Raw genomic sequence first — 62,775 nt, 5'->3', positions numbered from 1 at the left:
GCCTTAGAAGGACTAGCATCTTAGCCTATCATGCTTCTTGTTATTCACATGCTGACGAGGTAGTCTTATCATTAGAAACATGCTTACCATTAAAATAAGCATACATCATATTAAAAGACAAGACATACAATTAGAACACCACATGCTTTATGAGAGTGATTAACAGCAGGCAATTTATCATGGTAGACATGACATTTTTGTTATCCAACTCATGTGTGTCTGAGTTAGTCTCAGTTGCTTTCACAACTTTGACAGGAACTTTCTACACACTTGACTTGGAAACAACCTTCTCATTAGCAAGATCTTCAGCACGTATTTCTTCTTGAATAACAGAAGGGTCGCATCAAATGGTTCAGCAATTGATTTATAGGGGGTTCATCAACACCCTTCAGCACATGTGGTACTTCCCTCCCTTTAGCACAGACACGAGGAGGGGAGTTTATGCCTAATTCTCCAAAACAACATTGTAATCATAACCTATTCCAGATGTTTGATTAACAGAATGCTTACTGTAGAACTCTTTAGCCTTCGAACAAGAATTGAAGTAGGCTCTAACCTTAGTCTCAAGACCGGTGATCTTGTCTTTGAGAATAGTTTCGAGTTTTCTAAACAGTCAACTCTATTCTCTAGAAAAGATACTTGTTCTTTTAATTTGTCTTGATTAATGTGCACAAGTCTTAATTCATTGACCTCTTTCCAAGGTCTGTGATCTGTAAACTTAACAGTTCATTATCACGACGTGCACAATCTAAGTTACCTCTTAGATGATAACCTTTCAGCATCAGAAAGTTTTACCTCTATTCTTGACGATGAAGCTTTTCCATCAATAGCCATAAGAGCAAGATTTCCTTCATCTTCATCTTCACTATCAGTATCATCCCAGCTTCTTCCCTTTGCCAGATAAGCCCTTTCAGAGTTCTTTCTTACTTGCTTTGGCTTCCACATTCTGTGGTAAAGTGTCCCAACTCATTGCAGTTTATAGCATCTGATGGTGCTCCGATCAACCATCCCTGTTTTGTATCCACCACTGCTGGTGTTAGAGGATGAAGATCCACCTTTCTGGAATTTGTTGTAGTTGGACTTGTACTTGAATTTGGGATTTCTCTTGAATCTGACATTGGAGAATCTCTTGACAATTTGGGCCATTGACTCATCTTCCAATTGCTCCGCTCTTCCAAGAAATAAAAATCATCACTGGATTGATTTGTAGTAGGAGGATCATATTCTGCTACTAATACATTTTCCTCAGCCTTGGAATACTGTACCATTCTTTCCGACTATTGAGATTGTTGTTGTTGTTGTTGACCCTTCAGCTACAAGAGCAGTAGATGTGCTGACCATTTTATCTTTCCGTAGACTCTTTTGATGAATCTGCTCCAACTCATAGGTTTTCAACATACCATAGAGTCTATCCAAAGAAATCTCACTCAGATCTCTAGCTTCTCTAATGGCAGTGATTCTATGTTCAAGATGAGTTGGCTAGTGTTAAAAGGAACTTTTTGTTGACCTCCCCGATTGAATAATATTTTCCATTTATGTTCAGGTTATTGATCAATGCATTGTACCTCTCAAACACTTCAGAAATTTCTTCTCCTGGATTTGATTTAAAATGTTCATACTCAGAGGTTAGGATCTCCAACTTGTTCTCCCTAACTTCCTCTGTGCCTTCATTAATCACCTCAATAGTTTTCCACATGTGTTTGGAATTTTTACAGTTCATCACATGTCTGTTCATCAAGGGATCAAGGGAATCAATTAATATTAATTGAAGGCTGGCATCCAAGGAGGCTTCTTCCTTTTCAGCAGGAGTAAAATCTTCATGCTCTTTTGGATAGGTTCTAGCTTTGGTAATCACAACATCATCTTCTATCACCTCCGGCTCAATAACCATCGGAGTTTTTGGACCCTTCTTTAACAAGTTCAGATATTTGGGGTTTGCAACTTGTAAAACAAGAGCATCTTCTTCTTCCACATGATATAATTTTCTTTATCAAATAGTGGAATTTTAACAGTTCCAACTTTTTGTGAAGTCATTATGAATTTTTGAATAAATAAAAATTCATGGAGTTGAAAAATCACAAAAGTATAGGATCTTGATTTGTTCGTTAATCAGAAAGCTCTGATACCAATTGTTAGGTCCCAATGTGTTTGTAGAAGGGGGGGTTGAATACAAACAGTACCGAATAATCGAATTAAATGCGGAATAAAAAATGTGAAACAAAATTCAAGTTAAATAAGAATATTATTAAACTTGAAGGGTGTTACAAAAACGGTATCGATTACAAGAAATTTAATCTCAAATTAATTATCACAAATCTAGAATAAATTCGACATGAACTTTTTCTATTTTTGTAATAAAAAGATTCAAATGCTAAACGCAATTTGAGATTAAGTTCTAGGGATTTTGATCCGCTAGATAGTTACACAAGAACAAGAGAATGATTTCTAGTTGATTGGATTTAACTTTACAAACTAGAAATTATGATCTTGAAGTTTGCAGATGAAGGATAAATATTTCTTCTGCGGCTGATTTGTTTTTTGTTCTTGAGTTGTGTTCTGTATATTGGATGATAATTGAATGTATGCTGCTCATGTTCTTTTTAAATCAATCAACAGACTCTCATTGAACTGGCAAGACAATCCTGAGCTCAGCAAGACAATCGGTAGGACTATTGATTGTACTAGCAAGACAATCTGATTGAACTACAATGACTTTCGGTATGACAATCAGTTGAACTAGTAAGACAATCTCCTTCCCAGTAAAACTTTCGGTATGACTATTGAAATGACTTGGCATGACAATCGGTATGACAATCCAGATTGTAATGCTAGTTCATTTTCAATTGTCTTGCTGATTTAAGACTGTTTTTAATCCAATTAAACTTCTGAAAATCCTTAATATTAATTCAGAATTAATTAATCAATTAATTCAATTAATCAATAAATTAATCTTTGCAGATATAATTTATTTTCTTAATTAAATTATATGACTTAATTAATTAATAGAGAATTAATACTAATCTTGAGCAGCAACCATTCTTCTGAAAATCTTCTGATAATCACAGTCAATTATGAATCAATTCCACCACTTCAATGTTGACACTCGATGTACTGTCTGGTTCATGAGTGACTAACTTCCGTGACGTTTCTTCATGTCTTGACTTTGATACTTGATTTTCTTCAGATTAAATCCTTGTAATTATCTGATACCCTGACGAGATCTCTGTCACTTGATTAAATCCACAACCTTGATTTATATCACTGAGGCTTGATCAATTTCTTGAACTTCTTCCAGTGAATTAATTCCTCAAGTCTGTAGATGAACCTTGTTTCTGAATCCTTTGACAGATGTTACTTTGCGAGATCTCTTTGACGGTAGATCCACTAATTTACTTATTACATTCTTATTTGAGTTGAGTTAAATCCTTGAATATACAAATAGGCTATGACATATGCCTTACCTCAATAGAGAGTCGTATTACTATACGAGGAAGGTTGCAGTGCAAGCATAGAATTCTAGTGACGCTGATGTCTAGAATGAGATCCCAGATTCGATTTTCGATATCGAGGGAGTTTCAAAGGTGATTGGGTATAAGCTCGAGGAAGAGCATGGGTCCATAGAATGATGGACGGAATAGCAAAAATATTTAGGCATGTGAAATACGATGCTATAATAGTTGATATTGATATATATACATATATGTTTTGTTCTCCTATGACAAACCTCTATAGTTCAGAGGTAGATTCCAAGCCAGATATTTTGTGGCAGTATATTTTATATATATATATAATTCTCTTCAATTCGTTCTTTTCTCTCCTTTTCATTTCATATAAGCTGAGAAAAACAACCCTTCCAGAAGGGGAGGTATCTGCCGAATGACTATCTATCTGTGTGATAGAAGCCTAGTAGGATACCACATGTTGTTTAATTACTTGTCAAGTACTAAAGGCTGGCCACCTTCTGTACTAACTATGCAATAGAACAAGTGTTCATGATCATAGTGATCTCTCAACAAATTCCTTTACTTCTATATGATTGATCAAACTTTGGAAAATAGAAACAGATGAAAAGGAGTAGTAAAGTTATGGTGGTATTCAGAATGGAAACACATTCGTGATACTAAGGTTGACGTGGTTATTAAAAGATTATAGAACGCTAACGAGCAAGATATAACCAGTATAATATTAGGAACGGAAGGTAGTAGCGATTACGAACTGGAAAAGAATGGGTATTGAGAAGCAAAAGCTCAAATGATAAAAGCTATAATGAGAGTCTGTGCAATAGACTTGAAAGAATTTGGAATGATCACTTAACGCGGGTTGAGTTTTCTCACGATAATAGATCGTATGTCAGGTATCGAGATATCGTCTTATGAGATCTTTGAGGGAAGACAATGTCGATCCCCCTTATGTTAGGATGAAGTTGTAGAGCGCAAGATGCTCGGACCAGCAGTGGTCCAAAGGACCAAGGATATAATAGATTTAATCAGAGGACGGCTGGTAGTAGCCCAAGATGGGAATACGAAGTATGCTGATTTGACTCGAAAGGACAAAGAGTATGAATAGGGGACCTAGTGTTGTTATAGGTATTCCCTTGGAAAGGATTGATGAGGTTCGGAAAGAAATGAAAGCTAAGTCCACAAATTGTTGGACCCTTTGTGGTATTAAGACGTATTGGGAAGTTAGCATATGAGCTAGCCTACCCCCGATCATGTAGCAAGTTCATAACGTGTTCCACGTATCATGTTAAGGAAGTGTAATTCGGATGCCAGATAAATAGGGGCATATGAGCGCATAGACATGCAACCAGACGTAACCTACATGGAGCAACCAGGAAGGGTTATAGATCAAAAATGGACAAATGCTTAGGAGAAGAGTTATCAAACTAGTCAGAGTTTGATGGTAGAACCACAATGTGGGAAAATTATGAAAGAGTTAGAAAGTGTAATTCTAAGAAAGTATCCCTACTCATTTTCTATCTGATTCCGGGATGGAATCCTTTTAAGGAGGGGAGACTGTAATAACCCCAATTTTTGGAATTTTTGAAACCCTTATGAATAGTGTTTTGTTGATTATGCTGATTAAGAAAACTTTTCATGCCACACTATGAAGGGGTTCTTTTATTGATCTTCTGGGATATTATTAGTACTCTATGTGGTATATAAGTGAATGTAAAGATCGTCAGAATTCAAATCTGAACACTTTGATTTTCCCGAAAATCCACCAGATACCGAAAGAATTGAGTATAAGGTAACAGAATAAAAAGGATTTAAATTCAAGGATTATAAGAGAGGATCATAAAAGGAATATAATGTATTGAGAAAGGTTAAGGGAACCTAGTAATAAGATCCCGGGTATGATCCCTCAAACGATAAACGAAAACGAAAGTTAAGCGAACCGTATAACAGATCAGCGGTCATTAGCCAAATAATTAAAAGCTAATCAAAGGGATTAGTGAGGATGATGTCATCAAACCAATAAGAAGAGGACAAAGGAGGGAGGGTGACATCACATGGTGACATAAGCATGACCAAGCAAAGTGTGTTGTTGGTTGAATTAGAACCACACAAAATTACCATGGTAAAAAGGTAACAAAACAAATCAAAAGCAATCAACCAAGCCAAAACAATTCATTTCATCAAAATTAGAAGTTGACTTCTCTTCTTCAAGAACAAAAGCTCTCGGCTTTTTCTTCTTAAACCAAGGAAGAAATTTCAAACCCCTAGCTACACACCTTCAAAAATCAAGAGGTTTGTTTCTTTAGCTTCCATAATTCATAACTTAGATGAGCCATAAGTTAAAGCTCAAGATTCCATGATTTACATAGCTAATCAATTCATCAAAGTTCTTGGTGAATAGTGTTTCCAAGAACTAACTTTGTGTTTTCTTATATTTTCTTCAAGATTCAAGCTTAGTAAAGATAACTAGTGGTTAATTAAAGCTTCCTTATTGATTCTCCCACTCTCCAAGGAAGGTATAACCCCTCCAAACCATAACTTTATTTGAGTAATTAGGTTTAGTTTTGTTGTTATAATTCATGAGAGGCTTGCTTGTTTGAATGTAGAGATTAGTTGGTTTTGTAAAAAATTTGGAGTGGTAGTTCTTGGATTGTTGAGTAATGAACTTAAGTGTAGTTTAAATTCATGTTTAAGAATAGTATAAATTGATAATGTGAAGTTGTTGGGGCTGTTATGATGTAGTATGAATGGAGTTTTTGGTTGGGATGTTGATTGTGAGATGATTGTGAGATGATTTGGAGTGGTTTAAATTTGGGTAATCGCGTAAACATAGCCGTCGTAATGTCCGATTTACTTAGGCTATTTTTGTTCTTTAAATTAGGACCCGTGAACTCACTGCTAGGTTTCGACTATTGCCATGATTAGATAGTTCATGTTACGAGCTTCGTTTTGATATGTAGTTCGTTTGAATCCGATGAACGGTTTAGGAGAAACGACCGTTTTAAGTAACGCGTTTCGCGAACGAATCATTACCCCTCGCCTTACTTTGAAACATAGGTTAAAGACCTAAAAGGACTAATTGGAGTATGAAACATTTATGTAAAGGTGTGTTAGGTAGTTGGTAAGGCACTCAGCGAAAGAATCGCCTTAAAACTCGTAATGGTTAATTTATTAAAAATGGTGGGAGCAGAGGGTACTCGAGCGACTTAAGAGATCAGTAAGCGCAAAGCGAGCGTTAGAGTCTAAATTGGTTAAAGTATAGATTGATAAGTGACTTGGTTTAATTCCAACTTATATGTTGTTTATAGGTTACCAGACTCGTCCCAAGCCATTTGTAACCCCAGTCGCTCAGGCAAGTTTTCTACCCTTTATACTGTTGTTGTGATGTAATATATGTATAATGCATTATCTTGTGATAGATGCATGTTGGTTTATTAGCAAATTTTGCGATATAATTGAAGCATGCTGATATGGTATAATATATGCATGTCTGTTTCGTAATCTTGATATATATCTGTTGATTCAAAATGCTTATATTAGTTGCATATACATATGCTAGAGATAAGCAGTATTGTGTATACCCTGAGTATAGGGGACTCAAAGGTGAACTTTTCTAAAAACCGGGAGTCGTGTTCCCGAGTATTTATATATATATATATATATAGTATAATAGTATTGATATAGTTTCAAAACTATTATCGAATAAGGTTTATTCGATAGCTTTATTTATTTAATAAATATTCTTTGAATATTCATATCGAGGACTTATGACTGGTTTATTTATTTAATGAAATATTACTTTGAATATTCATTTGAGGACTTATGACTCGGTTTATTTATTTAATGATATTACTTTGAATATTCATTCGAGGGATTATGACTCCGATTATTTACTAATTATTATTCTTAATTTTATTAAAGAATAATGTGTCGATAATCAAACTTACTTTTGATTATTCAAATAAAGATAGTACTTTGTATAAGTATCTTTGGTTATTTAATATCATTGCAAGTATAAGTTATAAAACTTCTACTTCAATTATTTTTATAAAGATATTCTTTATGAGAATATTATTTAAATAATAATATTCGGATATTTTCTAATAAATTGGGACTGATTTATTCCATTAAATCAGCACTACTCCAAAATTCTTGAAAATGTTTGCGAGCCTTTAAAATGATTTTAAAAGTTAGAGCGGACCCCAAAACTCATTTTTTATATATTTAAGATCTTCCTTTCAAAGGGAATTTAAATATTCGCTCAAACCTGAGGGATTCGGCTATGTGGTGTGTTTATATTTCGCAACCAGGTTGCTATTTGATAAAAGAGTTTTGATTACTTCCCCAATACTCGGGAAGTAAAATTCTTGGAACAAGTTAATCCATTAACAGGCATCGCCTGGGAAATATCGGTGAGTTTCCCTTTCCAACTAGATACGACTTCTTGGTGTGAGCCGTATCAACAAGTTTCTACTTGGGAAAGTGGTGACGAGCTTTACGTTTCAGAGTCATGGATTTCATCTGAACTAGGAGTGGCGTAAGTGGTCGAGTGGCGTCGGCCCAGCCTAATTATATTGGCCCAAATGGCCTGGAAGTTCCGCTAAGACGGTCCATTCCTTAGGAGTCCAGTGTTCGGTTGACAAGTAAATCCGACATGTTCTCCTCTACATGTAGAAAATGGTGGGGTTGTACTACTACGACTGATCATCGTAAGTGGTCTTCCTGACGCGGCAAACTCCCGTAATGAGTTCATCATCCAATTGGATATTTCTGCAACACTACCCAGAGCACTTCGATAGGAAGGCTACGGTTGGGCGATTGTTGAGTGTTGGCAGAGTCAAGCTTTCAAAATGATGTTTGCATCAAATGAAGTATCTCGTAACTTCATTTTATTTTGATGATATTTTAAAGATTGATTCCATACAAGTTTTGTCTTGTAGCTTAGTCTATGGGATGAACTAATTATAACTTGAACGGTGGTAGTTCAAGTAGTATTCGGAACGATATAAGTATATTGGAGTATCTTGTAACTTCATCTTTTAAACTTATATCTAGTAAATGATTATCTTATGCATGACAAAGATTTTCAGAAAAACGTTGAGACAAAGTTAGATATATGAGATCATCTTGCAACGATATTTTTATACAGTTATAAACTGGAACTCTGTATATATTATGCATGGAAGAGGACTTCCAAGATTTTGAAAAGAATATATACATATATACTGAATATTTTGTGACTTGGTCGCGGTAAGATATCAAACTTGGTTCATTTCTTCTTGACCAAGACTTTCATGAGTACTATGAGAATGCTCATATATTGTAAATCATTATACATATTATTTTGGTGGGCTTGTTGCTCACCCTTGCTTTCTTCTTTCATCACAACATCAGATAGACAAGATGAACAGGACCAAGCTTCCATTCGCAAGCGGTTAGAAAATGTTCCGCAGTTTTCTGGAAGCGTCGATGGCCATAGCTGAGGTAGGAGCTACCAACAGGCTAGGTTTTCAACTATTGATGAACCAGACTTATGTAATATGAATTGTAATAATGGCAAAGAAATATAAATTTATTCAGAACCTTCTTGAGGTGTAATGGCTTATTATGTGGAATAAAATGACTTGTGTTATTTTTTTGGGTATTCATCTCTGAGACTATAACTTGCGGTGTGTGTGTGTATATTGTGGGGTCACAGTACGCAGTATTGGTTGATTGTTAAGATTAAGTGTTGTTAAGGGATATGGAACTCGTGACAACCCGAATCCCCGACCCCGGATTTGGGGGTGTTACATAGTTGCTACTTCTTTGGTTTATATATCACCAAGATTACAAAGTAATAAGACAAGATAATAAAACAAAAACTATCTAGTCTATTACAATGCTACTTCATTACTCTATTCCAGCATCTTTGAATATCTTTAATAGCATGGAAATGGCAATGCTTCTTTGTTCTCGAAAACCCAGTTGAATAGGCTACCACATTCCATTTGCATCCACTCGACGCATGTGACTGTGTTGTCACTGTCAACAGATATTTGAATTCTTTATCCGTCGGGTTCATGATCATCCGTCGAGTTATTGATCATCCGTCGGGTTGTCTATTTGATCATCCGTCGACTTCATTGTAGGTTATCCGTCGGGTAGCAAACTGGCACTTGACTTCATTTCATTTATGCAGAATTACAAACATCATCTATGTACAATTAATCAACCTATTCTGCATATCTAGTTAAAGTCAACATGACTTGAATACTACTTACAGAATCTATACAATGGTGAATGCAGAAATGTGCTACAGACTTATTGTTACATAAGCTACTCACTCACTCGATGGATAATAAGTCATCATCCGTCGGGACTATAATGAGTCATCCGTCGGGACTATAAATCTTATCCGTCGAGTGCTACATTATTTCACTAAGTAAAATCTACTAAGGTGTTTTGTTCATGAAATCATCAAGTACACAACATATACACAACAATCTCCCCCAATTTATGTCTACTGGAATTGTAGCCATAAATTAAGAGATACTTGATGATAACAAAACACCCTAAGAATATAACTTTAAGAGAAAGTAGATATTACTGAAAAGTGCTTCAAATAACACAAAATGTACAAAGTTTGCTCACAGTCATTTTTCAGATGCTCATCTAGCCTGAGCAGATTTTCTAGTTTCTTGAAGGTCTGGATCTCTTCCAAGTTTTTCTGTTTGTTTGCCTCAATCTGATTTTGGAGCTGCCTATGGAATTCCAGTTCATCAGATTCTGAGAGGTTTAGCTTTCCTTGCATTTCCAAACGAGTCTCATTGCTAGAGATGCCAGTTGGTCTTCTAATCTGAAGAATCTCTCACACATTTGTCATCTATGAACTCCATCAGCCAGTAGGGTCTTAGATGCACTCTTCTCCCTGTGTAGGGATGATTAGAGTCTTTGGCAGTGCATCCTTTAGCTCTACACTCCTTAGTATCTTCAATCTTCTCAATACCAATCTTCTTGCAGTAATGTTGAACCCAAAGTTCTTCATGAAGGAGAACAAACTTTAATCAATACAACTTGGCTTTCTTGAAGGATCCTGTGAAGAGGCCACTGAATCTCATTTCCTCCTTTGTACTTGAACACTACCTTTCAGATAGGTTTCTGTATGCATCAATTCCTCTCACTTCATCTGTTCATCCATATAGAGGTTTAGATCAGAAAATTCTTTGATGTCCACAAGTACAGATAGTCTCCCTTACTAACTTTAGATTGAGCTTTGACTTGTGACTTGGATTTGAGAGGTGACAGCTTCACTTTCTTGACTGCTCTTGACTTTGTTCTTTTTGGCTTGCTAAGGATTGGTAGATTGAAGTCAGGAATTGGTATGTTCTCCCATTCTATTGGCTCATCCTTGAGCACAATAGGTTCACCATGAATATTCCTGTAGGGATCCACCACCCTGATATTTTCAAATACCATAGAGGGCTTTGATGCTTGAGTTTTAGATGGTGTGGATTCCTTAGGAAATTGATCTTTCAATTCCTTGTCAACAATATCCAGTTTCCTTTTAGTTCTTTTAGCCAATTCCTTCTTTCTTGGAGATTTCTTCTGTTGTTCAACTTACTTCTTTGATTCAATAGCTTCAGATGGTTGAGAAGGAATTTGTTGTGATGAATTTACATTATGTAGCTTGGTTAAGATAGCAATCTGCTCTTTCTTTTGTTTAGTCTTTTTAGCATCCAGGGCAGCTTGCTTCTTTTCCTGCTTCAATCTAGCCTTTTCTTCTCTCTTTGCTTGAGCAAATTGAGAATGTCCAGCCACCACACAAATTTCTTTCCCATTTTTGAAAATCTTGGTAATTCTCCTTTTTGAAGCTGAATCAGCTGGATCTTTGTATATAGCAATTAACCTTGACAGGAAATTCTTCTCATCAGGCTTAGGTATCTCATACACAGTGTCCAAAGGGTTCTTCAATGATGATTTTGAGTAGTTTACCCTTAGGTTTAAGAATTATTTTAGCCTTTGGAGATTTGATGCAGGAAGATTGTCCTCTTTCCAGATAGTTCATGCTCATCTCATTCATACTAATTTGCTTGACTTGAGAGTGATGGATGGATGACTTAACTGGCTCCTTGACAAGTTCAAACTTCTTATGTATTTCTCATCAATCGTCTCCCAGTTGACTAAACTCAACTTTTTCTTATCATCTGCTCTTAAGTTGGTTGTTGCTGCATTGATCAGATCTATACTATCTGTAACTGATGGCTTTGAGATAGTAATTGAAGGTACAATTACTTTAGTGATTTAAATTTGAAGCCTCTCCCCCTCACTTGATCCTTTCTCCCCCTTTTTGTTATCATCAAGTTGAGCAGAGGAGGGGGTTTGAGCAGCCACCAGTTTTTGAAGTAGATCAGTCTGTTGAGCTTGATGGAGATGAATGGCAGTTAGAGATGCTTCCATGGATGACATTCTTGTGTCCAAGGCATCTATCTTGGTTGATAGATCAGAATTTTTCCTTAATTGCCTCTTGATGTCAAGCATTGTAGCTTCTGGAAGTTTAGAGTCTATCCTGTCTGAAAGGGCCTTCTTCATCTCCTTTATGGTGTTCACATCCCTAGCATGCTGGAAGCCCTGGATTTGTTGAAGTTGCGGGGAGGCTAGATGTGCCTGAAGGAGCTTCTTGGTGCTGGCATTGGTAGTGGTTTGAAGAGCAGTATTGGTCTGATTGATTAATTGTATCAGGGTTGTCTTGAAATAATGCTCATCACAGTGCTTTAAGAATGCCCATGATGGCATACCTGACCTTGAACTTGAGCCTACTTCTCCCCCTATGTCTATTGCTTCATCTTCACTATCCCCACTCCCATCTCCAAAGAAATCAGTTGAACCACCAGTCTCATAGTCCAAATCACCAGCTGTAGAAGGCAAAGTTGTGATAGCATCCTTAGCTCTCATTAGAGACTGTGTGGTATGCACCAAATTCAGCATCCTTTCTGCATTGTCATTGCCCTGTTCAGCTAGAAGTTGATAAGCTGGAATAGGGTGAGTAAATGCCTCAGCATCAAGGGAAGTGGAATCTATAACAGCTCCAGTACCTGCATTTCTCTCATTTTCTCTCTTTTGTTGCATCAGGGTCTCACCCTGGCTCCCCACCCTCACACCCTCACCCTCACCTACTAAGGTGGGATTCCTCTCACTCTCTTTTGCCAATCCTGAAGAAATGGATTGCAGATTTTCACTCATTTCCTCTCCTTTTTCCTGGGAGCAACCCAGACTCTCACTCAAAACACTCTTCTCTCTCAATCCTAAGAGTGACTGTACAACCACTAAATCTTCTGCACTTGAAATAATTGAAGTTTGAAGTTATGCAGAGATACTCGATGGATGAGTGATATCCATCGAGTGAGTGGTTTTGCTATCCGACGGATAAATGCTGTTAGGCTTATCCGTCAGGATACAATCACTACTCGACGGATGAGCAATATCCGTCGAGAGAGTAGAAATGAATGAGCTGGGAATAGAAACTATTGTTGACTCTGTGCTGATTGAAGATATTTTAGGCACAGATGACACAACATTTCCTGAAAAAATTGGCAAGTGAGCCAACAAATCATCTAAAAGATGATGCTCACTTGCACTAGATTTTGGCTTCCCCAACAGAGTTAAAGAAGGGGAATCAGGAATTGATGTGTTTATCATATCCACATCCAGAGAATTTGTTGGTGAGTTTGGTGTTTGAGGTGCTTCTATAACTAGAGATTTTGGCTGTGACTCCACATTTATTGGATTCACATCAAACTGAATTTGTGAAGGTGCAGTGACTGTGTCTTTAGCACCAGTTTGCACAGTGTGGTACCCTGTGTATCCCCAAAGGTTTTTGATTTCTTCTTTCTGGTATAAGTTTGGGGGTGAGCTTGTGTCCTAACCCTCTTGGCCTGTGCTCTTGGTTGAGAGCTTTGTTTCCAATAGCTGCATCCTTTTGGGAGGATGTAGCTAGAAATGAGTTTTTGTCCTTTTTAAGCACTGCGGTTTGTTGGGAAACTGCAGTGTGGCTAGGCTGGGAGTCACTCAACTCTCCAACCTTATTCTTGGGGTTTCTTTTATGTTCACCCCTTCCCTCACTTAACGTACCCTCCCTTCACACTCCTCTCTTTGGCTTTAGTGGATTTTTCAACTGGCATCTTTTGGAGATACCAGAGGGGGCTTTCTTTGATTTGAATTTTGAAATAATTGTAGGTTTGGCAGCTTTGGTAGGCAATTGTTTGGTCATTGACACAGTTGCCATAGCCACACTTGAACTCAAAGAAATTGTGGAGGTTGGAATAGTTGTAGGGATAGGTGAACTTACCTCACTTACCTGAGGTGCTTGCATTACAGAGAAAATAGAACATTGGCACATCCTTGTGATGATTGGCCCTGTTCAAATCTGCAATGAGCCTTCTCTCTTGAACCCAATAATCTAGTTTAATGGTTAGGGGTTCTCAAGCACAATCTCTTCACAGAGGTGGTTAGCTAATACAGAAGAATCTAGCATAATACACATTCTTACCTCTTTTATTTAACTCTCCTAATTTAAAAACCTAACTCAAATAAGACAAGGTCACTGAAATTGTAGAATTTATCTGTAACTAGCATGTAGAGCATGTTAAGCATGGAAATATTCACTGAATCAAAATTACTGACCTTTCCTGAGAAAACTTTTTGTACTACATCATACAAGAAACTCCACTCTTTCCTAAGACCCATTCTCCTAATATCACTCAGTTTAGAAGTAGGAAGTGCATAGTGCATGGAATTAAGCATATTGATTATATCAGTGTCAGTGTGTGGTGAAGTCACATTGTTATCAGGAATTTTGAAACATGTTTTTATCACATCATTATTGATACAGAATTCTTACCTTTAATGTTTATAGTGATGGTCTTATCTGTAGAGTTGTAGGTAGCAGTGGTCCACATCTCTTCAACAACTTCACAGAAGATTGTGGTTGATTCCAGCATGGCATAGCTGAGCTTGCAACTCTTCACAAAATCCATCATCTTGTGATAGTCTCCAGATTGCTGAATACACTTGTTCACTAGTGCGGTGAAATTGTTCTTCTCATAAATGAACCCAGTTTGAGACATAATCTTTACAACAGGTGCCATTGTTAGAGAATAAGAGCTTGAAGAGAAAGAGAGTAAGTGCTTTGAGAGAGAATGAAATTAGAGCAGTTGAATTGAAAATGATAAAAGAAAAGCAATTGCAATGAAATAAGCTTTTATACTATCTAAAAAATAACTGATAAAAATAATAAAGTAAAATAAAGTAACCAATAGAAATTGCTTAAAATAGCCGTTTAAAAATAAACTGTAAAAATTTCACCCATTATCCGTCGTGTTATGCTTACAAACTGTAAGTATACTCGATGGATAATGTACAGGGAATTAACGGCTGAGATTAAGACAATTCGACGGATGAGGATAAACTGTTATCTGTCGAGACATAAAATAATCCAGAAACATAATTGATTTTTGTTAGCAAATAATATATCGACGGATGATCAAACTCGATGGATAAGGATCATCCGTCGAGATGTAAATTTTGACTAAGCCAAAATCTCATCTATGACTGAAAAATCAATTAAATTTCTGGCTGCATTTCAACTTGCAAATTAACTCAGATAGATTTAAGATTAATTAAGCATACCTAACTCACTTACCAACCTTGAAAAGGTGGATTCATCCAGTGGCTTGGTAAAGATATCTGCAAGCTGCTTCTCACTTGGAACAAAATGTAGTTCCACAGTACCATTCATTACATGTTCCCTTATGAAATGGTACTTAATATCTATGTGCTTTGTCCTTGAAGGTTGTACTGGATTTTCAGTGATGGCAATTGCACTTGTGTTATCACAGAAAATAGGAATCCTTTCAACTTGCAAACCATAGTCTAACAATTGATTTTTCATCCATAAGATATGTGCACAGCAACTACCAGCAATAATATATTCAGCTTCAGCTGTAGAAGTAGAAACTGAATTTTGCTTTTTACTGAACCAGGACACAAGCTTGTTTCCTCGAAATTGACAGGTTCCTGTTGTACTTTTTTTATCAATTCTACAACCTGCATAATATGCATCTGAATAACCAGTTAGATCAAAACCAGAATCTCTAGGGTACCAAATGTCAAGATTTGGTGTTCCCTTGAGATATCTGAAAATTCTCTTAATAGCTATTAAGTGGGATTCTCTAGGATCAGCCTAAAATCTAGCACATAAACATGTATCAAACATTATATATGGCCTACTAGCTGTTAAGTACAGAAGTGAGCCAACCATGCCTCTATAACTTGAAACATCCACAGACTTTTCAGTAGTGTTTAATCCAAGCTTAGTTGCAGTGACCATGGGAGTTTTTGCAGATGTGCAATCCATTAGATCAAACTTCTTTAAAAGATCAAAAATATATTTATTTTGACTAATGAATATTCCATCACTAACTTGCTTAACTTGTAAGCCAAGAAAGTAAGTTAGTTATCCCATCATACTCATTTCGTACTTACTTTGCATCAATTTGGCAAACTTTTTGCAAAGTTTCTCATCTGTAGAGCCAAAAATAATATCATCTACATAAATTTGAACAAGTATACTAGAGCCATTAACATTTCTGAAAAATAAAATTTTATCTACAGTACCGCTTGTGAAGTGATTTTCCAAAAGGAACTTTGATAAAGTGTCATACCAGGCTCTAGGTGCTTACTTCAGTCCATAAAGTGCTTTCAAAAGATAATAGAGATGTTCTGGAAAATTTAGATCTTCAAAGCCAGGAGGTTGACTGCCATAGACTTCTTCCTCCAAATCTTCATTCAGAAAGGCACTTTTGACATCCATTTGATAGACCTTGAAATTGGCATGGGCTGCATAGGCTAAGAAGATTCTGATGGCTTCAAGTCTTGCAACAGGAGCAAATGTTTCATCAAAATTTATTCCTTCTTGCTGACAATAGCCCTTAGCAACCAATCTAGCTTTGTTCCTGACTACTATGCCATTTTCATCCATCTTGTTTCTGAATATCCATTTGGTATCTATTGGATTCTTTCCTTTAGGCTTGGGCACCAGCTTCCATACATTATTCCTTTCAAATTGGTTTAGCTCCTCCTGCATAGCTAAAATCCAATCAGGATCCAACAAAGCTTCTTCTACCTTCTTTGGTTCTTCCTTGGAAAGAAAGCTACTGTATAGACATTCTTCCTGAGTTGCTCTTCTTGTTTGACATTCATCTTGAGTTTTTTTCCTTGTTTGCACTCTTGAAGATGCATCACCAATGATCAGTTCAAATGGGTGATCTCTAGTCCATTTTCTCTGTTGAGGTAGATTAGCTCTAGATGAAGAGGTCTCATTGTTGTCTTAATGTGTGACAGAGTTTTGATTGTCAGAAACTCCCCCTGAGTTTATGGATCTTTGACTACAAATTGGAGTTCTTTCTGATTGTGATCTAACTTGACTTCCAAATTCTATTGATGGATCAACGGATGTTGCTCATTGCCTCTCTACGGATGATGCAGATTGTCTTTCAACGGATGATGCACTTGGTCTTTCGACGGATGTTGAATTATGTGCTTCATTAGTTGTACATTTTTCTGCATTTTCCTTAGAAATTGGTTCTTGATCACTTTCATCGTCACTATCTTCACAAGCCATCTCAACATTATCAAATTTGAGGCTTTTATGGAAATCTCCATTTTGCAGTCCTTAAATCTATTTATCATCAAACACAACATGTACAGATTCCATAACAATGTTGGTTCTTAGATTATAGACTCTATTAGCTTTCCCAATAGCATATCCAACAAAGATGCCTTCATCTGCTTTGGCATCAAACTTCCCATGCTGATCAGTTTGATTCCTTAAGATATAGCATTTACAACCAAAGACATGAAGAAAGTTCAGTGTTCGCTTCCTGTTCTTGAACAGTTGGTAGGGTGTCATGCATTTTTCTTGATTGACCAAAGAAATATTCTGAGTGTAGCATGGAGTATTTACAGCTTCAGCCCAAAAATAAGTTGGTAACTTTGATTCTTCTAGCATTGTCCTTGCAGCTTCAATGAGAGATCTATTTTTCCTTTCCACCACACCATTTTTTTGTGGGGTTCTAGCTGCTGAGAATTCATGCATGATCCCATTCTCTTCACAAAATGATCTCATCACAGAAATCTTGAACTCAGTTCCATTGTCACTCCTGATTCTCCTTACTTTGAAATCAAGATGATTGTTGACTTGTCTTATGTGATTGATGATGATTTCACTAGCTTCGTCTTTGGACTTGAGAAAATATATCCAAGAGAACTTTGAGAAATCATCCACAATTACTAGAAAATACCTTTTCTTTGAGATTGACAATATGTTCACTGGTCCAAATAAGTACATGTGCAATAGTTGCAAAGCTTCTTCAATTGTTGAATCAAGCTTCAATTGCAAAGGTTCTTCTTTAAGAATTCCACTTGGGGAATACCTCTTACCAAATCTTTCCTAACCAGCCCATTCATGGTCTTGAAATTAAGGTAGGACAGCTTCTTGTGCGATAGCCAACTTTCATCTTGACTTGCCTTGATGAATAGACAAGTGACAGATTCTGCATTGGATGAGTTGAAATCAGCTAAGTGCACATTCCCTTTTCTTACTCCAGTAAGAACCACTTTGTTGCTTCTCTTGTTGGTCACAACACAGGCTTCAGAATTGAATGTTACTGAGTTGCCCTTGTCACAAAGTTGGCTGATACTCAACAAATTGTGCTTGAGCCCATCCACTAGGGCAACCTCTTTAATGATGACATTATCTTTTGAAATCAAGCCAAATCCCACAGTATAACCCTTACTGTCATCTCCAAAAGTAAAACTTGGGCCAGTTCTTTCCTTGAACTCAGTGAGCATGGTGGAATCTCCAGTCATGTGCCTTGAACACCCACTATCCAAATACCAAAGATTCTTTCTGTTTTCCTGCACACATCAAAATCAAATCAAGTTGATTTTGGTACCCAAGTTTCCTTGGTTCCTATTTTGTTAGCCTTTTTCTTAGGTTTCTTGGGTTTGTCTTCATTTGACTTACGTACTTGAAGTTCATCCTTAGTCAATTGAGTAGAACCCTTAAAACCATTTATCATTGCAGAATTATCATGCACAGCTTGATTAACATGGAAAGGCATATTATGTGCAAATATGTTATTCCATTAAGGCATGCTAAATGGCATTTGTGGCATACTAAATGCAGCATAATATAGATTTTGTGCATATGGCATGTTAGCATATTGTGTATTCAAATTGTGTGCAGGCATAACATTTACAGGCATTGTATGCATGCTGGGAAATGATGATGGTGCGGACATGGGAACAGGCATAGCAAGTTTGCAATTAACAGATAAATGATTAACACTACCACACTTAACACGGATCTTCCTTGGAGCATATTTATCAGGTGTGTAGTTGTTATGTTTGTTAATCCCTACTTTCCCATTTCTATTATTTTTCCTTTTTGACTCTGCTTTCACTTCAATTTTCTCCAATCTGTCATTCAATTGCTTGATAGACAGATGACCTACATTTGCTCCTTTGTTCTGTTTCACTTGACTTGTTTCTCCTGGAACAAAGTTCTTAGAAACTGATTCATATTTTTCATTCAACTTAGCTAGCTTAGCTTCGCTAGCTGGCTTACTTGAACTCAACGGATGTGGCTCATTGTCTTTCGACGGATAATCCTTTTGATTATTTGACGGATAATTTTCATCATCCGTCGAATCCACATCCGTTGAAAGTCCTTCAACCAGATTGGAATCAAACTTCTCCTTATTCTTTTTCCAGGCTGCATCACAGAAAGATTCTATACCTTGAACTTTAGTAATTTGAGCATGGACATCTCTAGATGATTTTCATGCCTTAATTATTTCTTGTTCTCGTTCAAGTTGCTTTCTTAAATCTCCTCTTTCTTTAAGGATTCAGTTAGTTCATCCTTAACAATCTTGCATTCTATTTTTAATTTTTCAAACTCAACAAATTGAGTCTCTAGCACATTGTTTCGTTCACTTAAAAACACATTATTCTCTTTAATTTTATTGTTTTCTTTTGTGAGAGACTTGAGTGTAACACGCAGGTGATATAACTCAGTAGACATGTCATTTATGGCATCATTACACTCAGCTTTAGATAAATGAGCTAGTTGGTAGTGATTACCTGATTGCTTGATGAACTTGTCTCTGTTTCATCTGATTTGGCCATAAGTGCTAGATTGACATAGCTTGTATCTTCATCCTCTTCCAGTCCATCTGCATCCCAGTCATTTTCTTGTGTAATGAAAGCCCTTTCCTTTTGCTTGAGCAACTCAAAGTATTTCTGCTTATAATTAACAGGCTCAAATTTTTGTTTACCAGAATCAGACTTTCTGCACTCACTAGCAAAATGACCTGCCAAGCCATACTTGAAACACTTGAATTTAGACTTATCAACCATATTTATGTTTGACTTAGCTGCTCCAAAATTCTTCTTGAATTTGAGCTTGACAAATCTATTGGATAGAAAAGCAAGATGCTCGTCTATGTCATCCATGTCATCTTTACTAAGATGGTCTTCATGTTCAGCTACTAGCTCTGGTCCCTTGCCTTCACAAGCTCTAGGGTTTGGTGCAGAATCAACAACTATAACCTTTATATCCTTCTCCTTTTCTTGCTCAACAACTAATGCAATGGACCCTCCCTTCTTTCTTCCTTTCTCCATCTTCTCATCTTACTCTATTTCAAGCTCATAGGTTTTTAGGATACCATACAGTCTATCCAAGGTGAAATCCTTGTAATCTTGAGAATTTCCTAATGAGACTGTCATTGGTTTCCATTACTTTGGCAGAGATTTAAGGAATTTGAGGTTTAAGTCTTTTGTTTGATAGACCCTTCCATGCAGTTTTAGAGCATTCAGTAGTTTTTGGAATCTACTAAAAATGACAGTGAGTGACTCACCTTCTTCACTATGGAAATGCTCATATTGTTGAATCAAGAGTTGCATTTTGTTCCCCCTTACTTGCTCAGTTCCATCACATATAACTTGAATTGTATCCCAGACATCCTTAGCATTTTTGCAGTTTATGATATTGTCAAACATGTCACTGTCAACACCATTAAACAGAATGTTCATGGCCTTTTTTTATCCTTTTGAACTTGTTCTTTATCTGGATCAGACCATTCTGCTTGTGGCTTTGGGACTGATGCTTCATTTCCTGTAGCAGCTCTCATAGGGACATGTGGACCTTTCTCAATGCAGTCCACATATGCTTCATCTTGAGATAGGAGATGCAGGTGCATCTTCACCTTCCGATGGTGATAGTTGTCTTTGTCCAGAAATGGAATCTTTACTCCAAAATCTTTTCAGTTCATCTTGTTAGTTGTTGTGATCTTTAAACTCTTTGTTCTTCAAGAGCTTGCTCCGATACCAACTGTTATTCCCAAACAATCTAAACAAGAATTACAGAAGGGGGGTTGAATGTAATTCTTACTTCTTTTCAATTTCAAGAACTGTTCTTCTACAAATAAATAACTGCGTTTGATTTGCAATAGTACGGAATGAGAATATAATAGAAATTAAATCACAAAGCAATTAAATACAAGTTTTAAAAACTTTTTGGTGGATTGAACTTTTCCACCAGAGATATATATTAAGTAGAGAACTCTATGATACTAATAGTACGCAGCTGCTTACAAGTTAAAGTACAAGAACTACAGAAAAATTCTTTACAAATTTTGCTTTATCTATTTCTCTAATTTTTCTTGCTAACTTGGATTGAATCGATTACAGTTCAACTTGCTACCCTTGGTTTATATATCACCAAGTTACATGACAATAAGATAATAAAATAAGACAAACTATATCTAGTCTAACTTCATGCTTCTACACTTCTCTTTCCAGCATCTTTGAATATCATCTGTTTAGCATGGAAATGGAAATACCTCTTTGTTTTCTAAAACCTTCAAACAGGCCGCCACATTCCATTTGCAGACAATCAACACATGTGACTGTCAAGTCACTATCAACTTCTCTTTTGAATTTGAACATCCGTTGGAACTTAGTCTGATCATCCGTTGAAACTCAGGTTGAACATTCGTTGAAACTTTGTCTGATCATCCGTTGAGACTTATGTTGATGATCCGTTGAAACTTTGTAAATCATCCGTTGAGACTGCCTTTTTGGCAGTTAACTATCTTTCATTTACACAAGATTACAAGACATCTAATATTTACAATTAACCATCCTATCTTGCATATCAATCTAATAGTTAACATAACTTGGACAATCTACAACATCTAGTTCACTAAACTATCCAAATATGCAGAAATGTGCTACTAGTCTTATTATTACATAAACTACTCTTTCAACGAATGTTGAAAATGATCATCCGTTGAAAACTACAAATTCACTTAACTAAAATCTACTATGTATTTTGTTCAAGTTATTATCAAGTACACAACATATTCCTAACAGGTATTTTTATAATTTTCCAACATAAAAAGACAAAATTGTAATTTTCTAACATAAGTATATAGAATCTTTTATACTTTTTATAATAATGAAATTATGTTTTTTATTGTTATTTATATAGAAGTGTTATTTATTTTTCATGGAGCAATAACATATATATGTATATGCCTTTACTCCATTCTTATATATTATTACATGGAAAACCCTTGATTTTATTATAGAATTTCATCATATTTGTTGCTAATGTAGAACGATAATTATATTTAAATGTAATAAAACTTTAACAATTGAAATTTGAAAAAAAAATAATTTAATTCTATTGTGCAATAATTTTTTATAAGTATAATTTTATTGTGATTTTACTACATAATCACTTTAAACTATTTCATCAAATTTTAATAATTTTTTAAATTAAAAAATTGTACAACTTCGTTTTTAATTTGGTAATTAAAACTTATAACTATATATGATAAAAAAATAAAATAAATTATTTATTTATATTTTTTAAATAATGATTCTATAGGAATCTTAAGAAAGCCCTCCATAAATTGTCACCCTATATATACGAAATAAAAAACATAACAAAGTTAAAAATAACTCTCCACTACACAATAGGATATAATCTATGCACTACACAATAGGATATAATCTAGCTATACATATATATAGGGGCTACTCCAATGGAAAACCAATTTAGAACAGAAACTAGAAACCAAATATTTTTTTTAAGAAAAAATAATTCGAAATATAACACATATGGTATACAAATCGATCGTTGAGAGATGTAGAAAAATACAGTCAAATCGGATTTTAAAAAAAACTTATAATTTGACGGGAAAAATTAAATTAAAAACGGAGAGGAAAGCTGAAATTGGGTGTGGGAGGGTGCATAATAGTTTAGTGGGGTTATTAGGAGGACCATTAGATTAGGTAGATCTAATAGTTTAGATTGATTCCTAGTTTTTATTTTAATTTTAGTTTGTATTTGATCATTCCCATATATAGGTAAGTGCTCAACTACAAACCAATATTAGAATACAAACTACAAATTAAATAACATGTTTAATTCACTTTCTCTCTCCTCCTCCATGTGCATGTATATATTTTTCCCTTCGTTTTTAATTTGACTTTTCCTGTTACTCGATTAACCATTTTTTAAAAATAATTTCACCGTATTTTTCTCCATCTCTCACTCATCAATTTGCATAAAATATTTGCTATAGTCTGACGATAAATCAGGATTTAATCTTACCTGAATCACTCAGCTGAAATCAGTACAATTCTAGTAACAGCAGACTTTAGTGATTCTCATAGGCATAATTAGTGATTTATCGTCGAAATATATCAAATATGATATTCATACCGATTGTTGGAGGATGTAGAAAAATACAGTGAAGTTAGATTTTAAAAAAAGTTCATCAATTGATAGGAAAAAATAAATTAAAAATGGAGGGAATTAGGTAGGGTTGTGTGCGGGAGAGTATATTTAAATTGGGTGGAGTAGAGTTTGTAGTTTGTATTTTAATTTAGTTTGTATTAGAGTAAAACTATATATTTTAATTTAGTTTGTATTATATATAGTTTTATTCTATATTAATAGATATAGGGTATATAGAATCTCACAGATAGTATTAATTTTAGCTTGCTGATTCGGGTAAGATTAAATACTGATTTGTCATCAGAATATAGCAAATATTCTATGCAAATTGATGAGTGAGAGATGAAGAAAAATACGGTGAAATTATTTTTAAAAAATAGTTAACCGACTAACTGGAAAAGTCAAATTAAAAACGTGAGGGAAAATATATACATGCACATGGAAGAGAGAGAAAAAGATTAAACATTTGGTTGTTATTTAGTTTTGGTTGTTATTTAGTTTGAAGTATTCTAATATTGGTTTGTATTTGAGCATTTGACTATATATATATATATATATATATATATGATATAAAAAGAAAATGAAAAACAGATTATCATCTCTCTATTCTCTTTTGTTCTCTACTTGCAAACATAACCAACTTAGCTTTGAACAACAGCACATGCTTAAGCGGGATTGTTAGAGAAAGTTCTATAACTTTTGTCATTAATTGGGGGAAGGACATGTACCTTAGCACCAAACCACTCTACACGAATAATCTACATATACATGTAACTAGACTATACAATATGTCTACAAAAGATAATTACTTGATATGATATGAAGAACTGTAAAGAGTCCAGCACTGATAAAAACTGGCTAAAATGGATAAGACCATGATAATCACAAGATCGAGATTTACGTTTGAAGAACACCTTTGGTGTTATCAAAGCTTAAAACCCGTTTGAAGCTAGTTTGAAGCTAATAAACAGGGACAAACTTTGGAGGAGAGATCAGCTGATATCAGATGGCAATTGATATGTACGTGCAATCCGAATCTGAAGCAATATATATAGCTCAGTTTTGGAACCCCGTTTAAATTTCGGGCAAAAGGTGATATAAGAGGTACCAATGCACAGATTCATGGACCAGTGCCATCAGCTATCATTAGGTATCAAATAGTTGGTTTTCTAACTCAACAAAGAAACATGATAATTTATTCATGGTAAAAAAATTGTATCTAAGCATGCATAATAATGACAAATTACCTGTGCAATTGCATATATTGCTCGGAGGATTCTAGCATAATCTGTTCCAAGCATCTGAATGACAACATCTGCCAACAAAGTACCCCACAGCCTAAGATGGGCCAAACAAGCAAACTGGTCAGAAATCATCACCAGGGTACCAGACTAAAGAAAAGCAATGTTATCATTTGATGAACAAAATTTGTACAGGACCTAACCTAGATTAATACAGTACGATAATGATACTTGCAAACTAAATAACTAAGAAAGGTGCTACAGAAACTTCCACGGAAAGACTTGAATGAAGTATAAAAATCAAACCTGAATACCAATCAGAAATCGTATACAATAGATTACATCTTCTAACCACCCTCTTTTCGCTGTCTGGAATGATCAGGAAACTGGTGAGTGGTGTTTATTGCCTCCTCCGGAATTGCTAAACTGGGTGCTAATTTCGTCTTTGTGAAAAGTAACCCAGATTTATCTAGTTATTTCAAATGAAGTTTTCTTCATTTGTATAGTTGGAGCTAATCACATGATAAATTTTGCTATGTTTCATCTTTGACCAGAATAGTAAGAGAAGAGAATTTCTGGCCAATAAATATGTGACGCTAGGATGATGTGAAAAAAACGTAAATTTTAGGCTCTTTAAGAGCACAAAGATGGCTCCTACAACCTTATATTTTCTCACTAAAGCTACCAGGATACCGGAGGCATGGTAGGGTCCAAATTGCATTGCTAATGAAATATACCGAAAAATTCATTGTTCAGATGCTGACAAGATTAGAAAGCAACCAAACCTTAAAAGTAAAGTTGTATCAGACAAGAAGATAAAAGTAAGAAAATTTCTAGGAAAAGAAATGCTCAAATGAAACTGTAGCTGATAAGAGACAATACATTGGTCCGAACAAAGTCATCATGCTCCTAAGTCCAATGTACCGTAATGCAGCACCTTTTACACCCTGTCCACAATGAGCAGTATGTTTAATTTGAATAGAAATGAATCAATATGATTCCTATTATATTAATATGTATCATGATACATATATTAGGGTTATTTGCATATATATTGTATAATGAGTATAATTGTACATTATTGTGTTGTATTTGGTAGAAGTGAATGAGATTAGGAGAATATGCAATTCGATTTGTTCTCCTTTTAGGAAAAATGTACTTAATTTCAACTCCCTCCTCTCTTTTGTTCCTAGAAATCCAAATTCGAGTTCAAACCCAATAATAAGAAGTCAAACTTATTTTTCTTACAAACTTCTATAATACTAAATTTGCACTTCTTCATTTTTGTTCAACTTCCCACTTACCTCCTTGATCTTGCCTTGAATCTTGTTCTGGTATGCCGAACGTATAAAGTCATGTACACATACAACCAGATCATTTCTGTGTTATATATTCTCTTTACTAGAGGTTTGAAAGTGGTGTAAGCAAATGCTTGGTATTAGAAACTATGATCTCAGAATTCTATTCATCAAAAATAATTATTGTTTTCTGTAATAATATTGAAAGGAATAATAACATGAAATATTTACAGTAATGCTACCTGTTTTGCTGCAAGCAATGCCACTCTTGACTCCAAGTTTACGGTGGCCAAGTGTCCCCCCTAAAACATGCGAGAGTAGATGAAACATATTACATGCTACAAAAAGAACTAAATAGTGATAAATTAGTAACAAAGAGCCTAACTTGAATATAACATATTTTTAAACAAAGTACCAGTATTATGTAAAAATTCAATCTTTCATATAACCAGCATTGAACTTTAGTGAAAGTGAACAAAATAAAATTAAAAGTTAACTTTTTTTTATTAAGTCGTATCGCAAAATATCATGTTTTATCATTGGATAGCAGAATCAACATACCAAACACAATAATATCATTTAAGGTTGTAGAGGCTGTTAGGTTTGGATTTTAAGAAACAGGGTAGGAGGAAGAATAATATACTTTGTATGACCATGCAATTGTTAAGGATATTTTTAATCAGAATATCAACCAATTTACCACATAAAAGACTTCTTTTGTTATTTCTGGATTGGTCAAGCTATTATTACTACAGCTGTCGAGAAAAATTTGCTTTTGCCATCAAATAACGCCTCACTTTCCATACTTATTATCAATACTTCGGTTTCAGTACGTTCTCCTTTTACGTGGAAGTTATCTGGTAATGTTTAATCAAGGCCCTGATAAAAATGCAGCACCAAATTGATAATGGACCAGATAAAAATGATTTTTTTCTACAAACCTACAGTAGAGCAATTTACCTACCAAAATTATCTTTAGATGCGTAAAAGGGTATGATGTAAGGTTCTTCACACACTAATTATTAGTCCATTTGTATCAGTATAACTAGCACAATATGCAAAATGCAGACCCAGATTTCACTAATAACATCTACATGAAAAAAAAAACTAACTTTTAATAATTAAAAAAGGAATAAAAGAAACTTGGTTATTTCAATTAAATATTTAAATGAATATGTTGTACATGTAGAACTTGTATGGCAAAGTCAAGATTCAAGAATAGATACAGAACGTTGTACGCTGTTAGTAAAGATTGCAAAAAAAAAAACATGCAAAACACATTATTCATTTACATTCACTTAGGCTTGTTTGGATAGGGGGTTAAGGAGGTAATGGTTGGGTTGGGTTAGGCTAGGTTGGGTTAGGTTGGGTTGAGATGGCTTGAGCCCTTGTCTTGTTTGGATTTAAGGGTTGAGCAAGAGAGATTTAGGAAGGGTTGGGATATGTAAATGTTGTAATAAATATTTTTTAATCTAGCAAAAGTAATTAGAATTCAAAAATTAAATTAATTTAAAATATATATAAATTGGAATATTATATAATTTTGGTGTGGTAACTATTAGTTTTAAATTTTTCAAAACAAATCAAGTAATTTTATTAATACTATAAATTTAATATTAAAAACTCATTTTTCAAAATTATTTTGTATTTGAATCTTTGTTTTTCAATCATACAGTTTTTTTTAATAAAAGAAAAAAATCAATCATCCAACAAAGCATAAGAAACAAAATAAGTAAATTTGACATTCATATCTAGCAAAGAAACAAATTACTGCAGTGGACCCCATTATTCATATTCGCTCAGCACAACTCACTACACCCGATTTGGGGTGTTGAAATCCATATGCTTTTCCATTGAAGCAGAACCTCTCACCAACCCCTTACCAGCCTCTCAAAACCAAACCCTCTCGTTTTATTTTTTTGCCAAATGAGGGTTGAGAGATATGAACCCCTCCCGACCCAACCCAGCCCCTCAGAACCCTCCATCCAAATAAGTTAACGAATTAATAAGTGGAATACCTTCCTGATAACTTCGTTCTTTATGTGATAGTTTGCAGCTTCCAAAAACAATTTTCCAGATAACCCCCTTGCTAACTAATAGACCAAAATACTAGGTTAAAGTAGCAATAATCAGCCAATAATAAACACGGAAACAAATCACAAAAAAAAAAAAAAACTCTTACCATCTTATATAGCTTCCCCAATGTCAAAATTCCACCACCCTAAAAAACAAAGAAAATAGAAGCTGATATATGAAAAGGGATAAATGCTAGTCAAGTCACTGAAAGACAATGGAGGACAGTAATGAACTAAAACTAAAAAAACCTTCAAAATCACTGAACGGAGACCCAGAGCTCCAGCCCTTAAAGCAGAAACAGTTTGAATTTTCCATTGGCTGAGACCAAGTTCTAAACTACCCTGACCATCAGGAGTCATTGATTTGGTTATTCTTCCTGCTTCATCACTGCATCAACAAATATATTCTCAACTGTCAAGTAAGTCATTAGCAACATATAAGCAATTTAGTAAATGATTAACATGCCAAGAGAACCAAACATCACAAGACCTCCAAGCATTTTCATCCTGGTATTTCACCATATATAATGAAGTTCAAAAGCGGGACCCACACACACAGGCACGCTTACACACACAACACAAGCATCCGGAATTTATACGAGTGTTTTGATGTTAAAAGATCTACTGAATTATATTCAACGATAAATGGCCCTAGCATCTGATAACAATCTGTAAACGAACCATAAAGCAAGTAGAATATCTAGAAAAATCCATGACTGACATAGATAGCAATACCTAGAGTAATCCTGCAGCAGATGAAGAAAAATCTCTACTTCTAGGTCTTCCGTTTTCAATTTGGCTGAGCAAGGTATTTTCAGCTTTTTTCGTACACTCAGCAAAACATTTCTATACGATGGCCTCCAACCCCTACCATGAGTTTCATATCAACTTAATCAGAGAAAAAAAAACGGAATTCTGCTATAAGAAACAAGAAAAAGTATTAATTGGGACAGAGTCGGTGCAGGTTACAAATTAGTACAATTGAATTTTTTGAAGTACTAAAAAGTAAAAACTAGTGAGGGTTTGGGGAAACTGCATATCGTGTATATACTATACTGTGCAACACCATTGTTATCACAAAGACGACTAGTCAGCGACTAGTCGACGCGATAATCTCGACTAGTTGACATGAAGGTCGCCCAAGAATCTCGAACCTCGACTTGGGGCCTTCATAACCATAATAGTGGTGTACCATGAACCAAATGACAGTACACAAGAAACAAATGATATTAAGATAGATGTCTTTACTTGATATTTATCACATTTATGTTTTTATTTGCTTGGATATGTTTGGTATTTGGAATATTACTGTTATTATGCAGTACCTATGCTAATTTTGAACTTATTATTCTATTACTTTTGATTTAAACTATGAAACTGACATGTTAATTATATTATATATTAAATCTGGTAATTATATGTATAATGAACACTTTGTCGACTTTTTACGACTAGTCTTCACCAAGGTACTCGGGCGTCAAGGCTCAACTTGGCGTCGTGATAACCTTGTGCAATACTACAACATGAAAAAAGATATAACGATCACCATGATAACGCTATCTGGTACTCCATTCAAACTCGCATAATGTAAATTTAGATACCAATTCAGACTTCGTATATAGGTCAAACGGAAGCACCTTTCTTAACATATCAATAACTTTAGTTTCAGCACTATCCATTGTAAGAACAACAATAATGTATAACCTTCATGTTCAGAGTAATAGGAGATTGTGAAGTATGACAGCATTTGAAGAATCTAACAATCAAACTGATTAATTCTTTCTGGAAAAAAAAACTGATTAACTTCTTGAAGCACAAGAACCAAGTAACAGAGTATTCGTGTTTATGCGCTACTATATGAAGAAAATTATCAAAATTAGATGAATAACCTTAATGTAGAACGTGCATCAGCAGCAAGAAAAAAGAATCTTGATTCAAGCATCTCAATAAAATCATCTCTCTCGTCTGGATCTTGCTCAACCATGAAATAGTCAATGTCCTTAGGTCTTGCAATTGACTTCAGCAAGGGACTGAAGTAGCTATGAAAATAGCCAAATTGAACAAAATTTATGCTTCAACACATTTGAAGATGACAATTTGTGTGTTGTGATAGCTACTTGCATACTATTTAGAAAACGTAAATTATAGAGAAAGGGGGAATTACAAAGAGGGAAAGGGGAATAATATATGAACTGTCTCATTCACTAAGAATAGCTAATAGCTCCGTAAGTATCTACAGTTTGAGTCAAACACATTATAAACATCATCTAATTTTAGGCCTCTTTCCTTGCTTCTTCAAAGTTTCTTAAGTACAACCTGTCGAGAGAAGGCTTCTCGAGATTCACAAAAGCAGAATTGGTGCATCAGTTTAATTATGGGTAAGTAACTGCTGATACTTCTTATTCAGTTACTGCAAAAACATTTTGGTGCTCTATACTTGTCCACAAAAGATCTTATCAGCATACCTCTTGCCGAAAAGAATTTGTTTGAGTTCATATAACTCAGATCCTGTTGCAAGCTGAAGCACATAGTTCAGTTCCGGATCATATGTACCTGAAGAAAAGTATTGCAAAGCCTATTTATTATTTTTAACAAGAAATGTATATGTAGATGTGGAGATACCATAAATAAACTACATTTCTCCGACTCTTTACTTCCCCCTGATTGTCCGTGTCAAATGCCGGACACTTCATTTAGGGGACAAAACAGTAACACAAAACGCTATAAAATGTCTTGGACATTCTGACAGAGTGCAATTCAAATACAAATTTATGTAGCTTTCTGTGCCATCATAATTCATATTGCAGACATAAGAGAAACAAACTACTCCCTTTGTCCCAACCATATCGTTACATTTCCTTTTTGGGTTGTCCCATCCAATTCTTTACATTTCAAAATTTTCCAAAAGTAGTAAAGTTTTAATAATATAAAAATTAACAACATCCACTACTTACCTCCACTATACCCACTTTATTCATAAAAAATTGATCGGTCCCACAACTTTATTCACTTTTTCAACTTCCCTCTACTATTTTATCATTTTTCTTAACCTCTTTGCCCAACCCAAATGTAAACAAATGGGAGGGATTGAGGGAGTAAGAAATAGTCTAATGTGAGGAAGACATCAACTGGAAAGGAAGGGGTCAACGAAAAAATGCAGTGACACATTACAGCTTTATTTATTTTGGCGTAAATATTGTGCTCTTTAAAAAATATTAGGCAGGAAATGGGTATAAAATAATTCAAGCAAATAACTTTTCTTACTCTTTTTCATCCAAATTGCACAAATTTTTTGACAATACTCCCAAGCAAACTAGGACATGAAAACTAGCAAAATGTTTTACGATACAACAATTTAAGCGAAACAAACAAAGCCTGCTATGCCAAGGAAATTGCGATCAACATCTCTTCTCTAGATATCCATCAAACTATGTACACCTAGAATCTCTTCCCAATTAAAATTATCACACACTCACAAATCAACTACATTCAAATAAGAAACTAAACTTAACTGCTTTCTGTAAACACACACATTAACTCTACTTACAAACAAGCAAATAATAAATTCCACGCCATAATAAAGAACCACATAATACAATAATACCCAAAAACACACATACTTGTGTATTTATTTATACACAATATACCTCCATTTTGAGGAGAACTTGAAGCACGGACCGCGAGTGGATAACGACGCTTGATAACCTGCAAAAATTAAAGAAATAAAGATCAAATAAATACATAATTGTAGTGTGATAGAGGATGAAGTGTAATTGCAATAGTACCTGATGATAATTATTTAAATTAGGGTTAGAAAAAGTGAAATGAAAGTGAAAATTGGGGATAAATGAACAAGAAGAATGGTTAAAAATGGTGAGTTTAGGAGTGGTGGTGGTTGTATATACATACATCTTTACATACTACTAGCTCTATCAATCGAGGACTGAGCACACACACCCCTTTAAAATCTGTCCAAGAGGATTTTGTTATATTTTAAAAAATTTGAACTATTAAGATTCATTAATTTTTTATTAATGACAACTTGCTAAATTTTACCCGCATAATCATTATAAAATTAATTTTAAAGACACAAATTTCATTAAATATTATATTTATTTAAAATTATTGAAACTGAGTTTATAGAGTATTTATTACAATTCTAAAAAAAATGAAAGTTATATTTTGCAATAAAATTATACTTTTTTATTTAATTTAAGAATTATTATTCAATAAATTTAATAAATTGTGTCATAACTTAAATATGATAACCAAATTATTCTTTTGGGTAGTTGGTGAGCTACATTATTTCGGTACGTTAATAAAATTTGTTCTTATAATATTTTATTATAATTTACATTTACCCAAATAACAAAAAGTAAAATTTACATTTGCAAAGAAATTTGAAAAAATAAAAATAAAATATATTTATAATGCCAAATGAACAAAAATGCTACTCAAAAATTATATAATTTCTAATTTAGCTTGCATTCAACACTATCTACACATATACAAATAATATTAAAATATATAAGAAAAACTTTTTTTTCTTTACAAACCTTTTAACACAAAATGTTTAAAAGATTAAAAAGATAAGTTTGAAAATTTTTAAATTAACTTTTCAATATTTTTTATAATCTAGAATTTGTCGAATGGCGTACATTAGCTTATGAATTTCAAATTAAAGGGGTTAAGTTACTTAATACTATCAATGCCACAATTCTTTCATGTATTTAAAATCATTTCAAAATAAATTAATAGCAAATTCACCATAAAATTTAAATTAAATACTAAATTAAAAAATATTAAGTCTATTTTTAAATTATTGGGAAAGAAATCAAATAAATAAATAAAAGAAATTTTTAGAAAAGTATACACCAAGCGTAGCGGGCATGATACTTGTATTTGATAATAGTAAAAACATTCATTTTTATTTTAGTATATGATAGGGATAGAAAATAAATCCTAAACATACATTAATTGTCACATTAATTACATTTGGGTTTCTTGTCCAAAACCCAACACAGAAGAGACTCGTTTAAGCTCATAGTAGAATTAAAACGGCCGAATTAGTCAAGCCCCACTAGCAGAGGTCGTCAAGATCCACGAACATGAGCTATTCATGGGATAGGCCAATACGGCTAAAAGAGTATAGACATGTGTCCAAAACAAACACACACTCGTACAAGGAAGGATCTGGAATTCCTTCCCTTGCATGATTCCTAATTACCATTTAAGTTTGAGACTTGTCCACCTAGTTCCCCAACACACGTCTAACCCTAGACTCCTCTATATATAAAGGGTTCTACCTCTCAACATAAACTATGTTTTTGGCTTGATTCTCTACAATACAGAGATACGTAGGCATGTTGTGAGGACAGACAGTCTCAAACACGAGAACAACCATTAAAACTCAAAACTGACAAACCCTAGTATTAATTACTAACGCTTCCTACTTTTTATTCCACAACATTTGACGCCGTCTGTGGGAAGACAACAACAACCATGATGAACACGGAGCAAAGACAACAATGGAGTTGATGGTCCTATCACATCACGGACGATCGCCTAAATAGTGGAGATAACTCCGCACTCAACCTATGCCTATACACATGCAGGAATCCCTGTAGGGGCATCTGAGGCTCAGCCACAAGAGACGAATCCCCCGGCTCCTCAAAGGATGAATCCCCAATTTCAGCAACTACATGCACCTATAAACCCTTAGCCCGTTGGGTATTAGTACTCCACGATCGTGACCACTAACAACCCTTACGGGATGCCTCTATACCCCGACGTTGGAGGAAGTGGGCACTCTAATCGGAGTGAAGGACGGCGGATGCCCCAATACATTCGTGACTTGGCTCCCATCCCTGAGAAACAAGAATTCTCTGGAGCCTAATCTTCTAGAGACTCTGAATTATCGGACGATGAGGTCGCTCCACGAAAGAGCCATGCTGGTAAGGAGCCAATGTCTAGTGGCCACCAACAGCCCATGAGCACTCAAGAGACAATTCTCCAAGATGTAGAGGAGAGGATTAGGGCTCATGAAGCGGAGATCCAAGGGTTGAAGTGCGATCTCGAGTTGCACCTAACCCCAAGACCTCCACTTGCAGCGAGACAAATGGATTTTCCTCCAATCATAGACCTGAAAGGTCCAAAACCAAGAAGGGATGTTGTCTGTTAGGGCGAAAACACTCGCTAAAATTACACGCAAGTATACGCGTTCCAATCAGATTCGTTCCCACGGAGACTACTTTAGGTTAAGTTCAATTTATGCACATATGCAACAATGTATGGTTATCGTTCAATGCTAAGATAAATAACAAATTGGGTTTTGATTAAACTAAGAGATTATACTAAATAGCATTAACTACGAGAATTGAGGTTGAATTACTTATATGAGATAAATATGAGATTCTAACTTCATTACTACTTCATTCAAAGTCATTGTTCTTAACCTTAGCATGTGACGGTGTTGACACTAATCAGATAACACGAAACTAGTAAACGCCAACTTTCGTTGTACGAATACCCTACTACCAAGCATCCACAAAAGAGATAAAAGTTGAATAGACACCAATTATGCTTAGTCCTTATATGTCTGTAAGAATTGAAAACATAATGGTTCAATGCGCAAGTTATCTATCGTGATTATATAGGGCAAGTAAGATGGTTAAAATTACCTACGAATCATGCATAACAATAATACATGAACCTATGCTAGCATGGCAAGTTCTAAACCTCTATATTCACCGTCGCTTCAATAGAGATTAACACGTTATCTTATATGTTAGCTACGCACATAAGACGAATAAGTACAACCAATACTAGGATATCAATCAATCACCACACACCAAGATATTGAAACAAATTAACTATATAAATCCATAAGTAAATCCGTTAGAACCCCACGATAACGATTAGTTCATAATCGAACTCATCATCACCATGGGTTCCAATGAAAGTATGATAATAAACAATATAAGAGTACTAGGGTTCAAAGACAAATCGAAAACAAGCATCCAAGTATCGCGTAAATCAAAGAAAACAAAATTCTTCTTCTCCATAGCCATCTCGTGCTCTCTAGGTCTTCTTATTGCTCTCTCAGATCTCGTTGTTGTTAAAAACGTCTTTATATGGGTATATATAGGCTCTAGGATGACCAGAACTCTCAAAATCTTCAATTTCGACTAAAATCAGGATTTTGGTGAAGAAACCGGGTGCGTGAGCGCTGTTTTCGGCCGCGACCCGCGCTGGAATAGTGTTTTCAGCGGCGCGGGCGCGCTGGTTCTGGCGCGGTCGCACTGACATTCCGGAAAAATTCTGACAATTCTTCTTTTGGCCGTATCTTGAGTTCTACTCGTCAGAATTATGCGATTCAACTGCCCACGCGAAGCTAACGAGATTCTATACAACTTGAGAACTAGGCTTCCAATTCTGATCTCTTTTCAGCATACTTCTTTAAAAAGCTTCTTTCTTCATTTAACTAATACCTGAAATGCACAAACACAAACACACATCAAAAATACCAACAACTTAAGTCCAAAACACCAACTTAAGCCTGAAATGAAGCGTTCCAAGTAGATATAAAATCCACTTATCACACCCCCAAACTTGAATCGATGATTGTCCTCAAGCATAAACAGACTCAAAGCTACAAAACAAACCTAATGCATGAATGCAACTACATGAATGCAGCTAAATGATAATGCAATCGATCCCCTTAGAATAACCATAACCAAATGAATAAGCCAATGTCTCTAAGATTACAATGACTCAAAATAGAGCTCGAATTAATCCTACAAACCAACTCACAAACCAGAAACGTGTGTATGTGGGATGCTTAATAGATATACTTTCGATACTAGATCAATAACCATAACTTATTTTTCATCAAAATAATCACAAGTTTATAACTAGAATAGACGTTAAACGCATAATGACTCACAACACCTCCTTTCTACTAGAGTTATACAAGGATTCATGCTATTATTGAACACATAACAAAGATGCTTACTTGACCGTGCAATGAATGAGGTCTCAAAAGACTTATACGATAATACCCATGTAGCGAGCGTTAGGTTAGCGGATCCCAGACTATGAAAAGCCTTAGGTCACTAGGCACAAAGTTCCCTAAGAACTTAATAACTCGAGTTTTAAAGAGCTCACTCTTGATCAATTATGCATAAACACATACCTTTTTTTTTCTTTTTTTCTTTCTTTTTAATTTTTTTTTCCAACAATTTCTGAATGAGTGTGTTTCGCTCCATCTCATTCAGCCCTAGACTACTCATAAAAATATGAGCCGGCTACTAGCCATTTGACGTCTAGCCTTACAACAACTAGCAATGAAATCCAAGATTTATTATTTTTCCAACAATTTCTGAATGAGTGTGTTTCGGTCCATCTCATTCAGCCCTAGACTACTCATAAAAATATGAGCCGGCTACTAGCCATTTGACGTCTAGCCTTACAACAACTAGCAATGAAATCCAAGATTTTCTCCATTTTAAAAATTCAGTGTTCTTTTTGTCATTACGAGAATAGCAAAAATTCTGAATATAACCAAGTGATTAAATCTCAACAACAAACAAGTATGATCATGATCTAGATCCAAAGCAACCCTATAAGACTTTGTGAAAATATTTGTTTCTGGCATGCAATCAATTCATTAGGACTTAAACATCCCTTTATTTGTCATCACTACACTCACATCAACATCAAGCAATCAATCAGAAATAGCTCAACCTAAAGGATCATGTTATATGCATGCAAATGCAACTATATGGACTCATATAATAACACGAATAAAAATGCAGCAAATATGTCCTAAATGAAAAATCATTCAAAAATATGAATGAACTACAACTAAACATGCAATATGAATCTATATGAACTATATGGACACACACACTAATCCTTACATTATCACCCCCAAACTTAAAATTTTCAATATCCTCATTGAAGGAAATAATAAGGATTTCTGGCATACCTAGTCGTCGAAAAGATCACCCTCCTCGGGTGGAGGATCAGGTGGCCAATCAACCTCGATACCAATGGCTCGAAAAATAGTGCCCAAATCCTGTGTCAAATCTGCAGCAAAATGACGGTGAATGTCGTGCATGGCCTCCATACGCTGAATCAACCTTCTATACTGCACATCACCAATACCAAACCTATCAACTGTCTGTGGTGCATGAGAGGTACCATCTGTAAGAATGGGAAGAACCGACCAGCCACTCTCTACATCATCAAAAATATATCCCAACCCCTTACAGGGGGTGCACCTAAGAATGAATTACTCAAGTGATCTAGTAGTCGGTTGAGCTCAAGTGTGGGAGCTTCTTCAATAGATGGTTCAAAACGCTCCTGAGAAATTTTTAGCTCTTCTAACCCAAAAGAATCGAATGGCATATCCAACTTCCTCTTCCACGGAGGTGCATTCAAAACTTGCATTTGTTTTGCTCCTTCTTTATCTTCAATAATTGATTCCCCTATTAAAGATCTCTCTAAGGTATCTGACTTTGGCAATTTCTCAAGCTCCGAGTTCATGATAGAGTCGACCCGCTCTACTTTAAAGCATTGCTCTTTAGCTATGGGTAACTTTATTGCGTTCAACACATTAAAAGTGACCTTCTGATCATGAACCTTCATCGGAAGCTCTCCTTTTTGCACATCGATCATAGTTTGGCCTGTAGCCAAGAATGGTCTTCCCAAGATTATGGGAATCTTCTTATCTTCCTCAAAATCTAGAATTACAAAATCAGCAGGGAAGATGAGTTTGTCCACCTTAACCAAGACATCCTCCACTATTCCTCGTGGACAAATGATGGAACGATCAGTTAGTTGCAATGACATGTATGCCGGTTTCAGATCAAGTAGACCAAGCTTCTTGAAGATAGACAAGGGCATCAGATTGATGCTAGTTCCCAAGTCACATAAACACTTTTCGAAAGATAAGTTTCCGATGGTGCAAGAAATAGTGAAGCTTCCAGGATCTTTAAGCTTCGGAGGCAACTTCTGTTGCAACACAACACTGCATTCCTCCGTAAGAGCAACGGTCTCTAAGTCATCGAGCTTCACTTTCCGAGAGAGAATACCTTTCATAAACCTCGCATAGCTAGGCATCTGTTCAAGAGCTTCAGCGAAAGGTATGTTGATATGAAGTTTCTTGAACACCTCCAGAAACTTAGCAAATTACTTATCCAACTTTTGCTTTTGCAGCCTTTTAGGAAAAGGAGGTGGAGGATAGATTTGTTTCTCCCCTGTATTACCCTCAGGAGGAGTGTGTTACACAGTTTTCTTCCTTGGTTCCACTTCTGCTTCCTTCTGCACATCTTCTTCAGCCAAAACTTCAGATTCTGGAACTTGAGATTTTTCAGGGCTTGCAACCTTCCCAGACCTCAATGTAATTGCCTTAACCTGCTCTTCTGCTTCCCTCTTGTCTGGAACTTCTGTATCACTAGAAAGCGTTTCTCGTAGTTGACTCAGTAAGGCGTTAGCAATTTGTCCTATCTGGTTCTCCAGATTCTTGATAGAAATAGCTTGGCTTTGGCATATAAGAGCCTGGTTTTTGCACATAAGCCTCAACTCCAATTCAGATTTTTCATTCGAAGATTCACCTGTATCATGAGTTTGTTGTTGAAGTTGGAGTTGTTGTCTTGGTGCAAATTGTTGCTGAAAACTAGGAGAATTAAATTGCTAGTTTCCAAACTGCTGGAATGGTTGTTATATCGCATTCTGATTGTTACTCCATCTAAAGTTAGGATGGTTCCAGTTGTCAGGATGATAAGTGTCTGGAACTGATTGCTGCGATCTATGGAAGTTGCTCACAAACTGAGCTGAGTCACTAGATATAGCGCATTGCTCCGTCGCATGCGGACCTGAACACAGCTCACAAATACTGGTTATCTGATTAACACCATAGTTAGCCATATAATTGATCTTCATAGACAACTCTTTTAGTTGAGTAGTGATAGTTGTAGCTATATCCACTTGAAGAACTCTTGCTTCCTTTCTCTGTGGCAATCTCTGAGTTGGATACTGATATTCATTAGAAGCCATCAGTTCAATTAGGTCATAAGCTTTATCGTAGCTCTTAGCCCATAAGGCTCCACCTGATACTGCATCAAGCATGGGTCTGGACTGTGCTCCCAAACCATTATAAAAAATAATTGATGATCATCCAATCAGGCATTCCATGATGAGGACACTTCCTAAGCATCTCCTTGTAGCGCTCCCAAGCTTCATATAAAGATTCTCCTGATTGCTGCATAAATTGAGTAAGAGCATTCCTGATTGCAACTGTCTTTGCCATGGGGAAGAATTTAGTGAGAAACTTTTGAGCAATATCTTCCCAACTAGTAATCGAACCAGCTGGCAGAAAGTGTAACCAGCTCTTAGCCTTGTCCCTCATAGAGAATGGGAATAGTATCAGCTTCACAACATCTTCAAAAATACCGTTGAACTTGAAGGTGTCGCAGATCTCAATGAAATTCCTAATGTGCATATTGGGATCTTCCGTTGGAGAACCCCAAAACTGGATTGAATTCTGCACCCATTGAATTATGCCAGGCTTGATTTCAAAGGTATTAGCTGTGATAGCTGGCCTGACAATGCTAGATTGAATGTCATTGATCTTGGGTTGAGAAAAATTTATCAAGGCTTTCGTTCGTGCGGCTGGATCTCCCATTGTAATGAGTACCTGAAACACAAACAAATAAACCGTGAAAGTAAAAGAGTCTGAGTCAGTGAACTTTAACGACCACTGATGACAAGCACATAAACTAAAAATTAACACCGAGTCCCCGGTAGCGGCGCCAAAGACTTGTTAGGGCGAAAACACGCGCTAAAATTACACGCAAGTATACGCATTCGCAAGTAGTATAAGATATCAATCAAATTCGTTCCCGCAGAGACTGGTTTAGGTTAAGTTCAATTTATGCACCTATGCAACAATGTATGGTTATCGCTCAATTCTAAGACAAATAACAAATTGAGTTTTGATTAAACTAAGAGATTATACTAAATAGCGTTAACTAAGAGAATTGAGGTTGAATTACTTATATGAGACAAACATGGGATTCTACTTCATTACTACTTCATTCAAAGTCAATGTTCTTAACCTTAGCATGTGATGGTGATGACACTAATCAGATAACACGAAACTAGTAAATGCCAACTTTTGTTGTACGAATACCCTACTACCAAGCATCCACAAAAGAGATAGAAGTTGAATAGACACCAATTATGCTTAGTCCTTATATGTCTATAAGAATTGAAAACATAACGGTTCAATGCGCAAGTTATCTATCATGATTACATAGGGCAAGTAAGATGGTTAAAATTACCTACGAATCATGCATAACAATAACACACGAACCTATGCTAGCATGACAAGTTCTAAACCTCTATATTCACCGTCGCTTCTTTTAGATATATTTGATAATGTCATGTATAATATGATTTTTGTTTAGTTTTCAGATCTTACTTGAATAGGACAAACCAGTACTTAACTGGATATCAGCACTTATACTGAAGTCAGAACTTAAGTTATCAGTACTTAAGGTTCAGGAGATATTTATCAGGATATAATATCAGGACTTAAAGAAGACTTTCAGATAAGGAAGGCGGCTGATTGAAAGGAAAGAAGATCAAGACAAACGCAAGAAGAGATATGCATGAAGAAGGAATTCTATGAAGAATAGAATACTTGAAAGAAAAGATAACTGGTTGATATATTTTAGGAAGCAGTATTATATTCCATATCAATTAGCGATTATCTTGTAACTGTGTAGTATATAAACACAAACATAGGGTTTACACTATATGTGTTATCATTATCGAGAATAATATTCATTATAACCTTAACAGCTCTCATGATATTTGTTCATCACTGAGAGAGGAAAGTTTTACATTGTAACAGAGTTTAATAAAGTTTGTTTTCTGTTACTTGTGTTCTTTGAATTCGATTTGATTGTGCTATACACTGTATTCAACCCCCCTTCTACAGTGTGTGTGACCTAACAAGTGGTATCAGAGCCTATCTGTTAACACACAAACAGTTTAAGATCCAAAAACAATCATGTCTGAAGCAGAAATTCCAACCAAGCCCACTAAAACTGAAGAACCTCCAAAGAATCAAATCCATAGTCGATACGAGGCTATTAGAGTTCCCATACTAAAACCATCTGAATATCCCATATGGAAGGTGAGGATGACTATGTTTCTGGAAGCTACAGATCCAGAATATCTTGACAGAATCAATGAAGGACCTCACAAGCCAACCAAAACTCGCTGTTGCAGTTGCAGGTGAAGCAGCAAAATCTGTACCAAAGGAGAAGAGTGATTACACTGCTGAAGATATCGTATCAATTGCTAAGGATGCTAAGGTACGACACTTGCTACATAGTGCCATTAATAATGTAATGTCAAATAGGGTAATTAACTGCAAGACTGCAAAGGAGATATGGGATGCCTTGGAGACAAGATGCCAGGGAACTGATTCGATTAAGAAGAACAGGAAGACTATACTCACTCAAGAGTATGAACATTTTGACTCAAAGCCTAATGAGTCATTGACTGATTTATATGATAGATTTGTCAAACTCTTGAATGATTTGTCACTAGTTGATAAGGAGTATGATCTTGAAGATTCAAACCTTAAATTCCTGTTAGCTCTTCCTGAAAGTTGGGATTTGAAGGCCACAATTATAAGAGACAACTATAATCTTGAAGAAACAACTCTTGATGAAATTTATGGGATGCTCAAGACCCATGAACTTGAGATGGAACAAAGAAGCAAGAGGAAATGAGGAAAGTCAAGGACAGTTGCTCTTAAGGATGATGAAGAATTCCCCAAAGCAGCTACCTCAAGGAAAGGCAAGGGAAAAGCACTCATCACAAAGTCTGATACTGAGTCATCAAGTTCTGATAGTGATGATGACTCAGAAACTGAAAGCTTGCCTGAGATGGAGCTGATGAAGAGATGATGAAGCTGTGTGCTCTTATGGTGAAAGGAATCACAAGGATTGCATACAGAAAATTCAGGAAGGGAAAGAAATTTTCCAGGAAAGGTGCAAGATCTGATAAGAAGAGTTTCAGAAAATCTGAAGGCAAAGTAGGGAAGTCTGACATAGGAGATTACACAAATGTCAAATGATACAACTGTGGTGAGAAATGCCACATATCTCCTAATTGCCAGAAAGTGAAGAGTGACAAAGGCAAGGCTCTTGTCACAAAGAAGAAAAGCTGGACAGACACTTCAGATTCTGAAAGTGAGGTGAACTATGCCTTGATGGCAAATGCTGATAGCAGTTCTGAAGCTGCTGAGTTAAAGGTACCTCAAACTACTTATGCCTTTTATACTGATGATATTAATGAGTTGAGAAGATATCTTAAAACCATGTTCATTAGTTATAGAGATCAAACTTTAACATGTGAAAGATTAACTTCTAAAAATCTTGCCTGCAAAAAGAGGAATGATTATTTAGAAAAAGAGTTAGTCATGTTCCATCAAACTCAGAAAGATAGAGATGATGCTTTCTATGTTAGGGATGAAGTACTTAAAATAAATGAATCTCTAAAAACTGAGTTAGAAAAGGAAAGAGAGATTATCAGGACTTGGACTAACTCTGGTAGAACAACTCAGTATTTGTTAAGTAGTGGAAACTGGAAAGAGGGCTTAGGTTATGGAGATGATAAGAATGATAAAAGAACTGTAGAAATTAAGTCTATAGTTGTTAAACAAAAGCCAAAGGTAAAACCTGTTAAGTTTGTAGCTATAAAGTCTGAAACTGAGAAATCAGAAGTTAAAGAGGAATTAACTTCTGACAAACTAAAACAGGAAAAGCCAACTGAAGTTAACGCAGGCTTAATGACAAAGAAGCAGCTTAAGCATAAGCTGAAAGATGTTAAGAATGTAAACAAGGTAAAGTCACGTAGGAAAAATAGGAATGGAAAGGAAGGTGTGAATAAAAGCAATGATTATAAGCCTGTTCCTGATGCTCCTAGAAAAACATGTCATAACTGTGGAAGTTCTAACCATCTGGCTTCTTTTTGCAGGAAGAATAAGAACATAAACTCCTTACCTTCAAAGTCAGGAGTTAAGAGTCAGTTTGTTAGATATAGGCCACAAAATCCTTGTTTTCATTGTGGTAGTTTATGGCATTCCATTTATACTTGTAAGGAATATCATAGTTTGTACTATGATTATTATCAAATAAAACCTTCTTTAAAGAAAGTTAGCATTGTTCCTTCTAGTGTAAGTTCTGATACAAAGTCTGATAGTGTAAATGCTGATAAGAAAAATGTTAACATAGACTCTGATGCTAAATCCACTGCAAATGTTAACAAATTTAATAAGGCCAAAGGATCCAAGCTAGTCTGGGTCCTTAAAACTAATCATTAGTGGTCTTTGTGATTGCAGGGCAACAGGAATAACATCCTAGTTCTGGACAGTGGATGCTCAGGACATATGACTGGAAATAAAGCCCTGCTATCAGACTTTGTGGAGAAAGTTGGCCTAAGTGTTTCTTATGGAGATGAAAACATTGGAAAAACACTGGGATATGGCAATATCAATCTTGGGAATGTCATCATTAAAGAAGTAGCTCTGGTCTCAGGACTTAAACACAATCTGCTGAGTGTTAGTCAAATCTGTGACAGAGGTTATCATGTGGATTTCTTTGAAGAACACTGTGAAGTTGTAAGCAAATCTACAGGAAAAGTTGTTCTGAAAGGATACAGGCATGGTAACATTTATGAAGCCAAGCTTTCAACAAGTACTGATGGTTCTGCAATCTGTCTATTAAGTAGATCATCAATTGAAGAAAGCCGAAATTGGCACAAGAAACTCTCTCATTTAAATTTCAACAATATAAATGAACTAGTCAAGAAAGATGTTGTGAGAGGACTGCTAAAATCAGTATTTGCTCCCGATGGCCTTTGTGATTCATGTCAGAAGGCTAAACAAAGAAAATCTTCATTCAAGAGCAAGACTGAATCATTATTTCTTGAGCCTTATCACCTACTACATGTAGATCTATTTGGTCCAGTGAATGTTATGTCTATTGCAAAGAAGAAATATGATATAGTCATAGTGGATGAGTTCACCAGATACACATGGGTGTATTTCTTGCACACAAAAAGTGAAACTGTATCTATCTTGATTGATCATGTCAAGCAACTGGATAAATTGGTCAAAGATTCTGTGAAGATCATAAGAAGTGATAATGGCGCTGAGTTCAAGAATTTGTTCATGGAAGAGTTCTGCAAAGACCATGGAATCAAGCATGAATTTTCTGCTCCTGGAACTCCACAGCAAAATGGAGTTGTTCAAAGAAAGAATAGAACTCTTATTGAAGCTGCACGAACAATGCTTGATGAAGCAAAGCTACCAACCTATTTTTGGGCTGAAACTGTGCAGACTGCTTGTTTTACTCAGAATGCAACACTCATTAACAAGCATGGAAAGACACCATATGAGATGGTGAAGAAAAAGAATCCAAATCTGAAGTATTTTCATGTATTTGGATGCAAGTGTTTTATTCTTAAGACTCATCCTGAACAGTTATCCAAATTTGATTTAAAAGCTGATGAAGGAATTTTTGTTGGATATCCACTTTCCACAAAAGCCTTCAGAGTCTACAATTTAAGAACAAGGGTTGTCATGGAATCTATCAATGTCTCCTTTGATGACAAGAAGATTACTGGACTTGAAGATTTCAATGATCATGATCAGCTGAGATTTGAAAATGAAGACTTAAATTCTGATACTGAAAATCATGACAGTCTAAATCCTGATACTGCAAACTCTGATAGATTAAACTCTGATATTATTGAAACTGTGGTGACTACACCAAAGGAAGATGCACCTGTCCAGGGGGAGCATACTGAAGATACAACTACATCTCAAGAAGCATCAGAACCTACAACTGGCTCTTCAAGTTCTGATTCATCAAGTTCTGATGAGCCAAGTTCTGATAATTCTGGAAACTCAAATTCTGAAGGATCCAACTCAGAGAGCATAATTTCAGGGGGAGCATCAGAAAATGTTGATGAAGACAGCATGGATCATGGGGGAGCATCCAGTTCTAGAGAAAACCTTCCATCTACAAGGAAGTGGACTAAATCACATACACCTGATTTAATAATTGGAAATCCTGATGCAGGTGTTAGAACTAGAACAACTACTTCAAGTGAATGTCTTTATAATTATTCTCTTTCTCAGACTGAACCAAAGAAAGTGGAAGAAGCTCTTTAAGATGCTGATTGGGTGCAAGCAATGCAGGAAGAGTTAAATGAATTTGAAACAAACAAAGTCTGGACCCTAGTGCCAAGACCAAAGAACAGATCTGTTGTTGGTACAAAGTGGGTGTTCAGAAACAAAACTGATAGTGATGGCATAATTACAAGGAATAAAGCAAGGCTGGTTGCAAAAGGATATTCTTAACATGAGGGAATTGATTATGATGAAACATTTGCACCAGTTGCTAGATTGGAAGCCATAAGGATATTTTTGGCTTGTGCTACTCACAAAAAGTTTACTGTCTTTCAAATGGATGTGAAAAGTGCTTTTCTCAATGGAGAATTGGAAGAGGAAGTATATGTTGAACAACCTCCAGGCTTTGTAAATTTCGAATTTCCAAATCATGTCTACAGGCTTGATAAAGCACTTTATGGCCTTAAGCAAGCTCCAAGAGCATGGTATGAGACTTTAGCTCAGTTTTTTCTGGAAAGTGGATTTAACAGAGGAACTATTGACAAAACTCTGTTCTACCTCAACCATGGAAAGGACTTACTTTTGGTGCAGATATATGTTGATGATATCATTTTTGGTTCTACAAATGACAGACTTTGCAAGAAGTTTGCCAAACTGATGCAGTCAAGATATCAAATGAGTATGATGGGGGAACTTCCTATTTTTTAGAAGAGCACACAAGAACCTTCACCAAGCATTGCTGAAGCAGCTCACATCTCTCAGACTCCACAAGAACCATCAGTTTAAAGTACTGATACTAGTCTTTCAACTTCTCCTGATAGATCAAATCCTGATGATACAACAGCTCCTACTAAGAATCATCCTTCAACTGAACTAGCTACAATTGATGATCCATTACTAGTTGCTAGTTTGAAAAAGCATCCCGATGTGTTGTTTGTTCCTCCACTTTCATTACTTCCACTTGAGGAATCACCTTCAGGTATAAATAGTCTCTTATTTCAGGTTACCTCTATTTATATGACAAGCATACAACTCTTCTCAACCATCACTTATTTCTTTGCTATATGTGTGATTGAGCCTTTCTGAGAGACTGTGTGAAAATATCAGATTTAAAAAAAAAGAAAAATATTTTGATTGGCAGTCTCTTGTATTGGCAAAAGGAGAGGTAGTTTTGAGACAGGAATCTTATAAATTTTTCTTTACTTATAAATTTTCTTCTGTGAGAATAATGTTACTCTTAAAAGTAATATGTTGTGTGAGAAGTGATGAGATCACTTGAAAAGAACAGAGAGATTTAGGTGTTATTATGTTTCTATTTCAGGATCACATCAGCCACATGCATCTCTTGCAAATAATCTGGATAAAGGCAAGGCAGTTCTGCCTGATTTTGCACATTCTTCTGATGGCTTGTCTGACTCTGACAATGATAGTGATGACGATGATCCTGATACCGCTCAGCTTAAGTCTACACTTGATGCATCTAAGAAGTCCCATGTTGGTTCTTCTTCGCACTTCACTGACCATCCTTCTTAAAATAATACTGATACTGAGCATTTTAGACAGACATAATGGGATTACAAATGGAGACTTGCAAATTCTTCTATCTCATCTGCTGTTAGCCTACAACATATTCATCGTGCTTAAGATGAAATTCAAACTCCTGATCTGAAGTTGTATTTTAAGGCTACAACTATTTTTGTTAAAGGACTTCACTTTGAACTTGATGAAATAAAGAAGTCTCATGCTGGTGTCAAAGAGAAAATTGATGGATTTTTGCTTCACACACCTAACTCAGCTGAAATCAAAAGTGTGAAAAATACCATCATAGACTTTGTTAAATCTCAAGACAGCATGGCCTCTAGACTTTCTTCCTTAGAAGATAAGGTTTCTTCTATAGGTGACAAACTGGATTCTCTATTCTCTCTTCTTTCAAATAGTGAAGCCAAAAAAGGGGAGAAGATAGTTGCTACAAAATGTACACAAGATTCTATCCAGACAAAAGATAAAGATATTGACAATGATGGTGATAAGAATAATCCAGTTACAGATGTTCAAATTGCTCCTACTGCTCAACAAACTCAACATTCCAAGAAGAGTGATTCTTTAGGACAAAGGAAGTCTATTGGTGCTTATAAAGCCAAGCACAAGACTACTACTGGTGCTCCTGAGGATGATGGCATTACAATCTCTAATTTAGCAGATGCGAAAGGGTTGTTCTTTCCTTATAGGCATAAGGAAACATGGGAAGAGATTGTCCTGTATTACAAAGACAAGAAGTTTGAACAAAAGAATGCTAAGAGTGCTCTTGGGTATATAACTGAAGAATTTCCTGATCTAACACCTGAAGAAGCAGTTATGCAATAAAAGGAGCTTTTAGCTCAAATTGAAGCTGAAGCAAACACTTTTAAAGAAAGAGGAAGAAGAAGAGGTGGAAGAACTTCTGGATCAAGTCAAGTGACTGCATTCAACTCTACTTTTCTGAATTTTCTATCTAGAGAAGGTTATATTCCTATACAAGGAAATGAAGAAGATAAAGAAGTTCAGAAGCCAGAAGAGTTGATTATACCAAGGAAGAAAAGATCAGCCACTGACATTGATCAAGCTGTTATAGCAAGACAGAATGTAACTCCTGATGAAGACATAAATTCTGAAGTAAAAGCAGATCCTGATGCTATAAATCTGATAACTGATTTTGACTCTGATAAAAAGGTGACTGAAGCATTAAATGATTCAGCTCTTACTCCAATGGTCACTCCTCATACTTCAGAGGTTGATGAAAAAGAGAAGGTTGATAGAAGGATAGCTGATCAAGCATGCAAAGAATATTTGCAGAGAGTCTTAAAATCAAAGAGAGAGCTATGGCATAAAACAAAAGGGAAGATTAAAGATCTGTCTACAAGTGATGTTCCTCTCAGCAAGAAGGATAAAAGATGGAAAGATATGTATACATTTGACTATCATAAAGGGTTCAAACATGTTGAATTTGTGTCAGCAGGGTTAAGAGATTCTATCTCAGAACAGGAAGAGGTTGATAAGTCCATCAAGAAGCCTTCTTGGGTGGTATACAATGAAAAACTAAAACTTATCAAATCTTGAACCAGAGGAGGCATTGGTCATTCCAGTATGGAGATCTTAGAATCTGATATGCTAGATACAAATACTCTGACAGTGAATCTAGGTGAAAAAGTTTCCCCTTCACATCTTGAGAAAGTTGAAGCTGTGAAGATTATTCATAGAAAGATAAATGATAATGATATCAAAAAAGAGATTCTGTACTTTTTCAGGGATGGTAAAGTAAAGAGCTTTATATTGAAGCAACTCTTAATGAAGACTGTGACAGAATTGAAATACATTCACTATCTTCTTAGATTTGAGAACAGTGTCACCAGAAACTGGTCTTCTATGATACTTGAAGTCATCAGAAGAAGAGTTATGATAAAAGATGATAAATACAATGGTGATTATGTTCCTGAGTATAGAACTTATACTGGTCAAGAAATGCAGATGAAAAAGGGAGCTGCAGTGCTATAAGTTTTTCTCAACAGTCTTCAGTTATCCTTCAGTCCTGATCATGAAGATGTCAGTTTAAGCTTCATGTTGATTGGTGATCCTGAGATAAGCAAAAGCTCAATTTCTAAGTTAAGATTAGCTATCTATCAGCTTAAAGAAGACACTGAAGAGAAGAGAGAGTTGAATAAAAAGCTTGTTAAAGTCATACGAGACAAGGATGAAGAAAGATTGAAGAACTTTCTTGGAACAACTGTCAGTTATCTAAAGATACTGAAGTAAGCTTTACTCCTTATACATTTTGTTGATTGGTTTTGACATCATTGAGAATGGAATTTATACTTCATTGCATTAAGCATAAATTGAGAGAGATTGTTACATATTGAATTCTCAATGATCAGAAGAAGCTCAGGATCTGGATGTTCGGATGTCATCAGGATCTGATGTACCGTCAGGAGTTGGCATGTCATCAGCATTTACATGACATCAGTATTTGAAGACAGTCAGCATTAGATGATTTGTTATGTTCCTTATAATGTGGAGCAGATATCTGTTACGTCTGAGTTATAGGACTTTAACTGTTTAGTTTAAGATATGTATCAGTTTCAGTTGGTTTTTGATATGCATATCTTAGATTAATCTGTTGTAGCTGTGCAGTATATAAATACAGTTTAGGTCATCACTTAGGAGAGATACACTAGAGGATCATTCGACCTAGCAGCTCTCAAGAACATCAATATTTCTTGAGAGGATTTTGTAACAGTTTTTATCAGAAATATATAAAGCTGTTATATTTTATTACTTGTTCGAAACATTTATACAATTATATTCAACCCCCTTAAACAATTGTATCTTTACTGGGAAACAATCACAAATCTCTGGATGTGGATATGATCAATGAATCAGTCCCTGATTCCCGTTCTTTAACTCTATTGGGGAAGCCAAAATTTAGTGCAAGTTAGCATCATCTTTTAGATGATTTGTTGGCTCACTTGCCAATTTTTTCAGGAACCGTTGAGACATATGTGCCCAAATTATCATAAATCTGCACAGAGTCTATAATAGTTTCCACTCCAAACTCGATCATTTATTCTATTCCGGTGGATATTTTTCATCCGTTGGTTAGTGATTGTATCCCGATGGATGTGTCTAACAGCAGTCATCCATCGGCTATCCTAACTACTGCCCCGATGGATGTTCCTCATGTTGGGAACCACGGACTTAGGGTGTTACTACGTTTTACGATAAAGATTACGAAAAGAGGATTACTTTGTTAATGGTTGATTCCACGCTCTTCTATTGTATTCCCAAATTCCCTTGAGCGAAGTGTGGCCTCCGTCTTCTCAAGTTATCCTCTCTTCTTGCTCCTTGGTGGCTACAATATGTTTTTACACAATTCCAAGCAAGAAGAGAATAAGAATATATATAGGCTACAATAGGGACCATGGATAATTAGGTTGGGCCTTCTAATTACATCTTGAGCCTAGCCCAATGTAATTAAATATTAATTCAATCCACTAAAGAATTAATATTTGCACTACCTTTCCTAATACCGTAATTTAATTAATTCGGTTCCAATATTATTTGCTTATTAAATTCCCCATGTTTAAAATATCATATGTCCATTAATTAAATAAATTATTGATAATTTATTTAATTAATATCTTTTATCCTTGATCATCCACTCAACCTATATTTAATTATGCCAGAATAAATTCCACCTGCAGGGTTTCACATAATTAAATCTTTTTGAGCTTTCAAGGGGACATCATTAACCCGAATATTATCAGGACATGGATTCCTTCAATAACTAATATCCACCATGTATATAATTCCATCACCCAAAATATAATGATATAATTCAAAAGAATTATTTCATATATAAATCAAAGCATGTAAATAATATACACGTGTCAATTACTATTTCCGGATTAAGAACCTAAGCATTAATAATAACATAGAATCTTAGTTCTCCTTCTTAATCAGTATTAAGGGAACAATTCTAAATTTGATCATGTTCAATATACACAAAGTATACTAGTATTATTTATTAGTCAATATAAACTAATCTAAATAATACTACAGCCATACCAGTGGATTGTCCAACTCCACCTGTGCTGTGAACCTTATTATATTATATAACCATATTTAACAATCTAATATTATGTATCCCATTTGATACTAGATTGTTCACAATATATAATATTAGACAACATGTAAACATGCAAATCATTCTCAAATAAACTGGCCAGAAATAAATGTACATACTTCAAATAAATATTTTCAGTATACACTAACAATCTCCCACTTATACTCAAAATATTCTATGTGTACATCAGTGTTTATTTAATCCACTATTACATAAAAATCTATGTGTCCATCCATCTGACTCCTATCGCTTCCACATGCTTGTCAAAAACCTTGGTTGGCAAGCTCTTTGTGAAAGGATCTGCCCGGTTGTCTTCTGATGATATGTGAGCCACAACTATATCCCCTCGCTTTATGATTCCTCGTATGAGATGATACTTACGTTCAATATGTTTAGTTGCTTTGTGGTCTCACGGTTCCTTTGAATTTGCCACAGCACCACTGTTATCACAATACACCGTCAAGCTCCTAGGCAAATTAGGTACCACATCTAAGTCCAAAAGGAAGTTCCTGAACCATACAGCCTCCTTGGCAGCCTCAGAGGCCGCCACATACTCGGCCTCCATGGTGGAGTCTGCATTGCATTTCTGCTTTACACTCCTCCATATAACGGCTCCACCTCCCAAAGTAAAAACATATCCCGAGGTTGATTTCCTCTTATTCCTATCTGATTGGAAATCTGAATCAGTATATCCCAAAGGAAATAGATCTGAGGCCTTGTAAATTAACATATACTCCTTAGTCCTTCTCAGGTACTTGAGTATAGTTTTTACTGCACTCCAATGTTCCTGACCTGGGTTCGACTGATATCTACTAACCATGCCTACAGCAAAGCAGATGTCAGGCCTCGTACATAACATAGCATACATTAAGCTTCCACATGCTGAAGCATAAGGAACTGCTTTCATGCTCTCTATATCCTTAGGTGTCGAAGGACACTGCTTCTTAGATAGAGCAACTCCATGCTTAAAAGGTAAAAAACCTTTCTTGGAGTTCTGCATGTTAAAACGAGCTAATACTTCATCAATGTAGGGCTCTTGAGATAAAGCCAACATCCGTTTCTTGCGATCCCTTATAACTTTGATCCCAAGGATGTATGCCGCTTCACCTAAGTCCATCATGTCAAATTGTTTGAATAACCATGCCTTTACTGATGACAACATCTCAACATTATTTCTAATGAGTAAAATATCATCTACATATAGTACTAGAAAAACCACTGCATTACCTTCACTTCTCTTATACACGCACGATTCGCTTGGACTTTGATCAAATCCATATGACTGGACTGCCTGATCAAAACGAATATTCCATTCTCTAGAAGCTTGTTTAAGTCCATAAATAGACCTCTTAAGCTTACATACCAGATGCTCTTGGCCTTCCTTAATGAATCCTTTTGGTTGCTGCATATAGATGGTTTCTTCAAGACTTCCATTAAGAAAAGCTGTCTTGACATCCATTTGCCAAATCTTATAATGGAGATGAGCTGCTATAGATAAAAGAATACGGATTGACTTAAGCATGACTACCGGTGAAAAGGTTTCCTCATAATCGATACCTTCTTTCTGAGTATACCCTTTCGCAACAAGTCTTGCTTTCCAGGCTTTCACCTTTTTATCTAATCCCCTCTTTTTCTTGTAGATCCACTTACATCCAATAGGTTTTATACCTTTGGGTGGTTCCACGAGCTCCCAGACCTGATTAGAATACATTGATTCTATTTCAGATTCCATCGCCTTTTGCCAAAGATCTGCATCTTTGTCTTGTACTGCCTCTTCGTATGTACGGGGATCATCATCATGTTCACCAGGGACCAAGTCTGAAGACTCTCCCAAAAACATGAATCTATCAGGCTGTTGAACAACCCTCCCACTACGACGAGGCACTGGTGCGGTATTAGTGACAGGTTGTACATTATGTTGTGGTTGTTCTACTTGTACTACAGCTTCATGGGTATTATTTGTCCCTCCCACTAGTTCCTCTAAAACGACACTACTCATGGGTTTGTGATTCATTATATAGTCCTCCTCCAAGAATCTTGCATTGGTGCTAACAATGACATCCCGATTCTTCGGACTATAAAATAAATATCCCTTCGTTCCCATGGGGTAGCCTACAAACAACCTTAGTTCTGTACGAGATTCTAACTTAGTCACGTTCTTGTTCAGCACATGTGCTGGATAACCCCATATTCGAATATGTCTTAGACTCGGTTTATCCCCGGTCCACAATTCTAAGGGGGTTTTAGGAACTGACTTAGAAGGTACTAAGTTCAGAAGATAAGCTGCTGTCTCTAAGGCATGTCCCCAAAATGACTTGGGTAAATCCGAATAACTCATCATCGATCTAACACTCTCTAAAAGAGTCTGGTTCCTTCTCTCTGCTACACCGTTCTGCTGAGGTGTTCCTGGTGCAGTTAACTGGAATTCTATCCCATTTTCTGATAAATATTCCATAAATTCTCCAAGCAAGTATTCGCCACCATGATCTGATCGTAGTGACTTGATACTTTTACTAAGTCGCTTCTCCGTTTTAGCTTTGTACTCTTTGAACTTATCAAAGCACTTAGACTTACGGTGCAACAAATAAACATACCCATATCTAGAATAATCATCAATGAAAGTGATGAAATATTCATAACCACCTCTTGCTTGGATATTCATAGGTCCACATAAATCAGAGTGAACCAATTCTAACAGTTGTTTGGCTCTATTCCCCTTTGCCTTGAAAGGCCTATTAGTCATTTTACCTTCCAAGCAGGATTCACAAACTGGAAATGGCTCCACTGCCAATGAGCTTAAAGGCCCGTCTACTACCAGTCTTTGAATCCTCCTCAAGTTAATATGACCTAATCTCAAGTGCCAAAGATATGTTTGGTTCAAACTAGAAGGTTCCTTTCTTTTAGTAGAGTTAGAAGATGTGTTGTTCAATTCCCTAAATTGCAGTTGCAGTGCAGGTTGACTAGGATTAATTATATACAAATTGTCTTGCAATGTACCAGAACATATAATTCGTTTATTCATCATAATAGAAACATTACGATCCAAACAAACATTATAACCATCCAAAGCAAGTTTAGAAACCGAAATTAAATTCCTTCTAAAAGAAGGTACATAAAGACAATTGTTCAAAACCAAAATCCTATCAGAACCAAAAGATAAATGAATAACTCCTACTGCAACTACTGCTACTTTCGTAGCATCTCCCATGAACACGTATATCTCACCATCTCTAAGCATTCTGGATAGTTGGAACCCCTGCATAGAATTACAAACATGATCAGTGGCTCCTGTATCTACACACCAAGTGCTCGTAGATATAGCCGCTATAAATGTTTCTGTAACTAGAGAAAGAGACATACCAGTATTGTTTGTCTTCTTAGGAAGAGGACAATCCTGTTTCCAGTGACCTGACTGTTTGCATCTGAAGCACTTTCCCTTAGGCTTTTTCACACCACCCTGAACTCCCACTGCCTTCACAGCTTTCTGTGTTTGAGCCTTTTTCTTCTTCTTAATACCTTTCGGCTTAGAGGAAGAACCTTTCTCAGCCACATTCACTTGAACACTCTGCCGAAATAATCCTTCAGCTGCCTGAAGTTCTGTCAGCAGTTCCGCGAGACTATACTGCCTCTTGTTCATGTTGTAATTCAAGTGGAACTGCTCAAAACTCTTGGACAAGCTCATAAGGATAATGTCAATCTGGGTTTCCCCGTCAAGTTCAGCACCAAGGATCTCTATCTCATTCAGATGCGACATCATCTTGAGAACATGATCCCTTACAGGTGTGCCTTCAGCCATCTGAGTGTTCATTAAAGCTTTCATGGCTACTTGCCTAGTAGCCCTATTCTGATCTCCAAAAAGTTCCTTGAGATTAAAGAGCATATCCGAAGCAGTGGCCATAGACTGATGCTGATGCTGTAAAACACCCGACATTGCTGCCAGAATGTAACATCGCGACATCTCATCAGAATATAATACTCTTTCTCATCTTCGGGAGCATCAACAGCAGGCTGTTCAGGCTTGGGTTCATAAGTGCAAAACTTGTACTCCTTAGCAGTCAACACAATGTCCAAATTTCGTTTCCATTCAATATAGTTAGGTCCGGTAAGTTTGTTATCCTTAAGTATGGTGAATAGTGGATTAAAGCCCATTTTATCCTGAGAATCATGCATAAAAACATCATATAAATAAGGGTGCATTAATTATTAAGATCTATTGATTCCTCTAATAATTATTAAAATTTAATGCACTAACATCTAAACACCATAAGCTTCTGGTACGCCACGATGTGTGACATGTATACGACCTAATTTTGTTTAAATGTTACTTCGGTCCTATTACTAAACAATATGCCACGTTGGGGTGGACTATATTATTTTTCATAGCTAAGTGTATACCATCATCAAATCTTAAATTATTTGAAATCTATGGAACTTGGTACGCCACGATGGGTGGCGTGTATACCTTCCAATATTTGTAATTTTGCCTTGAATAGAATACTTCAATTCAATATTCATCAATGGTTTGATTTCCAGGTTGTGGAGGAGTCACATCGGTCTCGCTTAAAACCCACAGCCTTACAAGTTCGATGAACTCGTTTTTGACAAAATCGCCCCAAATTAGAAATAAAGAAAATCCGTATTTTATTCCTTTTAAAATTAATTTAAGAAGTTTGTTCTAGTAATTTCTATAACATTCTAGACACCATAAATTACATGCCACGATGGGTGACGTATATATAATTTATATTCGTCTTTATGTTAAATTACCTACAACCAATAATGGAGACCATGGGATTTAATTTCATATTAATTCCCTCTCCCACTTAGAATTTTTTATTAAAATTGAGGAATTTTAAAATTAAATGGGGTCCTATGTCATTATAATTATGTCTAATCATGCATTCAAAATACACACATAATTTTAGCAACATATAACATTTAATCAAAGCAATAAATAAAATTTATGTCCATGTCGTCCTAATTAAGTTAAACATGCAATTTTAAAGGAATTACACACATAATTAACGACACACATAATCAATAAATTAAAGCAATAATTAAAAATTTAATGGAAAAAATTAAAATAAATTTTCCACTATTATTGCCCTTGAAAAAAAAATCCAGCTCTCAAAGAAAATCTGCCCCAAGCGCGCCCCGACGCCCCCAGCAGCCCCAGCAGCCCCAGCAGCCCCAGCTGCCGCAGCAGCCCCAGCAGCCCCATGTAATCGCACAACGGAACAAAAAACTACCGGAATTGATTTCCGATCGCACATAACTATTACAAAATACCCGGAACAATTACAAAAAAAATAGATCTAATACAAAACTAATTTTATAAAATCTATTCTAACACTATCAACCCTCGTATAAATTACAACCACGATTAAACCACGGGGAAACCAAAACAAAAATTAACCACGATTAAACCACGTGGGATCCAAACACATAATTAAAATATACATGGCCATAATAGTGGATTAACAACCTGCATCAAAACCAATACAAGCAAAACACTATATACACGCATATATAATTATGACATGGACATTATATCATAAAACGTAGAACCCATTACCAGGCTCTTGATACCAATTGTTGGGAACCACGAACTTAGGGTGTTACTACGTTTTACGATAAAGATTACGAAAAGAGGATTACCTTGTTAATGGTTGATTTCACGCTAATCTATTGTATTCCCAAATTCCCTTGAGCAAAGTGTGGCCTCCGTCTTCTCAAGTTATCCTCTCTTCTTGCTCCTTGGTGGCTACAATATATTTTTACACAATTCCAAGCAAGAAGAGAATAAGAATATATATAGGCTACAATAGGGACCATGGATAATTAGGTTGGGCCTTCTAATTACATCTTGAGCCTAGCCCAATATAATTAAATATTAATTCAATCCACTAAAGAATTAATATTTGCACTACCTTTCCTAATACCGTAATTTAATTAATTCGGTTCCAATATTATTTGCTTATTAAATTCCCCATGTTTAAAATATCATATGTCCATTAATTAAATAAATTACTGATAATTTATTTAATTAATATCTTTTATCCTTGATCATCCACTCAACCTTTATTTAATTATGCCAGAATAAATTCCACCTGCAGGGTTTCACATAATTAAATCTTTTTGAGCTTTCAAGGGGACATCATTAACCCGAATACTATCAGGACATGGATTCCTTCAATAAATAATATCCACCATGTATATAATTTCATCACCCAAAATATAATGATATAATTCAAAAGAATTATTTCATATATAAATCAAAGCATGTAAATAATATACACGTGTCAATTACTATTTCCGGATTAAGAACCTAAGCATTAATAATAACATAGAATCTTAGTTCTCCTTCTTAATCAGTATTAAGGGAACAATTCTAAATTTGATCCTGTTCAATATACATAAAGTATACTAGTATTATTTATTAGTCAATATAAACTAATCTAAATAATACTACAGCCATACCAGTGGATTGTCCAACTCCACCTGTGTTGTGAACCTTATTATATTATATAACCGTATTTAACAATCTAATATTCTGTATCCCATTTGATACTAGATTGTTCACAATATATAATATTAGACAACATGTAAACATTCAAATGATTCTCAAATAAACTGGCCAGAAATAAATGTACATACTTCAAATAAATATTTTCAGTATACACTAACACCTCATCCGTCGGTACTCATTACACACACTGAAATTTCAACAATTATTACAACTGTAGATGAGTTAGTAGTTGTACAATCACTCTTAGGACTGAGGGAAGGGAGTGAACTAAGTGAGAGGCTGAGTTGCTCTCAGGCAAAAGAAGAGGAAAAGACAGAAATGATGCAGGCTATTTCTTCCAGCCTGGCAAAAGAGAGTGAGAGGAGTTCCACCTTAGTAGGTGAAGGTGAGGGTGTGAGGGTGGTGAGCCAAGGGGAGCCCTTAATGCAAGAAAAGAGATAAAATGAGAGAAAAGCAGGTACAACTGAATGGGAAAAGCCCATTGTAAGTGAGTTAATGGATGTCAATAAGGCTGACAAGAAACAACTAATTCAGCAAGAATATCAAGCTATTTTAGACTCTGTTTCTTTTGAAGCTGAGGCATTTACTCACCCTATGTCAGTATATCAAGTTCTAGCTGAACTGGACAATGTGGCTGCAGAAAGGATGTTAAACTTGGTGCATACAACTGCTTCAATGCAAAGGGCAAAAGATGTCATCTCAGTCATGCCTCCCACAGCTGTTGTTGATGTTGATTATGGAACTGGTGGTTCTGAAGAGTTCTTTGGAAATGAAGATGGTGATGAAGAAGAGTTTATGGACATAGGGGGAGAAGTAGGCCCTAGCTCTAGATCAAACATTCCATATTAGGTGTTCTCTAAAGAATGTGATGAGCAACATTTCAAGACTACTCTTTTTTACATCATTCAACAGACTCAGACAGCTCTTCAAGCTACAACTAATGCCAGCACCAAGAAGCTTCTACAAGCACACCTCAACTCTCTACAACTACATCAAATAAAATCTCTTCAACACAATCCGGATGTCACTTCAATCAAAATAGAGATTGACCAAGTCAAGAAGGATGTCTCTGAAAGATTGATGCTAGATTTCCAAATACAACAATGCTTGACATCAACAGACAGTTATGGAAGAATTCTAATCTTGCAACCAAAGTGGATTCCTTGGATACAAGACTGAAAGCAGTAGAAGCCTCTCTCACAGCTATTCATTTACATCAAGCACAACAAACTCAGTTGCTTCAAAAGCTGGTGGTTGCACAGACTTCTACCTCCACTCTACTTGATGATAACAAAAAGGGGGAGAAAGATTCAATTGTCCCAGTTAGTCAAGGAGAGCAAATCAGTGAGGGGGAGAATGTGACAAATGTTCAATTCAGTTAAGTAATAGTTCCAGAAATTACTTTACCAAAGCCACCAGTATTGGACAACATTTATCTGATCCAAATAGCAGCTGCTAAACTGGAGTCACAGTCAAATTACAAGAAGCTTGATGTTACAGCTGTTGAGAAGGAATTGGATGACAAATGGAGGAAAATAGAAGAAAAAATTACAAAGAAATTTGGGCCAATTGAGAAACAATACAAGACTTTTCATCACTATTCTCAAGTCAAGCAAATATCTGTGAATGAAATGAGTCTAGTTAGCTTAGAAAAGGGTCAACCTTCATGCATAAAGTCTCCAAAGGCCAATCCAGTTTTGAAGCCTAAGAAGAACTATCCAAAGTCATCAGACAAAAATCATGTGAATCTTATGTTTGAAACTCCAAGGCCAGATGAAAAGAAGCTATTGGCAAGGTCCATTGCATTCTTCAAAGATCCAACTAATTCAGTAGTGAAAAGAAGAATTACCAAGATCTACAGAAATGGTAAAGAAATCTGTGTGGTTGCTGGACACCCTCAGTTTATAGTAGCCAAGAAGGAAGAAAAAAAGAATCAAGCATGAAAAGAAGCAGGCTGCTTTAGATGCTAAAAGGCTCAAACAAAAGAAGAAGCAAGCTGCTATCTTGGCCAAACTTCAAGCTATGAAAATAATAACTGAGAATTCTGAGAAACCACATGTGATTACTGAAGCTGAAGATCAGAAATGCTCAATAAACCTCAACAGATAAAGAAACCAAGATACAATCAAAGAATCAAGAGAAAATTGGACTTCAGTGATGAGGAATTGGAAGATTACATTCCCAACCAGTCTACATCGACAACTCAAACATCTAAACCCTCAGTGGTGCATGAGGAATTCAAGGTGGATCCAACATAGAATTTTCATGGTGAGCCTATAATTCCCAAGGATGAGCAATAGACAGGGAGATTTTTCCAATTCCTGAACTCAATTTACCTATCTTCAATAAGCCAAAGAGAACAAAGTCTAGAGCAATCAAGAAGGTCAAGCCTGTGAGTTTTAGAACCAAAGCCCTAACTAAAGCTCAATCAACTATCAACAAGGGAGATCTTTTATACATCTGCGACATCAAAGAATTTTCATAGATTAATCTCTACATGGATGAACTACAAGAACTGAGAGCAATTGATGCTCACAGAAATCTCCTTGAAAGACTAGTGTTCAAGTACAAGGGAGGGAAAGAAACCATATGGCCTCTTCACAGGATTCTTCAAGAAAGCTGCTCTGTACTGATAAAGATCTTCCCATCCTTTAAGAAAAACTTTGGTTTTAATGTAACTGCAAGAAAATTGGTCCTAAAGAAGATAGAAGATCTAAGGGGCAATAAAGCCAAAGATGCACTCCCAAAAACTCTATCAATTCCCTTCACAGAGAATAGAGTGCATTTGAGGCCTTATTGACTGATGGAATTCATGGACGACAAGGGTGTTAGAAGATTCTTCAGACTGGATGACCAACTGAGTATCTCTAGTAATGAGACTCTATTGGAAATGCAAGAAAAGCTGGATCTATCAGATGCTGAAGAACTTGAATTCCATAGACAACTCCAAAATCAAATAGAGGAAAATAACAGGAAGCTTGGGAAGAAATCCAGACAATCAAGGAAATAGAAATCATCTGCTCAGACTAGAGGAGCACCTTGATAATGATTTTGAGAACTCTTGTACACTATACTTTGTTCAATTTTCAATAAATTGTAGCACTTACTAGTTTTATCTACTATAATTCAATCTGTACATTTAGGGTGTTTTGTTATCATCAATTTACTCTTAATTTATTACTACAATTCTAGTAAACAAAAATTGGGGGAGATTGTTAGGTATGTTGTGAACTTGATGATAAGTTAAATAAAACACCTTAGTAGATTTAACTTAGTGTATTTGTAGCTCTCGACGGATGTTTTATTACAGTCCCGACAGACGATCTTTATAGTCCCGGCGGATGATAACTGAACATCCATCGAGAGTGTAACTTATGTAACAATTAGTAATGTAGCACATTTGTGCAAACAACAATATTTTAGTCTAGTAGATTTTGTAGAATTCTCTAAGTCATGTTGACTGCAAGATTGATGTACAGAATAGGTTGGCTAATTGTAAATATAAGATGTCTTGTAATCCTGTACAAGTGAAATAGAGTCATGTGGAAGAAAGACTCACAACGGATAATCTACAAAGGCTCCCGATGGATGATCAACATAATCCCGACGGATGATCATATTCAAAATAGCAGTTGATAGTGACAACACGGTCATATGCGTTGGGTGTTTATAAAAGGAATGTGGTAGCCTGTTAAGCAGGATTTTGAGAACAAAGAAGTATTACCATTTCCATGCAAATGTGAAGATATTTAAAGATGCTGGATAGAGTAATGTAGCAGCATGATATTAGACTAGATTTATTTTTGTTTTATTGTCTTGTCTTACTATCATGTAACTTGGTGATATAAACCAAGAGTAGCAAGTAGAACAAGTAACTGAGTAAGCTTATTTTCCAGAGAAATAGATAAGGCTGTATTTTTGTTAAGAATTTCTCTATAAATTTGTTTGTTCACTTGTAAAGCAGCTGTGTGCTATTCAACGCATCACAGAGTTCTCAATCTGATATATATATATATATATATATATATATATTTAGTGGATACATTCTAATCCACCAGAAAGTTTTAAAGCTTTGTATTTTATTACTTAGTGTTTTGATTTCTATTATTTTTCATTCCGCATTACTGCAAATCAAACACTGTTATATATATTAAGTTAGAACGTTTTTTTAAAATCTGAAAAAGAAGCCAGAATTACATTCAACCCCGCTTCTGTAATTCTTGTTGTTTTGTTTGGGAATAACATAAACTTTATTCAAAACTAAAATACTTGATATTAATACACATTTTGTTGTCATATCAAATTAGATATCAATACGAACTTTGATGCTCACAACATCCCATACTCAAGTCAACATCAATCATTTATATTATTACCACCTTTGATATTTAACAAAAAATAAGTACCAACATAAATCAGAAACTGAATCAAAACTGCATTTCACCTTTTATCCAAAACTAAAATACTTGATAAATTATATATTTATGATTATCAAAAGCAATATAATAATTTAGATTGGAACCAAATATGCACCAGGTTGTTCCTGATGATCAGTCACGAAACATCATTGGTATCCCGCAACCATACCGTAAATATAGGTACCGGTATCCCACAACCATACCGTACCTATAGGGTGCCAAGAAAGGCATATATTGTAATATCCGAGAAATTTATGTGAATATTTTATGTTAAATAAATAAATATTATGTGTTTTATATGTTTAAAGTGATTATTGCCATGTTATTAAATGTTATATCTGTTATTTGTGTTCTCATGTGGAATTGAAAACTTTTTGATTGATTAATATGTGTTTAAAATGCACTGATATGAATTAACTTGTAATCTGGACTCGTATTTATTTGCGTCTCTATCGAGATATTTGTTTTATTTCGTTTATGTGCGTTTGAATGCATTTTACGTGTTTTCGGGGTTTTCTGTTCATTTAGGAATTGTTTTTGTTTTTCAAAAGCAAACGGACCGGGACCCCACCGAGACGTCAAAACCCAAAAAATTCGTGTTTTTATTTTTATAGAATTATCTGTATTTTAAATACCCTTTAGTTTTGTATTTTTGCATTATTCGTAATTTTTGGGAAATTTTGATACAAATTTTATATTTTATCATTTTTAAAATTATTCCCAATAATTATTATTTTGGGGCTTAATTATTTTAATTATGGGGATAAAAACACCTTTAATTTATTTTGGGGATATAATTTCTGTAAATATAAATAGCTGTATTATTTTTATTTTATTCATTAAATTCATTAAAATTCAAAATTAAAAAGAAAAATCAAGAACAAAGGTGTTCTTGAGGGTGAGAATTATACTTAAAGATTGAAGGTGATTCTGATATCCGTTTGTGACGCTCAAATAGTCGATTTGAAGCCTGTTCAATCCTCTTTCTATTGATATCAACATCTCAAAACGAGGTTAAGTAATTTACATAATC

The 62,775-nt window shown here is 35.5% G+C and overlaps 1 protein-coding gene and 1 non-coding gene across 6 annotated transcripts; one reads left to right on the top strand and one right to left on the bottom strand.

Annotated features, from left to right (window-relative positions):
• Positions 1-23,982: 23,982 nt before the first annotated feature.
• On the bottom strand, positions 23,983-31,885 carry LOC141666764 (uncharacterized). 5 transcript variants are annotated; one of them, XM_074472941.1, is made up of 12 exons: positions 31,707-31,882; positions 31,569-31,626; positions 30,387-30,474; positions 29,811-29,960; positions 28,657-28,788; positions 28,171-28,309; positions 28,029-28,067; positions 27,865-27,939; positions 26,089-26,148; positions 25,431-25,495; positions 24,555-24,645; positions 23,983-24,344 (listed from the first exon to the last, which is right to left on the bottom strand). In XM_074472941.1, the coding sequence occupies exons 1-12, from the start codon at positions 31,830-31,832 to the stop codon at positions 24,300-24,302; spliced, it is 1,068 nt and encodes a 355-aa protein (XP_074329042.1). In that variant the 5' UTR covers positions 31,833-31,882; the 3' UTR covers positions 23,983-24,299. The 5 variants fall into 5 exon arrangements, with proteins under 5 accessions (XP_074329042.1, XP_074329044.1, XP_074329041.1 ...); XM_074472940.1 differs by having other exon boundaries at positions 24,311-24,447; positions 31,707-31,885; XM_074472943.1 differs by lacking the exon at positions 25,431-25,495 and having other exon boundaries at positions 31,707-31,885.
• A 7,228-nt stretch (positions 31,886-39,113) lies between these two features.
• On the top strand, positions 39,114-39,220 carry LOC141669983 (small nucleolar RNA R71). Its single transcript, XR_012554236.1, has one exon. It is a non-coding gene; the product is annotated as a small nucleolar RNA R71 (small nucleolar RNA).
• Positions 39,221-62,775: the final 23,555 nt, after the last annotated feature.

This window comes from Apium graveolens, chromosome 6 (assembly GCF_009905375.1).
Source record: "Apium graveolens cultivar Ventura chromosome 6, ASM990537v1, whole genome shotgun sequence".
Lineage (NCBI taxonomy): Eukaryota > Viridiplantae > Streptophyta > Magnoliopsida > Apiales > Apiaceae > Apium > Apium graveolens.
Note: the sequence above shows the minus strand (reverse complement) of the source record. Positions and strands in the feature narration are given on the sequence as shown.

Coding starts and splice junctions, on each gene's coding strand:
- LOC141666764 (XM_074472940.1), bottom strand. CDS start 31,832: ATGTATGTATATACAACCACCACCACTCCTAAACTCACCATTTTTAAC. Junction 28,789..29,810: donor GATGCACGTTCTACATTAAG/GTTATTCATCTA, acceptor AACTCATGGTAG/GGGTTGGAGGCCATCGTATA. Junction 25,496..26,088: donor CATTGCTTGCAGCAAAACAG/GTAGCATTACTG, acceptor CATTGTGGACAG/GGTGTAAAAGGTGCTGCATT.